Source organism: Copadichromis virginalis, linkage group LG3 (genome assembly GCF_057382275.1).
Source record: "Copadichromis virginalis isolate Kocher_CV1m ecotype Utaka linkage group LG3, C_Virginalis_male_GT1.1, whole genome shotgun sequence".
NCBI lineage: Eukaryota > Metazoa > Chordata > Actinopteri > Cichliformes > Cichlidae > Copadichromis > Copadichromis virginalis.
The window spans coordinates 38316400-38383360 of record NC_140620.1 but is presented as its reverse complement, the minus strand read 5'-3'; the positions used below and the strand labels follow the sequence as shown (position 1 = coordinate 38383360).

At 41.7% G+C, this 66961-nt stretch overlaps 1 protein-coding gene across 1 annotated transcript; it reads left to right on the top strand.

The window, feature by feature from the left end:
- Positions 1-29840: 29840 nt before the first annotated feature.
- Positions 29841-34729, top strand: LOC146714572 (up-regulator of cell proliferation-like). Its single transcript, XM_085452742.1, has 2 exons — positions 29841-29874; positions 30048-34729. Exons 1-2 carry the CDS (start codon positions 29856-29858, stop codon positions 34727-34729), a joined length of 4701 nt encoding a protein of 1566 aa, XP_085308868.1. The 5' UTR covers positions 29841-29855.
- Positions 34730-66961: the final 32232 nt, after the last annotated feature.

Sequence of the window (66961 nt, the reverse complement as noted above, 5' to 3'; positions counted from 1 at the left end):
GAATGTATTAATAACATGTTTCACAGTATCATTTATCAGTAATATTTCTTACAGGGTTCATATTGCATTGAATATGTCTGTCATCACATTGACCTTTCTATTTTTACAGGTTGAGTTCATTTTATACACAATGCATAAATGTGCTTGGTTAAGAGTTGATGTTCCAAGGTTTTAAGCTTCACTGGTGAGAGTGTCCAGAGGATACATGCTGAGGGGAGATGAGAACATAGCAGGTTAATTGCATGCACGCTTACAATACACATATTAATCGAGTAGCAGGTCTGAGGGAAGGCCTAACCGGCTTCTACTTCAGTTTGAGACTGGCTGCAAAAGTACTCTACTTAGTGATTAATGACGAGGGTCCATTATTAGCTCTCAGAAATGCTAAGACCTGAAGTTATTACCTTAAAAGGCAAGTAATGTAGAAAAGAGAAGTTATATGTCAGTTTATAGTTATTGAAGGTATATGTGATGTACCCTTGTTTGCACGAATTGAACTTTTGCCCGTCTGTCACCATGTATTTTTGAACTGTATTGACGTAGGTGTGATATTTTGTCCTATAAAACCAGAACCCAATGTATTCTTGTCAGAGCAACACATTCCGTATGCTGATGGTTGGTTGTTCTCCTGTGATAATAAAACTCATCGTTTGATTGCACTTTTCCGGAGCCTCCGTCGTTTATTGTCTGGTCTGAAGTTGATCGATCTCGCTAACAGGCCTCACGGTGGAGAGATAGTCTCTCACTAAGAGAACCAAGGTTACACCGTAACCGTACGTTCTCTAGCATATCGAGACTATCTCTCCACAACGTTACCTATTCCATATGTACGGGGTAACTCTGTAAGACACCCCGCGAGGAGACAGTGCAACCGAACCGCCGAGAGTGAAGACCAAAGAACTATGTACAAATACAAATATGTACACACCACCCCGGTCAGGGCCAAGCCAGACACGAAGACCGAGCCAGGGGGTGGAGGCAGCAGTCTGTAAATGCCAGACTAGCCTGAACCGGTCCTACAGAACGCAGTACCGCAAGTGATCGGCCGCTCAAGGTCAGCCCGGGAACTGCGAGGCAGATAGCCAGGGAATGCAGCACACCGAGCCGCCAAGTAACAGCCCGCCTGTCGCATAGGGCTACGACATGCGGGCAATGCCAGACAGAGAGTCGGCACTACAGCTGGAGAACTCTCACTCGCCACAGCGAGGTCCGACTGCCGTGTACGCCGGCAAAGCGGGCAACCACAGGTGAAGCTTGGGATGTGACCCGTCCATCCTCAAAGCTGAAGCCACCCCGAGCTGTTGACAGACAGGGAGGGGGGGCTGGCAGCCTAGCCTGCGTAAGTGGAGGGCTGAGCAAGGCAACGACCCGATGGTCTACCCCCAGCACCGTCACCATGTGCATGTCTGCAGACAGTGGAGCCTCAAGAGTGATCTCGCAATGAGACACTCGAGGTCAGACACAAAGTCCCAGCTACTGGACGTCCCCGTGCTGGCCATGTAAGTCCGTGACACACAGGCAAAGCACCAACTGGGAGTCAGCATCGCAGGCTGGGGACCTCTCACCCACTGGCCAAAACGTCAGACACAGCAAGGTCTGACAAGCTCAACCCGCGGCATGCGATTGGAGCGACAAAAGGCCAGAAGCACGGGCAGTCGGCTAGGAAGAGCCCGTGCATACGCTCCCCAAGGATCCCCATCTGGAGCCTTCAGAGCCCAGAGCCCGAACCTGGAATCCCAGGAGCAGGAAGAGGAGAGGAAGCGTAGCTCATCGAGCCTCTGAGAGGAGACCCTACTGGGTGCCTGCCAGAAGTGGGCCACGCAAGACATGGATCCAGCGCCGCAGGCTAGGGAACACTCACCCGCTGGCTGAGGCATCAGACACAACGAGGACCAACTGGCGGGCAAGCCAGCGAATGCGGGCAACACGCCAGAGAACACAGCCTGCAGCTGCAGTGCAGCCGCTGGAGAGGAGGGCCAAGCCAGGGACCCGACCTGCAGGTTGCCCGAGGCCCAAGTGGCTGCCGAGCGCTGTCTGTAGACAGGGGAGCCACAAGAGTGAACTCGAGGACGAGACACTCGAGTACAGCCAGCACCGCAGGCTGGAACACAACACACTCGCTGGCTGGCTCATCAGGCACAGCGAGGCCAGGCTAACGTGTAACGGGTGAACCGCTTGCAGAGAGCCTGACGCTGCAGGCTGGAGAACACTCACTCGCTGGCTGAGCATCAGACACAGCGAGGTCCAGCTGGCGTGTATACCGGTGAAGCGCGGGCAATACGCCAGGGAAACACAGCGGTCAGAGCCGAGAAGCCGTCCCAATCGAGGAACAACAGGAGCCCTGCTGGCCGCGTGAACCGCTCACTGCGGGCAACACGCCAGACAGGACAGGCTACACTAGGCTGGAGAAGGCACTCGCCGCAGCGAGGTGTGACTGGCATGTAAGCCGGCGAACGCGGGCAGCACAGCCTACCAAGCCACTCGAGCACAGCAGCTGGCTATCGCTATGACAGAAGCCCGTGATATGCGGATGACGCCCCAGAAGGGAAGGCAGAGCCGCCAGCAGGAGAAGTCAAGTCACAACAGATCCCTGCCTGGCACTCTCTTGACACAGAGCCAGGGAGAGAGAGAGCCTGTTGCAGCAGCTCGGCCACTCAGAGGATGGCCGAGGTAGGATGAGGCCCAGGGCCTGTCCCAGGAGTAGAGCAGCTGACCTGGACCATCCACGACAGGGGAGGTGCTGGTGGCTCAGGCCACTGAGGGCCCAAGTGGCAACCCAAGGTTCATCACTAGGGCATAGCAACCACTCCGCGGTGTCTATAGACAGGGGGCCAGCAGAGTGGGCCTGATGAGACACTAACAGACAGACGGGAGGTGTCAGCTCACTGAGCGGGCACCTGCTCTGGCCAGGGGCAACCCACTAGACAGAGAGCCAGCGCTGCGCGCTGGAAAACACCCACTCGCCGGCTGACGTATCAGACACAGCGAGGTCCGACTGGCATGTGAGTCGGCGAACCGCGGGCTGTATGCAGGGCCAAGGCAGGGAAGCAACCTGTAGGGCCCATCCAACCACGGAGGCGCCCAGCCATCCGCAGACAGGGGGCTGGCGGTCTAGCCCACTGAAGCCAAGTGGGGACTTAACCTGAAGGTCTGTCCCAGGGCCAAGCGGTCGCTAGCGCTGTCTGCAGACAGGGGAGCAGCAAGAGTGACCTTCGAAAACAAGACACCCATGCACAGCGTCGTAGGCCGGAGAACACCCACGCGCCGGCCGAATGATCAGACACAGCGAGGCCCAGCTGGCGTGTAAACTGGCGAAGCGCAGGCAACACGCCAAGGGAACACAGCCAGGAGCTGCAGCAGCTGACATGCCAGAGAGAATCCGGCTAAAATAGGCTGGAGAACGCACACTTGCCGTAGTGAGGTCCAACTGACGTGTAAGCCAGCGAATGCAGGCAACATGCCAGGGGAAGACTGCCCAGAGCTGCAGTGCAGCCAGGGACATGACTCACCGGGGGTGTCAGCTCACTGAGCGGGCCCTGCCGACCACATAAGCTGGAACATTTGGGCAATGTGCCAGACAGAGAGCCAGCGCCGCAGGCCGGAGAACTGTCAACTGCTGGCCGAGCCGTCAGACGCAGCGAGGTCTGACTGGCGTATGAACCCGCAAAACGCGGGCAATAGGCCAGGGGAACACAGCCTGCAGCAGATCTGGCCACTAGGCCCAACTCAAAGGATGTCAGGAGGGAGGAGAGCGGCTGGAGGACAGCTGAGCCTAGGCTCCGAGTCCTCCCCACCTCAACTGAACACGGCCATCTCTGCACGCCTGCAGAGGCCCCTCAGCTTCGTTAAAGCGAGGTGGCCGCAGGCCAGACAGACAGTTCCATCAGGTAACCCTAGTCGTCTGACCGGAGCCATGCGTCATAAACATCAACCTCCTGACCATCAACCTCCACCAACCCAGGCCTAAAGGAGGCAGGGCCATGGAAGAGAATGCCGTGGGAGGGCCCCAGAACCAGGGAACCCAGAAATGGGTTCACCCGTCCGGACCCTACCCCAGTGGCAGCCAGAGGGGATTGAAGCTTCTTCAACATCCACCTCACGATAATCAACCTCCACCGGCCCAGGCCTCGCAGAGGCGGGGCCGTGGGAGGGAACGCTGCAGCCATCATCCTCATGTAGCCTGAGAGGCACAGGATTGGGGTGGGCTCTCCGTGCCCAGCCCACCTGCAGCTGTCGTATCAAGCACCATCCATAGAGGGAGTGACAGAATGGCTACCAGCAGGGCATAAGTAACCCTCACGCCCCTGTCAGGGGCAGCCATGTTCCCCATAGTAGCCTGCTCTCTCATTTTTGGAGGCAGGAGAAGGGGGAGGGGCGGGCCATTTAATGCTTTCAACCCAGCACGGTCTGCCTAGTCCGTGCTGGCAACAAAGCAGTGCATGCAAGCAGCAGCTTCTTCAGCCAGCACAGCATGCTCTAGGCTGCTTTCATATTAGTTATATATTTGCCCTTTTTCACCCAGGTACAGCCACACTGCTCGTGCCTACCATAAAAAGGCAAAAATGCCATACACAGACATGTTTGGGACGTGTGGGCTGCCAGACTTCTGCTACCAAGCAAGGGGGCGGGGCCACACGCTAACCAGGAAGTGCTAACAGGTAGCCGGCGCTAGCCGCAACCTGAATTCCCCTTCCACTGTTTATTAGCTCCTGTGTCACAGTGCTGATAGGTAAAAACATACAGGGAGTGCAGAATTATTAGGCAAGTTGTATTTTTGAGGAACAATTTTATTATTGAACAACAACCATGTTCTCAGTGAACCCAAAAAACTCATTAATATCAAAGCTGAATGTTTTTGGAAGTAGTTTTTAGTTTGTTTTTAGTTTTAGCTATTTTAGGGGGATATCTGTGTGTGCAGGTGACTATTACTGTGCATAATTATTAGGCAACTTAACAAAAAACAAATATATACCCATTTCAATGATTTATTTTTACCAGTGAAACCAATATAACATCTCCACATTCACAAATATACATTTCTGACTTTCAAAAACAAAACAAAAACAAATCAGCGACCAATATAGCTACCTTTCTTTGCAAGGACACTCAAAAGCCTGCCATCCATGGATTCTGTCAGTGTTTTGATCTGTTCACCATCAACATTGCGTGCAGCAGCAACCACAGCCTCCCAGACACTGTTCAGAGAGGTGTACTGTTTTCCCTCCTTGTAAATCTCACATTTGATGATGGACCACAGGTTCTCAATGGGGTTCAGATCAGGTGAACAAGGTGGCCATGTCATTAGTTTTTCTTCTTTTATATCCTTTCTTTCCAGCCACGCTGTAGAGTACTTGGACGCGTGTGATGGAGCATTGTCCTGCATGAAAATCATGTTTTTCTTGAAGGATGCAGACTTCTTCCTGTAACATTGCTTGAAGAAGGTGTCTTCCAGAAACTGGCAGTAAGACTGGGAGTTGAGCTTGACTCCATCCTCAACCCGAAAAGGCCCCACAAGCTCATCTTTGATGATACCAGTCCAAACCAGTACTCCACCTCCACCTTGCTGGCGTCTGAGTCGGACTGGAGCCCTCTGCCCTTTACCAATCCAGCCACGGGCCCATCCATCTGGCCCATCAAGACTCACTCTCATTTCATCAGTCCATAAAACCTTAGAAAAACCAGTCTTGAGATATTTCTTGGCCCAGTCTTGACGTTTCAGCTTGTGTGTCTTGTTCAGTGGTGGTCGTCTTTCAGCCTTTCTTACCTTGGCCATGTCTCTGAGTATTGCACACCTTGTGCTTTTGGGCACTCCAGTGATGTTGCAGCTCTGAAATATGGCCAAACTGGTGGCAAGTGGCATCTTGGCAGCTGCACGCTTGACTTTTCTCAGTTCATGGGCAGTTATTTTGCGCCTTGGTTTTTCCACACGCTTCTTGCGACCCTGTTGACTATTTTGAATGAAACGCTTGATTGTTCGATGATCACGCTTCAGAAGCTTTGCAATTTTGAGACTGCTGCATCCCTCTGCAAGATATCTCACTATTTTTGACTTTTCTGAGCCTGTCAAGTCCTTCTTTTGACCCATTTTGCCAAAGGAAAGGAATTTGCCTAATAATTATGCACACCTGATATAGGGTGTTGATGTCATTAGACCACACCCCTTCTCATTACAGAGTTGCACATCACCTAATATGCTTAATTGGTAGTAGGCTTTCGAGCCTATACAGCTTGGAGTAAGACAACATGCATGAAGAGGATGATGTGGACAAAATACTCATTTGCCTAAGAATTCTGCACTCCCTGTATGCTTGGAACTCTGACACATTTCCCCAATGTAGCCGAGCTACGAGTGGAGCCCTGCTGGCCGCGTTAACCCGCGAGCTGCGGGCGACACGCCAGACAGGCTAACCCGCTGGAATGCTACTCGCAAGCTGCTAACGATTAGCTGGTACGAACCGTAGCATAATTCCCCACTGTTTATTCCCACAGTGTTAAGCAGGCCAACAGCGAACGTTTGGAACGCTGAAGCCGTATCCCCTCTGTGTTAACACACATAGCAGCCGAGCCGCACAGTGCCAAGGCGACAGCTTATGCTTGAATGCTTAAGCCATGTCCCTGCCGTGTTTCCTCACTGTAGCCGAGCTACTCGCTAGCCGGCAGCTGCACAGCATGGTCCGAGGCGATCAACCAAGGGGAAGCAAGGGCCAGCTAGGGGGAACCAAGCTTAGGGATACCAGGGGATCTAGAAGGGAGAAATACATCGCCCACGGAAGATGCCGAAGCACGCTCCAATAGACGCACACACACACACACAGTACTCTTAAGGTGAGCACTCTTTCGCGCACACACACAAGAAGTGGAGATCAACGATCACCGGTGTCACATCTGCACAGCTGTTTTATACGTAAGCTGTGAGGCGTAGCCGGGCTTGCCGGAGTGTCTTAAAGAAATATCCACACGCCACGTCCAAGGGGGGTCGTACCCCGTACATATGGAATATGTAACGGTGTGGAGAGATAGTCTCGATATGCTAGAGAACACATGATCCTGAGCGAAAATGAAAGTGTTCTAACGGCATAAAAGGGGTTTTCAGAATCCCCGGTGCACTACACTATATGAAGAATTCAAAGGACGTGAGTTATATACAGCAATAGTACAACAGTTTTACTGCCAGTAGTGCAGAAACAGAATAAGTTTGACCGACAAATCTCTTCTGTCTCGGTAAGGTGTTTAATGCTTTTATTTATTTATTTATTGTTCATAGCAATGTTTCTGTTGTGTGAATGATAAGGAAGACCAGATGCTAACTAGTGAATTCACCAAGCTGCTTTTTTCACTGGTGATTATCAATGCGGCAGTCTAGTCTGCAATAAGCAAAAGATTCCTTAAGTAAGGTGTTCATTCTTTGTAGCCTGTGATTTTTGGTTTATGGCTGAGCCATTAATCTTTTAATGATAAAAACAATCTAACAATATGTATCAGCACACATTAGTCTAACACACTGTGCTGATTAAATTGCAGTATGTACATTTTTGGGTTGCTGTAGAACAATAAGTCACAAGTCAGATATAGTGGGCCAGATATTATGATGATGGTTATAACTGAACACTGGGAGAAAAAGAGTCGTGTGTGTGTGTGTGTGTGTGTGTGTGTGTGTGTGTGTGTGTGTGTGTGTGTGTGTGCGCGCGCGGTTGGGATGTAAGAAAACTATTGAATTTGGAGAGGATGCATATACTTAATACAAGAATAATAGGATAAGGAGAAGAGAGTTTTACTTGAAAGAACTGTTTAACAAACACTTTAAAGAGCAAAGCTGAGCAGCAGGCCTACTTTAAATTAAAAGCGTATAAAATGATCAAGAAGTGTAAACCAAGCCTTAGAAATTTGTACAGTGATTTCTGAGTAACCTGTGTAACATACGCATGCTTTAATCCACACACAAATACCAAGCAATCTGACCACACATAAAAGCATTTTACAAATGTGTGCATCCAAACCTGAATAAACACTGATCATTTACGCACAATTTATCAAGTTCATCTTCACGAATATGACCATTTTGACTTTAAAAAACTTTTCTGTATGTACAAATGTCTAAAACTACACATAACATGTCTCTCGCTCACCCACAAAAGCTTAAATATGCCTGATACTCACAGATCACGTGGCATGCTCACGAGAGGTCTTGAGGCACATTTCAGGCTGCCAGCAAGTCTCAGCATGAAAAAAATGTGTACAAGTCACTGCCTGTGAATCATGTTGTATGTCCAATAATAGAATACCACTTAGGTTTAGACAGGCTGTTAAACACACACTTTTAAATTCCCTCATGCACGAGTAACACAAAGAACTTTGGTGACTTGCGTCTTGCTTTAGCTGTTGTAGTAAAATTGTCTTGTTCCAGCGAGGGGTTGTGCTAGACAGACCCATCACATACCCTAAAAGACTGGCAGCTGTAATTGCAGGAAAAGGTGGTTCTACAAAGTATTGACACAGGGGGCTGAATAATTATGCACACCCCACTTTTCAGTTATTTATTTGTAAAAAATGTTTGGAATCATGTATGATTTTCGTTCCACTTCTCACGTGTACACCAGTTTGTATTGGTCTTTCACGTGGAATTCCAATAAAATTGATTCATGTTTGTGGCTTTAATGTGACAAAATGTGGAAAAGTTCAAGGGGGCCGAATACTTTTGCAAGCCACTGTATCTATAAAATTAAACTTTAAATTAAACTTTTGATGCACATTACACGGTTGTCCGTTATTGTTCTTTTTGTTTGCATGTTTGTGTGGAACATAAAGTTCTTGTAATGCTCATGTTTACTCTTGACTGAAAAGGCAGTCAGAATCAACTCTGGGCTACACTGCCTTACAGAATGAAAGGAAATGAGGTATTAAACACGTTTACAAGAAATCACATGATCCTGAGCGAAAATGAAAGTGTTCTAACGGCATAAAAGGGGTGTTCAGAATCCCCGGTGCACTACACTATATGAAGAATTCAAAGGACGTGAGTTATATACAGCAATAGTACAACAGTTTTACTGCCAGTAGTGCAGAAACAGAATAAGTTTGACCGACAAATCTCTTCTGTCTCGGTAAGTTGTTTAATGCTTTTATTTATTTATTTATTGTTCATAGCAATGTTTCTGTTGTGTGAATGATAAGGAAGACCAGATGCTAACTAGTGAATTCACCAAGCTGCTTTTTTCACTGGTGATTATCAATGCGGCAGTCTAGTCTGCAATAAGCAAAAGATTCCTTATGCAAGGTGTTCATTCTTTGTGGCCTGTGATTTTTGGTTTATGGCTGAGCCATAAATCTTTTAATGATAAAAACAATCTAACAATATGTATCAGCACACATTAGTCTAACACACTGTGCTGATTAAATTGCAGTATGTACATTTTTGGGTTGCTGTAGAACAATAAGTCACAAGTCAGATATAGTGGGCCAGATATTATGATGATGGTTATAACTGAACACTGGGAGAAAAAGAGTCGTGTGTGTGTGGTGTGTGTGGTGTGTGTGTGTGTGTGTGTGTGTGTGTGTGTGTGTGTGTGTGTGTGTGTGTGTGTGTGTGTGTGTGTGCGTGCGCAGTTGGGGTGTAAGAAAACTATTGAATTTGGAGAGGATGCATATACTTAATACAAGAATAATAGGATAAGGAGAAGAGAGTTTTACTTGAAAGAACTGTTTAACAAACACTTTAAAGAGCAAAGCTGAGCAGCAGGCCTACTTTAAATTAAAAGCGTATAAAATGATCAAGAAGTGTAAACCAAGCCTTAGAAATTTGTACAGTGATTTCTGAGTAACCTGTGTAACATACGCATGCTTTAATCCACACACAAATACCAAGCAATCTGACCACACATAAAAGCATTTTACAAATGTGTGCATCCAAACCTGAATAAACACTGATCATTTACGCACAATTTATCAAGTTCAGCTTCACGAATATGACCATTTTGACTTTAAAAAACTTTTCTGTATGTACAAATGTCTAAAACTACACATAACATGTCTCTCGCTCACCCACAAAAGCTTAAATATGCCTGATACTCACAGATCACGTGGCATGCTCACGAGAGGTCTTGAGGCACATTTCAGGCTGCCAGCAAGTCTCAGCATGAAAAAAATGTGTACAAGTCACTGCCTGTGAATCATGTTGAATGTCCAATAATAGAATACCACTTAGGTTTAGACAGGCTGTTAAACACACACTTTTAAATTCCCTCATGCACGAGTAACACAAAGAACTTTGGTGACTTGCGTCTTGCTTTAGCTGTTGTAGTAAAATTGTCTTGTTCCAGCGAGGGGTTGTGCTAGACAGACCCATCACATACCCTAAAAGACTGGCAGCTGTAATTGCAGGAAAAGGTGGTTCTACAAAGTATTGACACAGGGGGCTGAATAATTATGCACACCCCACTTTTCAGTTATTTATTTGTAAAAAATGTTTGGAATCATGTATGATTTTCGTTCCACTTCTCACGTGTACACCAGTTTGCATTGGTCTTTCACGTGGAATTCCAATAAAACTGATTCATGTTTGTGGCTTTAATGTGACAAAATGTGGAAAAGTTCAAGGGGGCCGAATACTTTTGCAAGCCACTGTATCTATAAAATTAAACTTTAAATTAAACTTTTGAAGCACATTACACGGTTGTCCGTTATTGTTCTTTTTGTTTGCATGTTTGTGTGGAACATAAAGTTCTTGTAATGCTCATGTTTACTCTTGACTGAAAAGGCAGTCAGAATCAACTCTGGGCTACACTGCCTTACAGAATGAAAGGAAATGAGGTATTAAACACGTTTACAAGAAATCACATGATCCTGAGCGAAAATGAAAGTGTTCTAACGGCATAAAAGGGGTGTTCAGAATCCGCGGTGCACTACACTATATGAAGAATTCAAAGGACGTGAGTTATATACAGCAATAGTACAACAGTTTTACTGCCAGTAGTGCAGAAACAGAATAAGTTTGACCGACAAATCTCTTCTGTCTCGGTAAGTTGTTTAATGCTTTTATTTATTTATTTATTGTTCATAGCAATGTTTCTGTTGTGTGAATGATAAGGAAGACCAGATGCTAACTAGTGAATTCACCAAGCTGCTTTTTTCACTGGTGATTATCAATGCGGCAGTCTAGTCTGCAATAAGCAAAAGATTCCTTATGCAAGGTGTTCATTCTTTGTGGCCTGTGATTTTTGGTTTATGGCTGAGCCATAAATCTTTCAATGATAAAAACAATCTAACAATATGTATCAGCACACATTAGTCTAACACACTGTGCTGATTAAATTGCAGTATGTACATTTTTGGGTTGCTGTAGAACAATAAGTCACAAGTCAGATATAGTGGGCCAGATATTATGATGATGGTTATAACTGAACACTGGGAGAAAAAGAGTCGTGTGTGTGTGTGTGTGTGGTGTGTGTGTGTGTGTGTGTGTGTGTGTGTGTGTGTGTGCGTGTGTGTGTGTGTGTGTGTGTGTGTGTGTGTGTGTGTGCGCAGTTGGGGTGTAAGAAAACTATTGAATTTGGAGAGGATGCATATACTTAATACAAGAATAATAGGATAAGGAGAAGAGAGTTTTACTTGAAAGAACTGTTTAACAAACACTTTAAAGAGCAAAGCTGAGCTGCAGGCCTACTTTAAATTAAAAGCGTATAAAATGATCAAGAAGTGTAAACCAAGCCTTACGGTGTGTTCACACCGAACGTGATGGATGCGAATAAAACGCCCCAAACGACCCTAATTTAACGCGTGCACATTCGCGTCTCAACGCGTGTCCAAGAAAAATCCATCGCGCCTCAAAATATCATATTTTGACGCGCGTGAACCGGAAATGTGGGAGGAATGTGGGAGGAAGTTGTGCCAGACCGGTATCTTTGCAAGATGGCAGCTGTCGAGCTAGCGCTTGAAGAGAGAGTCTCCCTTCTCTATGTACTGTGGAGAGCAGAGCAGCTGCGTAAAAGACGTCCTCGCCGTACCTGGGTCCATCAGGTCCTCCAGAGGCGTGAGCAGTTTGGTGAGTTTCACCATTTGCTCCAGGAGCTGCGCCTGGATGACGGCCGATTCCAGCGCTATCACCGTCGGCCAGTTTGAGGACCTGCTTTCCCTCGTCGGTCCCAGCATCGCCTGCCTAGATGCCAACTACAGGCGCTCAATCCCACCTGCAGAGCGCCTGTCCGTCTGCCTGAGGTTAGTAAAAGTATTTAATACGGTAGTCCTCTATTGATACCTGTGCTAATATGCTAAACCATCCAGTTATACACTGCTAACATGGATGTGCTATGCTAACAGTGAATGCTGTCGGTGTTTACTGAAAGCAAACTGTGGTATGGAGACTGTTTATAATATTTCTAGTGATACTCAGAAGCTCTCATCAAGTCCTGATTTAATTCGATTTATGCTGTTATCAGTGTTTGCGATGATAGCATGGCTGTGGTGTCACATCAATGTATGCGCTCGGTGTTTGCTGATATCAAACTGTAGCATTAGGACCACTGAGTTAACCTTTGTAGTGATACTCACTCCTTTTTATTTAGACCTGGTTTAATTCTGGGATAGTTGAATATTTGTATATAATCCCTGCAGCTGTCAGACTCTATAACAGGGGTCACCAGCCTTTATTAAAACAGAGTGAGATAAAACTGTGAACAGTTTGGTTCATCTTTAGTTACATGGTTCTATCTTGATAAGCTATGTCTTATCACAGATTAATTTTTCAAAAATATTAATGATTTAAGCAAGGAAAGGGCTACATGTCAACATACAACTCTTTATTTCTATTAATGTCTTACTTCATTCCTACCTGATTGACATATTTAGGAATTATGAGTGATTGGCACACTGTAGTTGTGAAAGTTGCTACCAATCAAATTATGATATGTTAAAGTTAAAACAAAACACAACTGTTTTAGATATTATCTAATATACATTTTGTAATTATCCTTATAATTACAAAATGTTTTATGTAAGATTTAAGTTTTGTGATTTAAATCTGACATCACAAAAGTATTTTGGAATTTGAATAATGTATTTTGTAACTGCAGTACACATAATACTGATTTTGAACAATTTTGTCCAGGTTCCTTGTCACCGGGGACTCCTTCACGACCAAGCATTCAGTTACAGAGTTGGTGTGTCCATGGTGAGCCAGATCATCCCCCAGGCAGCGACTGCCATCTGGGACTGTCTAGTGGACGATTTCATGGCTGTGCCTTCACCTGGAGACTGGCGGTCCATCACAGAGGGATTCCAGGAGCGCTGGAACTTTCCTCTGTGCTGTGCAGCTCTGGATGGGAAGCACGTCCAGACAAAGGCACCCCATATATCATATAGGAGACACACACATTGATATACACTAAATATTTATTTAATTTCTTTTTTGTGGTGCCCAAATTTATGCACCTGCTTGATTTTGTTTAAACAATTATTGCACACTTTCTGTAAATCCAGTAAACTTCTTTTCACTTCTCAAATATCACTGTGTGTGTCTCCTGTATGATATTTAACTGACATTTTTTATTGTAACAACCAACGATTTATACAGGAAAATAATGGCTATTAACAAGGTTGCCCAAACTTTTGCATCCCACTGTATTAGTATATTTTGTCATTAGTATAATATGAAATAAATTCTACATGTGTCAAGTCGTGTGCCAACATTTGCTGTGTAGTAGAACTGAGACATTAGTCATTATAAAAATTTATTTGAAATAATATTAAAATTCTCAAACAGAAAAACATTAAACATAAATATATAAAATATAAGAATTTACAGAGAGACAGGAATAAAAAGGACCAGCTGCTCTCCAGAGCAGGAACAAGGCTGAGGAGGAAATGCTCCATTGGAGACTGGTGTGAACTCTTCAGGGATACCAGGATGGCCAGCTCCAGCGCCGATGGACCGTCCTGGGACCCGTCCTTCATCTGCCTCGGAGCCGTCCTCCCCTGTGGGCCTGTAAAACAGCACAAAACAAAGAAATGAGAAGGCTGCGACTAGATTTTAATTTCAACATTGAAACAAAAACAAAAACAGGATATAATCAGATTGGTTGTAGATATTTAGTAAAGGTGATCACAAGGCAATCCCACCGACTAAAAAGGTATCAGTGCTTGCTGTACATATCTGTGGGTGCAGCAGCAGGAGCTCAGGGACTGGGGATGCTCTGCTGCAGAATCAGTTGGTTCTATCGTTACAGTATTAAATGTTAACAGGTTGAATATAATAATCATAGAGTAGACAGTGGTCCCTCATTTATTGCAGTAGGGGTTCTCAGAATAACTAGCCCCTGGTCACGCACTTTATACACTTTTTTCCCCACACACGAACATTGGTCACAGTTCTCACAATTGATTCTCAAAGTGCAAACCTTTGTAGATTGCAAAATGTAAAAGTATTATTATGCCGCGGTTTGTCTTCATCTGCCCGCCACTTTCGTGCGCCTTTTTCCCTCGCGGTGCAGGTGTCTATTTCCGAATGAGGGTCACAGTTATGGGTGTTTTTGTGCTGTTTTTTCTATTGAACGTGATGGTTATCAAAACCAAACGTGATAAATTTGGCAAGCGCAGGAGACACGACATGGAGCAGATTTGTCAATCAGGCTGCAGAATGCAACTGTACTGTACTGTGCAATAAAAAAATCAGCGAAAAAGCGAAGCAGTGACGGATGAGCGGGACCACTGTGTGCTGTTTATTAATAAACCAAAAAATATATTCCTATATGACAACATGCATAAAAGCAGAACGGTATTTGTACGTCAGTGGGAAAATAGCGTTGGCTTGCTAGCTTTTGTGCGGCTTCCCCGGGTCAGTGAAAACTTTCAAAAGAGAAATGAATGAACTTACCAGGCTGCCCGATCTCTTCACATATCTTCCTCCAAACTCGGTCCTTTTTATTCCTGTCTCGGTACAGAAAGCAGCTGGTGTCATACAGCTCCGAGTTGTTTGCTACCACATTGATTAGCCTTCCCTCCATTGAAGTATGAAGGGATTTGGCTGGATCTGCCCCTTTGACCTAGGTAACAGCCACGTCACCAGGCTCCTGATTGGTTGTCGCGGCGCGATTTGACGCTGGAGTTCAGCTTTTTCCAACTCGAGCGGTAGACGCGAAACGCGCGTATGCACAAAATGCAACACAAAAACTCACGCGCGTGGTTTTATTCGCGAGTCAAACGCGCCAGACGCGCTACACTCACACGCGTTTCACGCGTTTTGGCGTTTTCGCGACGCAAATCTGCTTCTGAATTTTCGCGGGACCCGCAATCGCGTGTCATCGCGCCTTTCCATTGACTTTACATGTAACCCTGATGCTCTATTCGCCTCCATCGCGTTCGGTGTGAACACACCGTTAGAAATTTGTACAGTGATTTCTGTGTAACCTGTGTAACATACGCATGCTTTAATCCACACACAAATACCAAGTAAGTAAGTAAAATTTTATTTATATAGCACATTTCTAGATAAAAGATCACAAAGTGCTTCACAAGGAATAAAACAAAAACAATCAAAAGTTAACAAAATGCAATTTTAAAAAGATGTGTTTTTAGCTGTTTTTTAAAAGTAATCACTGAGTCTGCAGATCTTAAGTTCTGAGGAAGAGAATTCCACAGTCTGGTGGCCACAGTAGCAAAAGCTCTATCACCCTTGGTTTTCAGTCTTGTATACTGAATAACAAGTAGGCCCTGATCACAAGACCTCAGGGACCTACTAGGGGCATAGGGCTGTAAAAGTTGAATGATGTACGCTGGTGCTTGTTCTTGAAGAGCCTTAAATGTCAGAACCAGAATCTTAAAATGGACTCTGAATTCAATGGGGAGCCATTGCAGCTGTATAAGCAATGGTGTTACATGAGAGTATTTCGATGTTTTTGTCAGAAGCCTTGCTACAGCATTTTGGACAATCTGCAGACGCTCCAGGGAGTTTTTGTTTAGACATGTAAACAGTGAATTACAGTAGTCCAATCGTGATGAAATGAATGCATGAATAACAATCTCCAGTTCAGTATGAGATACTATGGGGCTCAATTTAGAAATGTTTCTTAAACTAGAAAAATTTGCATTTCCTGCGAAAATGCAGTGTGGATGCTTTAAAGCTGAAGCTGTATGCAAAACCTAGCTGAAAAAGCTGAAAAGTTGCAGAAATTATAAAAACTTAGCAGAAGCAAAGGAACTTTGCTAAAATGGAATAACTTAGCAGAACTGCAATATCTTAGAGGAAACATAATACTTGGCAGAAATACAATAGCATAGCAGAACTTAGCAGAAATATTGTAACTTACCAGAAACATGATAACTTCTCAAAAATACAAGAATTTAGGAGAAATAGTATAAGATAACAGAAAGAATATATTTAGCCAAAAATACTTGAACATTACAGAAACACTATGATTTAGAAAAATAGTACAACATAGCAGAAATACTGTGATTTACCAGAGACACTGTGATGAACTATGAATATTGTAATTTTAAATCAATACTATGTTTTAGCACAAATACTATAATTTGACAGAAATACTATCATTTGGCAGAAATACTATGTTTCAGCACAAATACTCTGGTTTAGCACAAATATTATAACATAGCAGAAATACAATTATATAGCAGAAATGCGATATTTAGAAAGAAAAATATAATATAGTAGAAATAGTATGATTTAGCAGAAATACTACAATATAGCATAATAACAATGATTTAGAACAAATACTATGATTGAGCAGAATAGTAATAACTTAAGTGAAAATACTGGAAAAGTAAGATGACAAGCTGAAAAAAAAAGGAACATGGTTAAGTTCCCTCAAAACTAATTGTTGTTCACCTGTGAAAAAAAAATAAAGAAATAAAAATAAATTTAAAAAACAAGAAGGAACAGCCAACAGATACACACAAAATCAAATATGTATACACAAATGCACAGCGAGAGAGACACACGGGGGGTCTATGCCAGTCAACCAGTCTGAATATATTATATTTTTTTCCAACAATGAGATGCTGCCCTAAAGAGGGTCTCTCTCTCGCTCTCTCTCTCTCTCTCTCATGCACACACACACACACACACACACACACAGGGAGAGAGAAGCATGTTTTCAGTCAAGCAGCCTGGGAGCTGCTGAATTTGAATCCACAGAGGCTGTGTACTTTTTCCCGCCAAAACAGGTGCACACACGTAGCACAGAGACAGGATTTTTGTAGTCTATTTCTCATAGTGAGGATTCCCCCTGTGAGATTATAATATTATTTTATGCCATGTTAGACCCCTAATTAAAGATTGTGAATTATTATGTAGTTTTAGTTTGCATTATTCTCCTGAATTAGAAGAAGGTGATAGCTATTGCATTTGTTAAACTGATTTGCATTACATTAGACTGCTGATTTATTGTGAATGAATGATATTGTTTATGAGGCATTATACTGCTGAGTTATAAGAAATACTGTTCGCAGAAAGTCATCGCCTTATTTGTCTGATTAGAAGAGAGCAGAGCATGCTGGAGTTTTCCGCCCCATCTCAGCAGGAGCAGATAAACAGGGAGCCAAGGTCGTAGCTTAGGCGCTGTGTGAGAGAAAGCATGTGAATGTTTAGGCTTTTATGATAAGGTGGGGGCCACTAGAGGCTATAAGAGTTTGATCAATGCTCCACCATTTTGAGATCTGATGCTATCTGCGCACGGTGTCCATCTCCCACGCGTGTGATCATTAAAATCATCGTTTGACTCAACCCGGCCGGACCAGTGTTGTTTTTGTGGTTTTTCCTCTTGTGTCCATCCCCAATATTTGGATCCGTAACACCCGCAAACAAATGACCATAATTTCCTAACTGTATTGGCCAGAACGGTCATTCTTACACCGTTTTGTTCAGAAGAGATGGGGGAATCGCCAAGTGTTGACAATTTACCATTAAAATATGAGTTTTTAGAGATATATGACATCGATGACTTGTTGGCTTAGAAGCCACGAAGGCCCCAATATGCAAATTTGAATGCCTCAGCCCACATATATGATTGGCTGGCTGGGAAGCCGTGCAGGCCCTGATATGTAAATTTGAATGCCTCAGTCCTCACGGAGGATTGGCTGCCTGGGGACCTGGCAGAAATATATAGAAATACTATGATTAAGCATAAATACTACATTTAGCAGAACTACTATATTAAGCACAAATCCTATAATAAGCAGAAGTACTATATTAAGCACAAATCCTATAAAAAGCAGAAATACTATATTAAGCAATATTAATATCCTATAAAAATCCTATAAAAAGCAAAAATACTGTATTATGATTTGGTAGAAAAACTATAATTAATCAGAAATACTATATTTAGCACAAATCTTATAAAACAGAAAAATTGGAAAAGCAAAATGGACAGCTGAAAAAATGCTGACCATGCTAAGGGTCCCTCAAATATACTTGTTAAATGAAAAAAATCGGCAAAAAAAAAATATAACAGCCACACAATCACAAATATGGACACATAAGGAAACACACATGCACAGGGAGACACACACAAGATCCAATTCAGTCTCTCTCTCTCTCTCTCTCTCTCTCTCTCTGTCACACACACACTATGAATATTGTAATTTTAAATCAATACTATGTTTTAGCACAAATACTGTAATTTGGAAGAAATACTATGTTTCTCTCTCACTCACTCACTCACACACACACACACACACACACACACACACACACACACACACACACACACAGAGAGAGAGAGAGAGAGAGAGAGAGAGAGAGAGAGAGAGAGAGAGAAGTAAGTTTCTAGCTCAGTCAAGCAGCCTGGGAGCTGCTGAATTTGAATCCACCAATCAGAGAGCCTGTGCACTTTTTCCCGCCAAAACAGGTTCACGCAGCACAGAGAGACACAGGATTTTTGCAGTCTATTTCTCATAATGACGACTCCCCTCAAACAAATGACCATAATTTCCTAACCGTAGGGGCCAGAATGGTCATTCTTACACCGTTTTGTTCAGAAGAGATGGGGGAATCTTAAAGTGTTGACAATTTATCATTAAAATATGAATTATTAAAGATATTTGACTTGTAATGCACCATAACTGAGTAGAGCAAAGCAAAAACTGCCTTGACTTGCCCTCAAACAACGCTTTCTAACTCTAAATCTATTTGGAGTATCGATATCATTCTTTCACCGTAAGAGACAGCAGGCTTTGGTGAACAATCATGTAAATTTTCAGGTCTCTGTGGAAATCCATTAAAAAGATATGATGAGAGAAAAAAGTGGTAAAATTTCCGGAGTTTGAAATCTGAAGAAATCTGAGCGAAGGACGAATTTCCTACCCTCAAACAAGTCTAACTCATCTCAGAACGGTAATAGGTGAGAAAATAATTCTTGAATTGTGAGCGTCAGGAGTGTCTGAAGATATACTGGGACAAGCCTCATGTCTTAACTTTGCTTCGTTAAGGAGATATGACGATTCGAATATGCCTCTCATTACAGAAATCAAGCGGTGATTTTGAACAAGCTCTCTATTGACTTTCTATGGAGAGTTTTGCGACTTTGTGTTGGTTTACTAAGGCACTACCCAAAAGGCACCACAAGAGGGCACTCCAACACAAGAGATGACATAGAAGCTGCTGAGAATTGTGCTGATAAGAGGTGGAAAGGCTGAAAATTTTACAGACGAGGTGAATAAGCAGAATTTCTGCTGAAAAGAGTTCAATCAGCAGAATTTCTGCTGAAAAGAGTTGCTGATTAGACTTCAATCAGCAGAATTTCTGCTGAAAAGAGGTCAATCAGCAGAATTTCTGCTGAAAAGAGGTTTTTTTCTGAAAACAGCAGAAAAAACTGAAGATTTTGCTGAAAAGAGTTCAATCAGCAGAATTTCTGCTCAAAAGAGTTTTTTTCTGAAAACAGCTGAGATTTGTGCTAATAAGAGGTGAAAAGGCTGAAGATTTTGCTGAAAAGAGTTCAATCAGCAGAATTTCTGGAAAAGCTTAAAATTCTAATGAAAACAGCAGAAGAGGCTGAGATTTGTGCTGATAAGAGGTGAAAATGCTGAACCAATCAGAGGTACTGCTTCTGTCTGTTTCATCAGGCTGTGTACTTGTATGTATTTCTGCCATGGACTGTTAACAAGAATCTGAGGTCCATATTAGAAAAGCTGCTAAAATCATACAACTTTGCAGAATTGTAATAAATTAGCAATATAAATTACAGGTCTGTGATTAGGGCTGCTCGATTATGGCAAAAATGATAATCACGATTATTTTCACTGAAATTGAGATCACGATTATTTGACGATATTTATTTAACCCTTTAAGACCTACTATAGAACCAAGTCCGCCAGCGCTTATATTATTTTTTTACATGTTGTAGTGCCATTTGTGGGAGCATTTCAAGTTGCTATACATCAATACAACTGTTATAGCCCATATTTTAATAATATGTATGCATTAAGTCCATAGTAACTACATTAATTGCAAAAAAGTGCAATAAGCTACAAAAAAATTGAAAATCGTTTTTGTTTTTTTACATATATTTCTACTTGGAGAAATTTAAGAGGTTTATCCCTCAAAACTTTAAATACAAAAAAGTTGCAAAAATAGTTTACACCAACAGGAAATTTATTTTGAGTGTCTTCATAGTTTTATTTTGGAGATACAGCAATTTTTATATACTGCAGGAAAAACAAAAAAACAATCCTATGATGCAAATTTGCAAAGAAAACAGCATGTGCATCAAAATAAACTATTTCCAGCAGTGCAATACGAGTTCTAAGCATCCCAGAAACTATTTAGAAAAGTCAAACATAACTTATAAAAACACCAGTATAGGCTTTTAAGGCCTACAAGTAAAAAACTACATTTTCCGCGAATATGGCGTCACTTCCGGTTTCGGACAGGAAATGGCGGACATGCGATAGTTCGCGCTGACGTCTGTTTCAATGTGGGAAGTGTTACGAACAGCTGATCCAATCGGCAAAGCCTGTTTCTGGAATATTATGTTTTTGTTGCTGCAAGCGCTTTTTATGCAATTTTTTGCAAAGCTATATGTGGAAGGAAACCGTGACCGAGGACAAGCTGATGGCATAAGATGTAAGTTTCATATGCAAAAAAAATTATTGCGCTAGCTTACGTGGTTCCGGTTCTACAGGGATTTAAAAATAGTTACACAAAACGGAGCATGCTGCTCTGACCGGCTTTAAAGGGTTAACAATAACAATGTATTGAATAATGACTTTAAAAAATAATATAAAATAGTGTGCAAATACTGATAACAGTGCAAATGTTTGCAATATAAGAAATAAATGAAAAATGTAAACATCTATGTTTAGGGAACTTTGCAGTGTTGCTCTGTGGTGCAGCTATGACACCGTAGCAAAGTTTACACACTGTGTCTACTTGATCCACGTCTGACTCCGCGAACCCATAATGTTTCCACACCACTGAAGTTTTTTTTTTTTAGTTTTTTTTTACCTCTTTTCAACCAACGGCAGTCACTCTCCTCTCCAAATAACTTCTGCTTAGCTTTCTGAGCTTCCCTCGGGTCCTCTTAATTGTTGTGACGCGTGTTCGAAATGCAGAGAGGTGCGCTTGATTTGCCACATGGAGCAGCGCGAGAGTAAAGCTTGAGGGAGGTGCTAATAATCGGCTCAGTCATTTTTAATGATCGTTGAAAGCCCAGATCGTAATCGTGATTAAAATTCGATTAATTGAGCAGCCCTATCTGTGATAGTGTATAAATTTGTAGTGAAAAAAAAAATGTTGAACAAGGTGGGATTGAACCCACGAACTTTGGTCTGAAGATCCGTTTCATTACCAATCACGCCACCTGGAAAGGGGGCGGGCGCCTGAAAAAAAGGGTGATGAGCAGTCAGAATTAGATCGCGGTGAGAGGCGAAAAACGCAGTTTTTTGGAGTTACAAAACGTCGTGTAACTCAAAAACTAGGTGGGATAGAAGCATAATTCTTGCACTGGGTGAATCAGCGGACTTTGGTGTACTTTGACTGCGATTTACATAGCTCTTTGTATCTCCGTCGCGGAGATATGACGAGAGAAGAAACGGCTTCATTTTCGGAGTTTGAAAACTGAGAGGAGGACAGATTTCCTACCCTCAAACAAGTCTAACTCATCTCAGAACGGTAATAGGTGAGAAAATAATTCTTGAATTGTGAGCGTCAGGAGTGTCTGAAGATATACGGGGACAAGCCTCATGTCTTAACTTTGCTTCGTTAAGAAGATATGACGATTTGAAAATGCCTTCAGTTTCAGTATTTCAGCTCTGAGTTTCACAACCTCCCCATAGACTGTGAATGGGGAGTTTTTAGACCTTGTGTCACTTCGAGGCAAATTGTGAAAAAACCGTAACTCGCACAATAATTATAGTGACACTGTCTTAAAGCCAGCAAAAATACCTACGTTTTGATGTATAATTTGTGGAAGTTGAGTAGAAATTGAGCGAGTAGCAAGAAGTTGTTCAGACATGAAGAGAAAATTCAGAACGGACGAGTGTGCACTCTGAGTTAATTGCATAGCAACCATAGCAACGCATGTATTTTCTGAAAAATCACAATTTTGCAACTGAAGACTTAAAGAGAGATAAGATGAAAACGGTAGAAGATCTGAAAAAGCTGAATCACACAGGAATAGCCCAATCATTTGAGAACGTTTTAAAGTTTGAATGGAGTTTCTAGGTGAAAGTATGAGGAAGTAGTTAAGTTTCAAAGACAAGAAAGTTTTAGCGGAATTTTGGAAGCTTTCCATTCATTTCAATGGGACAAATTAAAGGAAAAAAGTGTAATATTTTAAAAAGTATAATAGTAATAAACACAAAAAGTCTTGGCCGGAAAGAGCAGAAAGAGCAGAACAGTTTAGAGTTTGAACTGAGAAAATCGGTTGAAGTCCAAAAAGTGTACGGAAGCAACTAGAAGAATAACTAGAAAAATTTGCATTTCCTGCGAAAATGCAGTGTGGATGCTTTAAAGCTGAAGCTGTCTGCAAAAACTAGCTGAAAAAGCTGAAAAGTTGCAGAAATTGTAAAAACTTTGAAGAAGCAAAGGAACTTTGCTAAAATGGAATAACTTAGCAGAACTGCAATATCTTAGAGGAAACATAATACTTGGCAGAAATACAATAGCATAGCAGAAATATTGTAACTTACCAGAAACATGATAACTTCTCAAAAATACAAGAATTTAGGAGAAATAGTATAAGATAACAGAAATATTTGACAGAAATACTATCATTTGGCAGAAATACTATGTTTCAGCACAAATATTATAACATAGCAGAAATACAATTATATAGCAGAAGTGCTGTATTTAGAAAGAAAAATATAATATAGTAGAAATAGTATGATTTAGCAGAAGTACTAAGATGTAGTAAAAGTACTTTGATTTAACAGAAATACAATTATGGAGGAGTAATACTTTAAAATGGGAGAAATATTGATACACACAAACATACACAGACCCTAAAGGGAAGAGTATTTGTGCCATGGAGTGTTAACAAGAATGTGAGGTCCATATTAGAAAAGCTGGTAAAATCATAAAAGTTTGCAGAATTGTAATAAATGATGAATATGAATTACAGGTCTGTGATAGTGTATTAATTTGTAGGGGAAAAAAAACATGTTGACCAAGGTGGAATCGAACCCACAACCTTTGGTTTGCAAACCCGTGTCATTACCAACTGCGCCACTGGGAAAGAGAGCAGGTGGCTTGAAAAACAGGGTGATGAGAGTCAGAATTAGATCGTGGTGAGAGGCAAAAAACGTCGTTTTCTGGAGTTACAAAACGTTGTGTAACTCAAAAACTAGGTAGAAGCATAATTGTTGTACTGGGTGAATCAGCGGACTTTGGTGTACTTTGACCGCGATTTTCATTGCTCTCTGTACATCCGTCGCTGAGATATGACGAGAGAAGGAACGGCAGACCTCAGATATGATTGGCTGGCTGGGAAGCCGTGCAGGCCCTGATATGTGCATTTGAATGTCTGAGTCCTCACAGCGGATTGGCTGCCTAGCAGAAATATATAGAAATAGTATGATTAAGCATAAATACTACATTTAGCAGAAATACTATATTAAGCACAAATCCTATAAAAAGCAGAAATACTGTATTAAGCACAAATCCTATAAAAAACAGAAATACTATATTAAGCACAAATCCTATAAAAAGCAAAAATACTGTACTATGATTTGGTAGAAAAACAATAATTAATCAGAAATACTATATTTGGCAGAAATACTATATTTAGCACAAATCTTATAAAATAGCAGAAATAGTATGATTTAGCACAATAGTAATAACTTAAACAGAAAAATTGGAAAAGCAAAATGGACTGCTGAAAAAATGCTGAACATGCTGAGGGTCCCTCAAATATACTTGTTAAATGAAAAAAATATATAACAGCCACACAATCACAAATATGGACACATAAGGAAACACACATGCACAGAGAGACACACACACAAGATCCAATTCAGTCAACCAGTCTAAATATATTGAATTTGAATCTTACAATGAGATCATCCCATAAAAAGGCTTTCTCTCTCTCTCTCTCTGTCACACACACACACACACACACACACACACACACACACACACACACACACACACACAGAGGGAGAGAGAAGTAAGTTTCTAGCTCAGTCAAGCAGCCTTGGAGCTGTTGAATTTGAATCCACCAATCAGAGAGCCTGTGCACTTTTTCCCGCCAAAACAGGTACACATAGTGAGGACTCCCCTCAAACAAATGACCATAATTTCCTAACCGTAGGGGCTAGAACGGTCATTCTTACACCGTTTTGTTCAGAAGAGATGGGGGAATCTTCAAGTGTTAACAATTTATCATTAAAATATGAATTATTAAAGATATTTGACTTGTAATACACCATAACTGAGTAGAGCGAAGCAAAAACTGCCTTGACTTGCCCTCAAACAACGCTTTCTAACTCTAAATCTATTTGGAGTATCAATATCATTCTTTCACCGTAAGAGACAGCAGGCGTTGGTGAACAGTCATGGAAATTTTCAGGTCTCTGTGGAAATCCAACAAAAAGTTATGACGAGAGAAAAAAGTGGTTCATTTCCAGAGTTTGAAATCTGAAGAAATCTGAGCGAAGGACGGATTTCCTACCCTCAAACAAGTCTAACTCATTTCAGAACGGTAATAGGTGAGAAAGAAATTCTTGAATTGTGAGCGTCAGGAGTGTCTGAAGATATACTGGGACAAGCCTCATGTCTTAACTTTGTTTCGTTAAGGAGATATGACGATTCGAATATGCCTCTCATTACAGAAATCAAGCGGTGATTTTGAACAAACTCTCCATTGACTTTCTATGGAGAGTTTTCTGACTTTGTGTTGGTCTGAGGAGATTTGCCAAAATTCTATAAGTCCCACAACAATGATAGTGACATTTCCTGAAAGCCAGCAAAAATACCTACGGTTTGATGTATAATTTGTGGAAGTTGAGTGAAAATTGAGCAAGTAGCAAGAAGTTGTTCGGACATGAAGAGAAGACTGCAAAACCTTCAGTGCCACACTGGAAGCCAAGAGCATAGCAACCATAGCAACGCATGTATTTTGTGAAAAATCACAGTTTTGCAACTCAAAACTTTAAGAGGCATAAAAGTAAAACGGTAAAAGATTTGAAAAAGCTGATTTATACCTGAATAGCCCAATAATTTGAGAACATTTTAAAGTTTAAATGGTTGTTCTAGGTGAAAATATGAGGAAGTAGTTAAGTTTCAAAAACAAGCAAATTTTAGCAGAATTGCGGAAGTTTCCCATTCATTTCAATGGGACAAATTAAGCTTAATATTTTAAAAAGTATAATAGTGAAAAATACCAAAAGACATAGCCATCATTAGCAGAAATAGCAGAATAGTTTAAAATTTGAACGGTGAAAATCGGCTGAAAATTGTGGAAGTAGTTAAGTGCCAAATAGTGTACGGAAGTCCCAAGAGGAACTCAATAGAAACAGGACCGAACCAGAGATTTGACATGGACATCCAGGGTAAGAGCAGAATCAAAGGTTACCCCTAGGTTCCTGATAGACGATTTCACAAATGTTGAAAGAGGACCAAGAGCATTCATTATGTTAGGTATATGTCTGTCTGGAGCACATACAAGGACTTCAGTCTTTTCTTCATTAAGTTGGAGGAAGTTGTCAGCCATCCAACCTTTGATGGTTTCTAAGCACACATTTAGAATCTGCAGCTTAGAAACATCTTCAGGTTTAAAAGATATATATAGCTGGATGTCGTCTGCGTAGCAGTGGTAGCAAATGTCCTCAAAGGGGCTCAAAATATGCTGGAGAGGAAGTAGATATATTAAAAACAATAAGGGCCCCAGCACAGAACCTTGTGGCACACCATAGGACAGGGACGTGGAAGATGACCTGTACTTAGAAACCGCCACAGAAAAGTATCGTTCATAGAGATACGAGGAGAACCACTCTAAGGCAGACCCAGATACACCAACCCAGTATTTCAGCCTTTCAAGCAAAATATAATGGTCAACGGTGTCAAAGGCTGACGTGAGGTCCAACATTAGGAGTACAGAACACTTTCCTGCATCGTTTTGCATCAGAATGTCATTGGAAACTCTAAGAAGGGCTGTTTCAGTAGAATGAGCTCTACGAAAGCCAGACTGAAATTTGTCAAAGATATTATGTTTGTCTAAAACTGCTGTAAGCTGCTTAGCCACAACCTTCTCTAATATCTTAGCAATTAACGGTATTTTTGAGATTGGTCTGTAATTGCTAGTGAGAGATGGGTCCAGCATAGGCTTTTTTAACAGGGGGTGTATAGCAGCAGTTTTAAAATAAGCAGGGACTTTACCAGATCCCAGTGAGGTGTTAATTATGGTGAGCACACAGGGACCAATAGAGTGGAAGACATTTTTGAATAACGATGCGGGTAAAATGTCGAGTGAACAGGAGGATGCTTTTGTTGCATTAACTATTTTTTCCAGCTCTGATAGTGAGACGGGTAAAAAGCTTTCTAAAACGACAGGCCGAGCTGGCGTAGGAACTGACAATGCAGATGCTGATGGGGACAATTGTTTCCTTACATTACTAATTTTTTCTAGAAAAAAAGAAAGAAATGTTTCGCAGTCTTCATTAGAAGAAATAATGGCAGCAGGTGGAGCAGGAGTAATAATATCAGTAATAGTGTCAAATAATACCTTAGGATTACCTCTGCTCTTTGCAACCAGATGAGAAAAATAAGCAGCCCTCGCATCTCTAATTGCATTGTTAAAAGAGGCTAAAAGATCCTTTAAGTAAGTAAAGCTCAGCTTTACGACAATCACGTTTTATGGAGCGGATGTTGTCATTTAGCCAAGGTAAGGACTTGGAAACAGAAACGGGTCTCATTTTAACCGGACAGATTTCATCTAAAATCAAAAAACAATGGTTATTAAATAGATCTGTTAAGAAATCAACGCCGTTTTGCGGGGATAGTGTTAAATTAAAAGCATCCGAGAAATTCTCCGCTGTGGAGGAATTTATGATGCGCGAGATAATTGTCCGGTGAACAGGAGACAAAGGCTCATGAAAAGACATGTTAAAAAGAATACAGTGATGATCAGAGATAAAAATGTCCTCAGAACAAATAGAATCAATATTCAAACCCAAAGTAAAAACAAGGTCCAGTGTGTGTCCTTTGTTATGTGTGGGGCCGGACACATGCTGGGTAAAATGAAAAGAATCCATAATGTTGATAAAACCTCTGGCAAAGAGGTCGGAGTCATCATCAACATGTATGTTAAAATCCCCAACTAAAAGCAGTCTGGACAACCTCATAGCAGAGGACAGGAAGTCGCTAAACTCCGATAAAAACAAGCTATTTGGGCCGGGTGGACGATACACCACAGCACAATAAAAAGGATGCTTACTTCCGATTTTAATAAGCTGCAATTCAAAGGAAAGAAAGTGTCCAAATTTCACTGAACGGCAGTTGAAACGCCCCTGAAATGCCACCGCGAGACCTCCTCCATGACCAGATCCCCGAGGCTGGCTGATGACGGAATAGCCGTTCGGGCACATTTCAATGAGAGACGAATAGTCCAAGTCCCGCTGCCAGGTCTCGGTCAGAAATAAGAAGTCCAGTTTTTTAGAAGATATAAAATCGTTAAGCACGAACGATTTATTAGTCAATGATCGGGCATTAAAAAGCGCCATGTTCAGCGGGGTGGAAGCATCATTTTTGACAGAGGCTCGAGTTAAAGGACGTAAATACTCGGGGTTTGAGCCTTCACGCTCGTAGATTCCACTCACCGAGGGGATGAAAAGCCAGTCAGCAGGAGAGTCTGGATGAACCCTTCTGAGGCAGCACGGTCTCGGAGAGCCGGGCCCTGCATATCCGAGCAGGGACGTGGAACACAAATTCCTCTCCATGGAGCTGTTCTGAGCATAGGTAACAAAGCACGCTCGACATCGCTTTCCAGTCAGCCCCCGCCGCCAGAAAAGCCTAAGCTTCACCTGGATACCTGCTCTTCTTCTTCTCCTCCGTGGTCTGCGGGGAACGCTGAGGACGCTGGCCGAGGATCCAGCCACTGGCGGAGGATGGAAAGTGCCAAAGGAGTGCGGAGGAAAGTGCGGAGGATGGAAAGTGCCAAAGGAGGAGGAAGATGAGACATCTTGAGCCATCATTGAAGATCGGATGGATAACAGCGTCAAACGATCATAAACCAAGGCAGCCAGTACATCATTGATACAAATAGAAAACAGCAGAGCAGAGAAAAACAGCACGACGAAAGAGCGTGACAAACTGCACCCGGCAGCGGCAAAGCCAAACACAGGCGCCATCATACCAAGCAATCTGACCACACATAAAAGCATTTTACAATTGTGTACATCCAAACCTGAATAAACACTGATCATTTATGCACAATTTATCAAGTTCAGCTTCACGAATATGACCATTTTGACTTTAAAAAACTTTTCTGTATGTACAAATGTCTAAAACTACACATAACATGTCTCTCGCTCACCCACAAAAGCTTAAATATGCCTGATACTCACAGATCACGTGGCATGCTCACGAGAGGTCTTGAGGCACATTTCAGGCTGCCAGCAAGTCTCAGCATGAAAAAAATGTGTACAAGTCACTGCCTGTGAATCATGTTGTATGTCCAATAATAGAACACCACTTAGGTTCAGATAGGCTGTTAAACACACACTTTTAAATTCATACTGTATTAAAGGGCCAAAATATTTAAAAACCACAATTCAAAAATCTTATTAACACAAAACAATTGTTTTGTGAACCACATGTTTTAGGGCACAGGGCTAAAAAGGAGTATAAAAATCATACTCAGGTTTTACTCATTTGCTTTGTATTGCTTATGTTATTGAAAGTACTCAAATTGTTTGTGAGATCAAGGGGAAAAACAGAGATATTGTTCTCTAAAGATGTGTTTGCAATAATGTATTTTTTTCTCTTTTTATCATCATTTGTAAAAAAGGAAAACAATGATGAAGGTTTAGTACATGACCTCCATCGGCACCATGTTCTACCTGCTGGGGTGACTGTCAGCAGATTGTCACAGCAGGTAAAAGTCAGCTTTATGCTTTTTATTGCTACAGCACAAAGACACAATATGATTTGAGGTCTGTAAATGAAACCAAATAATAATATTATTAATATTACTATTATTATCTTCACCTTTTCTTGTTGTCATGTGAAGACAATAATGTTGAATGCCAGCAGTGGGTTAGTGTCTCTGCATTTGGACACTCATACGGGTGAATGTGAGAACTACACAGTGACCACATCCAGAGAGGCAGAAACTGAGCAAGAGGCAACAGACATGAAGAGCTCGGAGCCCAACAAACTCAAACCAGGGGAAGAAAAAGCCAGCCAGGCCCCTGAAGACATGAAGGATGAAAGCAAAGGTCACACACACACACACACACGCACGCACGCACGCACGCACACGCACACGCACACACACACACACACACACAGTAAATGTTAACACCAATTACAAAACCAGATGGCATACTGGTTAAGTTGTAAATAACAACACAAATGCAATAACTTTTAAATCTCACATCCTCAATGACAGATCTGGAGAGCTTATTGGAAGAACTGGGCTTGAAGCAGAACTACAGAGAGAAGTTATCACTCAGCAGAATACTAGAGATTGATATGAAGACCATCACTGATGAACCTGCCAGCTGTAAATCAGACCTTCCATGGTATTTTCTAAAGAAAATAATGATGTTTAATGTCACTGCTAGGAATGTGAAATGTACATCAGAGTCGGAGTCAAACAGTGATGATGAAACAGGGAGTGCATACTTAGATCTTGATAATATGATCAACCATTCAAACACAGATGACGTGGTGAACCCCCTCGACGTAATCACTGCTCTCTTTCTGTGTTCTGATGGTTTTCTACAGCAGGAAATGGCACTAAAAATGTCCATGTGTCAGTTCTCTGTCCCTCTGCTGCTCCCCAGTTGTGACACAGGACAGTGCACACTCATGCTGTGGGCCATGAGAGATATTGTTAAAAAGTACAGACCTCAGTCTCTTTCACAGTCAAAGGGCTTCATTGAAGAAAGAATTGTTCTCTCTGAACTTCCAATGGTCTCTTTTGTCAGACTGGGTGAGTGCTCCTTGTCCAAGTCCAAGTTTCTCAATGAGCTTCTGAGCAATGATCAGCAGTACCACAATACCTTTGTTCACCACAACATGGAGTGTGGTGACAGTCCAAGAAGAATTTCCAACGGACTGACTGAAATTACTTGGTATCTTCCTGGTGGAAACACAAACATTGATATTTTCAGTCAGCCAGTGGCTGTAGCTAACCTTCGTGGGAACATTGCTTCATTTGAAACACAATACTCCTTTTTGTGTCAGACATCTGCAGCAGTTTTTGTTTTCTTTGACCATTTGGATTCTGAGTCTGTGTTCAATCTGCTTAAAAGCCAACACCACAAAGCACAGATCTTCTTGGTCGGTAACTATGAGAGCAAGCGCTTCAATTTAGAAGCTGTGAAAAAAGCAGCAAACAGTTTGGGCTTCACTAAAGGCAATGTCATGATTAAAACAAAGCAGAAAAATGATGCAGACTTTGTAAAAGATTTGAGGAAAACAGTTAGAAATGTGGTTGAGAAATCAGAGCTGAAGATGAAAATAGAGAAGATGGTGGATGTTGCCCATGAACTGGGAATCCTGGTTGATGAAAATGCCCCTGAGTGCCAGACTGCAAAGGAAAATGCAAAAACCATCACTGCAGCAATTCAAGACATCCATAAATACAAAGAATATCAGTTTCCCCGACAAGGACAAATATGGAAAACACTGACCTCGTTACAGAAGGAAGAGTTTCGACTTCAAAATGTTGGGTCTAAAAATATAGAAGATTACAAAAGTGATCTTCAGAAACACAAAGAAGAACTGCGGCAAAAGCAAAACTCTTATGAGATATCAACAGCTATGGCAAACTTCATCACTGGGATATCAAGGTCAGGAACAGAGAGGTTTTATTTCCTGAAATGGATGAGAATGAACCTCGATAATGTGTCCCGTATAAAACTGTCTGAACTCAGGGAGAAATATAAAGAAAAATGCAAGAACTCTGAGAACAAAGAGGAGATCAAAGAAATTGACAGACAAATTTCCAGCAGCTCACTGGGGACTGAACACTTCTTCCGTGAAATGGGTCAGATCTATGAAGCTTCACTGTCTCTTCCAGAAACAGACAGATCACATCAGCAATTGCAGTATCTGCCCAAACTGTGTGCAGAGTTGTTGCTTGATGGATTTCCTCTTGAGCTTGTAGATGGAGATGCATCCAACATCCCTCTCAGATGGGTGAGTGATGTTCTCTCTCAGCTCAGTGACTTGGTGTCTACAAACAGAAAGATACGAGTAGTCACAGTTCTTGGAGTTCAGAGCACAGGAAAGTCCACTCTCCTTAACACCATGTTTGGAGTGCAGTTTGCAGTCAGCAGTGGTCGATGTACTCGAGGTGCCTTTATGTTGCTCATCAAAATCAATGAAGACATGAAAAACGTCCTAAACTGTGACTTCATGGTGATCATTGACACTGAGGGCTTAAAGTCACTAGATCTTGCACAACTGGACAACAGCTATGAGCACGACAATGAGCTTGCTACACTTGTTGTGGGGCTGAGTGATGTCACCATTGTCAACATTGCAATGGAGAATTTAACAGAAATGAAGGACATCCTGCAAATAGTTGTGCACGCTTTTCTCAGGATGAAGGAGGTGGGCAAAAAGCCTAAGTGTCAGTTTGTTCATCAGAATGTGTCGGATGTTTCAGCCCATGAGAACAACTTACGAGACAGGAAACTGCTCCTGGATCAGTTAAATGAGATGACTCAGGCAGCAGCCAAAATGGAAAAGAAAGAGGAGAACAAGAGCTTCACTGACGTGATGGAGTACAGTCCAGACACTGGGAACTGGTACATTCCTGGACTGTGGAATGGAAACCCACCAATGGCACCAGTCAGTGCAGCATACAGTGAGGCTGTATATGAGCTCAAGAAAAACATCATCCAACTACTGAGCAACTGTGAGTCATCTTCTAATAATATCATGGAGTTTAAAGAGTGGGTGAGAAGTCTGTGGAATGCAGTAAAGCATGAAAACTTTATCTTCAGCTTCAGAAACAGCCTCGTAGCTGATGCATACATGAAGCTCTGCACAGAGTTCAAAAAATGGGAGTGGGAATTCAGAAAAGAAATGTACACCTGGGTAACAAATGCAGAAACAAAAATGTACAATTTTGGTACAATTGCAGCAAAATCTGAAACATCTGACATGAGAGAATTTCTCAGATCTTTGAAAAGTGAAGCCTCCACAGTGCTGTCTGCATGGGAGACAAAGATTCTGAACAATCTGACACAGTATTTCGAGCAAACAGAAGGTCATGTGTCTCTAGTTGAAGGATACAAAGAGGAATTCTTAAACAGTGTAGTAGTCCTTAATCGTGAAATACAAAATGGTGTAAAGTATCAGCTTGAAGCAGCAGCAGAAGTCAGACAAGGAATGAAAGAAATTGATAAAATCAAAGACAGTAATAGAAAAGAAATTGAAAAAGCCGTGTGTGCATTAATTGATAAATGTCGAAAGAAAAAAGTCCAAATGACAGACGAAGAGTTGGACAAAGAGTTTGAGAAGATGTGGAGTGAAACTTTAGAAAAACTGTCTTTCTCTCAACAAAAACCAAAAAATGTCACAGACAGTGTGTCCTGCTGTCTGAGAGAAAATCTAACACACAGGGGGAGCCATGCAAATGAGTTATTAAGTGAAATGAGTCTGCAAGATTGTGGAAAAGAGTCTTTTAAATATACAGCTGAAGGACGGTTCAAGAAACTTAAACACGGAGCAAAGAAGGTTTTTACTGGTCAGGATCACATAATGGCTGCACAACATCTGGCTGACAGCCTCATAGATATTTGCACAGACTTTGTGACTGAACAAGTGAAAAGAAAAAATAATTACCATGACAATTCCATCCATGAGATCCTCCACATGATTGATGAGAAGCTGCAAAACAATCAAGATGTTAAGATAAACATTGAGTTTGAAGTTTCTCTAAAACAGCACATCTGTGGATTTGCAGCCAGAAAGTTTCAGAAAATGCACGAAGATTTCTTAGAAGAAAATGATCCGTACAGATGTCTGCTTAAAAACATGGAAAAGTTTCATGAGGACTTCAAAGATGTGTTTCATGAACGAAACCAGTGTCAAAAGAAGGCAGAAGAATTCACAAATCAGTGTTTGAAGCCTGCTGTTGAAGACTTTGTTAATCGCTCCCTGGGTCCTGATATCATTGATGAAATGAGGAAACTCAAGCATTTCAGCAACCAAATGTCCTTCCAGTATTCAATTTTACTGGATTTGCTTTACAAGGAGGATTTTCAAAACTATCTGAGCTATATTTGCTTATATGAGAAGTATGTAAAGATATGGATACTCAAACAAATAAATAAGCACTTCTCAATTGAATCATCAGTTTTTAAGTTCGAGGACCTACATCTACAGTCATGTATTGATAACATAAATTCTGCCATCATCAAGGCCAAAACCAGAGAGAGTGATGATTTGAAGGCTTTTGTTGAAGATATCTGCAAAGAACTTGGAGATAAACTGGTCATTTCCCAGGATGCTCTTGGTGCTTTCATGATACTGAACAACGCTGACAAGGAACAGTTTGCTGACTGTCTCACGGCATCTGTGAATTACATGACAGAAACTCTTAGAAAAAAGTTTAAAGAATCTCCCTTTCTCATTAAACTACAACATCTGCATGTGAATCCACTAAATGAGCTTTTCAAACAGTTGATTGGTTGTGGCAAACAGTGTCCATTCTGCAAAGCTCCTTGTGATGCAGGAGGAAAAGCCCATGGTGAGCACTTTGTTTCACTGCATAGGCCGCAGGGTCTGGGCAAATACAGGTGTGAGAGGACAGAGAAACTTGTTATTGAAATATGCTCATCCGATGTGATCAGTGACAAAAAATTTCGTTGCTGTGATACAAACAATAAATGGCACCCTTATAAGAAATACAAGAAAATATATAAAGAATGGAATATTCAGCCAGATGTGAGCCTTGAAGCATCAGACTACTGGAAATATGTAATGACAAAATACAACAACGACTTTGCTGAACAATATGAATCAAAACCTTGTGTCATCCCAGAATCTTGGCGTAACATCAACAAAGATCAGGCAGAAAAAAGTCTTAAAGAATCATATAACATCAAGTAACTACTCATAATCCTCCTCATGTCATTATTGTGTACAGAAGAACAGATGTCGTGTTTGCAATACTGAAGAAAATGTTTCAATATTTTAAGAGACAAAAGTAAAAAACTAAAATTTAATTTAATGAACCATAATCTGATTTCAAATTTAACAAATGTTTTGTTGTTGTTGTTGTTTTCATCTTGATAATCCATATAAGATGTTGTAACAAACCCTAAGAAAATGCATACTATCACTATCTAGAGATTTCTTTTTTATTATTAAATTATTATCTATTCATTTTACTTCTTGTTTGATATATTTACATTTTTGTTATGGTTGTTTCAGTTTTCTCCTTTTTTTAATAAGAAAGTTATATATACAGGGAGTGCAGAATTATTAGGCAAGTTGTATTTTTGAGGAATAATTTTATTATTGAACAACAACCATGTTCTCAATGAACCCACAAAACTCATTAATATCAAAGCTGAATGTTTTTGGAAGTAGTTTTTTTAGGGGGATATCTGTGTGTGCAGGTGACTATTACTGTGCATAATTATTAGGCAACTTAACAAAAAACAAATATATACCCATTTCAATGATTTATTTTTACCTATGAAACAAATATAACATCTCCACATTCACAAATATACATTTCTGACATTCAAAAACAAAACAAAAACAAATCAGCGACCAATATAGCCACCTTTCTTTGCAAGGACACTCAAAAGCCTGCCATCCATGGATTCTGTCAGTGTTTTGATCTGTTCACCATCAACATTGCGTGCAGCAGTAACCACATCCTCCCAGACACTGTTCAGAGAGGTGTACTGTTTTCCCTCCTTGTAAATCTCACATTTGATGATGGACCACAGGTTCTCAATGGGGTTCAGATCAGGTGAACAAGGTGGCCATGTCATTAGTTTTTCTTCTTTTATACCCTTTCTTGCCAGCCACGCTGTGGAGTACTTGGACGCGTGTGATGGAGCATTGTCCTGCATGAAAATCATGTTTTTCTTGAAGGATGCAGACTTCTTCCTGTACCACTGCTTGAAGGTATCTTCCAGAAACTGGCAGTAGGACTGGGAGTTGAGCTTGACTCCATCCTCAACCCGAAAAGGCCCCACAAGCTCATCTTTGATGATACCAGTCCAAACCAGTACTCCACCTCCACCTTGCTGGCGTCTGAGTCGGACTGGAGCTCTCTGCCCTTTACCAATCCAGCCACGGGCCCATCCATCTGGCCCATCAAGACTCACTCTCATTTCATCAGTCCATAAAACCTTAGAAAAACCAGTCTTGAGATATTTCTTGGCCCAGTCTTGACGTTTCAGCTTGTGTGTCTTGTTCAGTGGTGGTCATCTTTCAGCCTTTCTTACCTTGGCCATGTCTCTGAGTATTGCACACCTTGTGCTTTTGGGCACTCCAGTGATGTTGCAGCTCTGAAATATGGCCAAACTGGTGGCAAGTGGCATCTTGGCAGCTGCACGCTTGACTTTTCTCAGTTCATGGGCAGTTATTTTGCGCCTTGGTTTTTCCACACGCTTCTTGCGACCCTGTTGACTATTTTGAATGAAATGCTTGATTGTTCGATGATCACGCTTCAGAAGCTTTGCAATTTTGAGATTGCTGCATCCCTCTGCAAGATATCTCACTATTTTAGACTTTTCTGAGCCTGTCAAGTCCTTCTTTTGACCCATTTTGCCAAAGGACGGACGTTGCCTAATAATTATGCACACCTGATATACGGTGTTGATGTCATTAGACCACACCCCTTCTCATTACAGAGATGCACATCACCTAATATGCTTAATTGGTAGTAGGCTTTCGAGCCTATACAGCTTGGAGTAAGACAACATGCATGCAGAGGATGGTGTGGACAAAATACTCATTTGCCTAATAATTCTGCACTCCCTGTAATTTGTTTCTTTGAGGAACCTGGTGCCAAAATCTTTACACTTTCAATGTTTTAAAAGATCCTCTGAATATAAACATTTGCATTAGAATATGTGATGTTCTTACTTAAAATTTAGAATTTTGTTTTCTTTCATATTTGATCTATCAGACAGTTTCTAAATAGCAAACTGTCGATCAACTTGTGTGTTATCTACATAAAAATAGTCTGTTTAACAATCCACCACACAACCAATATTCTCCCTGTGGTTATCACAAAGCACTTCGCACATGGTTGAATCAAAACACTCCTTCACACCCTCTTCAATCTCCTCAGAACATCTTTTCACAGTACGGGTGACTGCTTGTTCCCTGTGTACTAAAGCTTAATATACAGAGAGGTGGTACAACAGGTTGTGATTTGATCTTCCCAAAGGAGGAAGTGAATACATGCCTATATGCCTCTTTTGTGTTAGCATTCAGTATGTCCAGTGTTTTATTGTCTCTTGTGGGTTGTGTAAGTCTCCACTGAGACTTGTGTTCTGTAAATTGTAATGACAACAGATCAATAAATGTGGAAAAACAATGAAATTGTGTATTTTTCTTGACCTCTCATTCTTTTCATTATCTTTTTTTAAAATAAATTAATTCCTCATTAAATAAGGAAAACTATTTTGAAACATACTTCCTGTTTTCTAGCAAATGTGTAAGAGAGTGGGGTAAAGTGTGTCTTCATGGCTTATGGTTTGAGCTTTTGAAAATGGATATAGTCAATGTGAATGTCCCTGCAACAGACTTACATGTCTTTAGTCTTAAAGGAAGCAAATGATTTTGAAGTTATAATATTCTCTGTTATTGTATTGTTTTACCAGAGTGGATCACTTGAGATCAAATTGGGCTGCATGTGGCCCATGACCCCGGTCAAAATGAATCTCAAAGGTGTGTCATCTCACTGATGTGCCAAGTTTGGGGCAAAACTGCTGCTTATCCTGATTTCTGATTTAGGCCTTTTCACATCAGGTGTGTGAAACACGTGAATATTCTCTGTGTTAAAAATATTTTTAATATAGCTTATGAAAAATGGATAAAACCATGAAATCGTCTCTGCTGCTGCCTTCTTGTGAGAATTTACTGAACCAGGCTCTCCGTTTTTTCTTTTTCTTTTCCTCTTCCTTTTCTTTTCTTCTTTCTTTTTCTTGTTTAGAAACATCAGGACCAGCTCCTTGTGGCTTGATGTTGACTTTTTTCACAGTGTGTTTTTGAGGAAAATTTTCCTGCAAAAAAGTCGTGTTCAGTGTTCATTTCTAGGCTACACGGCAAGTTCAGATGCAGATTTTTGCAACGCACTCAGTGTGTAATGGTCTTTAGGTTTTCAAAAGTTGATTCTACAATAATACCAGAACAATGACCAACTTAAAACCTACTTAAAAATGAAAACGTGTAAATACTAACAAACACCATCTTTGGCCAGGGCTGGACTGGGACAAAAAATCAGACCGGGCATTTTGACTAGAGACCAGCCCACCAGGTATTATAGGAAAAACCATAAATCCTTTGAATGAAAACAAACGCTGTTGTCACAGTGATGTACACTGTCTTGTTGGTATATATGTATCAATCTAATAAACTTAAACCTACACCATCCTCCCTATTCTGGTATTCTAAACAGTACCCGAAAGTAGACTGCTTGGTAGAGTTAACCTCCTGAACTATCTAGAGCACATGGTGAAAACCTGAAATTAAGACAGAGAAGACTAGAGGTGAGACATGATCATTACTGAGTACTGATGAGAGATTTAGATATATTTTCATAAGCCATTCATTTGCCACATCAATAAACAGCATGGCAGGGCAAAATATTTTTTCTAACATGGCAACCTTGAAAGGAGAGAAAGAATAAAACTTAATGGACTTTTTGATGGCATTTTACACACAGTACTGGTACAGTATCTAGAAAATGTGGGAAAATACTGGCATCATGTACAGTACTTTCTTCTGAAGAAATTATGTTGGGACCCTAAAAAAATTACTATGTACAATAATGGATTTCTATACATTTTACATCAGATGAAAACATTTGTTGTAAGATTCAGATAATTATTTGTTAAAAGCTAGACATTTTAAATGAGAATAAGAAAGAAAAGTATTTCTTTGTGCCCCCCTTTCCGTGTTTATGCCATACCTGCCCCCCTGGCAAAGGGGGCCAGGCAGAGTTACCAGCTGTCAGCTACTTAGAAAAGGATCCTGGTGTTATTTGTCTCTCAGAAACAGTTCATAACTTCCCTTCAACTCATTCATGTCACCTAAAAGGTAAACCTGTTTCTCCATCACCTGTTCAGCTCTGATGATTCAGTAAGGACATCTCCTGGTTTCATCTTTATGTTTCCCTCTCACCAGATAACCAAACCGATATCATGACCAGCAGCTTTTACAGCTGTAGCTCCAGCAAACATCAGCTGATACTAGAAATTAATATTAAATAAATTCTAACCGCAGCTGATCAAGCTTAAACATGCTGCTGTTGTTTATCCGCTGGTCTCCTCTTTCTAGCGCAAAGCGTTTTGACTTGTGTCAGAAAAGCCGATCAGCTGATCATTGATCAGTTTCATGATTGAAGTAGAAAGGGGGGGGGGGGGGGGGGCGGAGAATGAGAGAAGAAGAGGCAGCTGTGCAGCAAAGACACAGAATAACTCCAGCTTTGTGTCTTTTTCATTGTAGCTGAAGTCCGGGATAAACTGTGTTCCTTTTCACCTCAATACGAAACGCATACTGTTTTCTCTGAATACGAGACAATTCCATTTTTTATGGAATGGTTGGCAACTCTAATAATTAACCTTATGAACAAAATAAAGTTCAACATCAGTAACATCATAGCTTCCACCCAGCTGTATAGAAACTCCGTCATGCTAGCTAGTACCCAGTACGCATAACGTACATAAACTCCACCTAAACTTGGTTTATATCTGACCCAGATAGACTGTGGGTCATAACTTCTTACCTGAAGTTCAGTTCACCTGACACTCGGACCGGCGGCCGCCTCGGGTCTCTGCTCCTCCTGCCTCCCCTTTCCCTCATCCACCTGCTGGCCTCCACCACTTGCTAATGTTACTGAATCTGTTGAAGCTCTGCGATAGCCACCACATGAAGTAACGAATAATGAGCCTATCTAAATCCCAGTAACGATTAATGCGTTCCTGATTTTGGCATAATAACTAGTTACCGTGCTCGTTACCACAATAATAACGTAGTTACTGTAACACGCTACTTAATAACGCGTTAGTCCCAACACTGGAAAGGTATCATAATCATCCACAACTATTTTCAGTTGCGGATGATAAAGGATTCAGAAAGTTTATTCATGCAGGCCCATATGACAGAAAATGTGCATCTTCTTTTTGTTTTCATATTTTAATTTATATTTAATTGTGTTGTGGTTTGCAGTGTTTTCAGTTGTTTCACTTTAAATTTGTTTAAAAGGAAAAAGCTGAAAATTTAAATAGTTAAAAGTTGAAATGTAAATAGTTATATTTTGTATTATATGATTTATTTATTACATTTTATGTGGAGTGAATAAATAAAAGTATATTTAAGGTGGCCCCTAGAGACAAAGCACGTACAAACTCCGAAGCACGTACAAAAGACAACAGAAGTGGTCCAGAATGCTAAGCGCAGTGTTGAGCTTTTGTTACCTAGTGGCTACACAAGCCAGGAAGTACCAACAACCAGATTTGGTGTGTTGTAGTAACAGGTAAATTAACATTTTTTTTTAATTATTTGAATATACAGGGTGGGCCATTTATATGGATACACCGTAATAACATGGGAATGGTTGGTGATATTAAAGTCCTGTTTGTGGCACATTACTATATGTGAGGGGGCAAACTCCTCAAGATGGGTGATGACCATGGTGGCCATTTAGAAGTGGGCCATCTTGGATACAACTTTTGTTTTTTCAATAGGAAGAGGGCCATGTGACACATCAAACTTATTGGTAATGTCACAAGAAAAACAATGGTGTGCTTGGTTTCAACGTAACTTTATTCTTTCATCAGTTATTTACAAGTTTCTCTTTGTTCACAGCCATTGACATGTCGAAGAGGTTAACACGTGAGGAGCGATCAAAATCGTGTTGATACAGTGGCTTGCAAAAGTATTCGGCCCCCTTGAACTTTCCCACATTTTGTCACATCACAGCCACAAACATGAATCAATTTTATTGGAATTCCACGTGAAAGACCAATACAAAGTGATGTACACGTGAGAAGTGGAACAAAAATCATACATGATTCCAAACATTTTTTTTACAAATAAATAACTGAAAAGTGGGGTGTGCGTAATTATTCAGCCCCCTGAGTCAATACTTTGTAGAACCACCTTTTGCTGCAATTACAGTTGCCAGTCTTTTAGGGAACGTCTCTACCAGCTTTGCACATCTAGAGACTTGCAAAGGAAAGCGTCTGGACTTCTTTAAGTTACTTGAAGACGTTTCACCTCTCATCCGAGAAGCTTCTTCAGTTCTAAGGTCAAATGGTGGGGAGTCCCAGATATAAACCTAGAAATTCTTGCCCATTCTTCTTTGCAAAACAGCTCCAGCTCAGTCAGATTAGATGGACAGCGTTTGTGAACAGCAGATTTCAGATCTTGCCACAGATTCTCGACTGGATTTAGATCTGGACTTTGACTGGGCCATTCTAACACATGGATATGTTTTGTTTTAAACCATTCCATTGTTGCCCTGGCTTTATGTTTAGGGTCGTTGTCCTGCTGGAAGGTGAACCTCCGCCCCAGTCTCAAATCTTGTGCAGACTCCAAGAGGTTTTGTTCCAAGATTGCCCTGTATTTGGCTCCATCCACCTTCCCATCAACTCTGACCAGCTTCCCTGTCCCTGCTGAAGAGAAGCACCCCCAGAGCATGATGCTGCCACCACCATATTTGACAGTGGGGATGGTGTGTTCAGAGTGATGTGCAGTGTTAGTTTTCCGCCACACATAGCGTTTTGCATTTTGGCCAAAAAGTTCCATTTTGGTCTCATCTGACCAGAGCACCTTCCACATGTTTGCTGTGTCCCCCACATGGCTTGTGGCAAACTGCAAACGGGACTTCTTATGTTTTTCTGTTAACAATGGCTTTCTTCTTGCTACTTTTCCATTAAGGCCAACTTTGTGCAGTGAACGACTAATAGTTGTCCTATGGACAGATTCCCCCACCTGAGCTGTAGATCTCTGCAGCTCGTCCAGAATCACCATGGGCCTCTTGGCTGCATTTCTGATCAGCGCTCTCCTTGTTTGGCCTGTGAGTTTAGGTGGATGGCCTTGTCTTAGTAGGTTTACAGTTGTGCCATACTCCTTCCATTTCTGAATGATCACTTGAACAGTGCTCCGTGGGATGATCAAGGCTTGGGAAATCTTTTTGTAGCCTAAGCCTGCTTTAAATTTCTCAATAACTTTATCCCGACCTGTCTGGTGTGTTCTTTGGACTTCATGGTGTTGTTGCTCCCAATATTCTCTTAGACAACCTCTGAGGTCGTCGTAGAGCAGCTGTATTTGTACTGACATTAGATAACACACATGCCCTGAACTCTTGACCCCTACACAGAGAGACATTTTTGCACTTTGCTGCCATGTTAGGGTTCACTTGTCAAAGGTAAAAGTGTTGTAAAATCATTACGAAGTTGCTATGAGAGATTATGTTTGTCCTGTGATACTTGTCTTTGCCTGCTTGTGCACATTGCTTCTTTGGTTCAGGTCTGTTATGTGTTTCTACATAGTTGTGTCTTCTAAACCTATTGGCAGAGAATAACTTAATAATTAAAAAAAAATACAAAACACATGTCTAAGGCAGATTAAAGCCCAACTTAGGTATTCATTAAGTAAATCCACAACTCACGGTTACTGTAACACAGGACACTTTATTAAAGTGGATGAAACAGGAATACAAGAAAACAGCACTGCAGGATAGTCGATCAGTGAACTGAACTACAAAAAGTCAAAACTGCCTATCAGGGAGGCTGGAATCATACACGTTACCATACACAATATAATTGTGAATGTTACACATACTTAAAGAAAGTTTACAACGAGCAAGATGTACTGATAATACCCAAACAGGGGTAAATGTGTAGTAAATGGCAGTGCGGTAAATCTGCCTAGTATGATATTAAATACACTTACTACTTCATGTATCTCAGATCATTTGTAACGAGCCACGGAAAGCAGTTGTAGCCACTGAAAAGACTAGAAATGGTCGTAATACATTAGCGCGCGGCTAACATTTACCACAAAGAAAAAGGGTTAAACGCGCTATTCAGCGTTGTGTAATTTCCGCTAAATCCAGACTCTGTAACTTAACGTAAACATAGAAGAAATGCCAGTTTCCATTAAAAAAAATAGCGGACTTGCCGGCTTCTTCGCCCTTCCGCTTCGTGTTGTTGTTTTGGTGACGCAACTTCCGTCGACCGGATGATTGGTCGTCTACAGTGGGATTCGGCGCTCCTATTGGCCCGAGTCTACAGTGTCTACGCTCACCGTAGACTCCGGGCCAATGGAAAGACGCAACGGTCTACACACAGCGTAGACTTTGCACTACTGTAGACTCGACTTCTGCGAGCTGGTCTTTCACATGGAATTCCAATAAAATCGATTCATGTTTGTGGCTGTAATATGACAAAATGTGGGAAAGTTCAAGGGGGCCGAATACTTTTGCAAGCCACTGTATCTGGTGAATGCAGTAACTGGGTCATTGCAGCAGATTTCAATGCAAGACACCCTACGAGACCACCCATTTCCCATGCTACAGTTAGCAAACTGCTTGCTAAGTTTTGTGAAACTGGTTCAGTGTTGGATTTGCCAAAATGTGGACGGAAGAAAACTGTCACTAATGAAGAAACAACAGTGGCTGTCCTAGCTTCATTCAGCAAGAGCCCACAGCGTAGCACTCGCCGCATGTCACTGGAGAGTGGCATTAGTCGAACATCCCTTCGGCGGATATTAGCTACTCACAAATGGCACCCTTACAAACTCCAGCTACTGCAGCATCTCAACGAGGATGACCCAGATCGGTGCACAGAATTTGCAGAATGGGCAAAACAAAAATTGGAACAGGACCCTCAGTTCACACAGAAGATTTTGTTCAGTGATGAGGCAAACTTTTATGTGAATGGTGACGTCAACAAACAAAACCACTGCTATTGGTCTGACACTAACCCACATTGGATGGATCCCTCCAAGACTGTTGGAACAACAAAAGTGATGGTTTGGTGTGGTATATGGGGTACAACGATAGTGGGTCCATTCTTCATCAATGGAAACCTCAAGGCCACTGGATATTTGAAATTGCTACATGATGATGTGTTTCCCTCTTTATGCACTGAAGCTGGCACGTTCCCTGAGTTTTTCCAGCAAGATGGTGCACCACCACATTATGGGTGCCAGGTCCGAGCATTCCTAGATGAACAGTTTCCTGGAAAGTGGATTGGTCATCGTGGGCCAGTTGAATGGCCCCCAAGGTCTCCCGATCTGACCCCCTTAGACTTTTATCTTTGGGGTCATCTGAAGGCAATTGTCTATGGTGTGAAGATACGAGATGTGCAGCACCTGAAACTACGGATATTGGATGCCTGTGCTGGCATTTCTTCTGCGGTGTTGCTATCAGTGTGTGAAGAGCTGGAGAAGAGGGTTGCATTGACAATCCAACACAATGGGCAGCACATTGAACACATTTTATAAGTGGTCAGAAACTTGTAAATAACTCATGAAAGAATAAAGTTACGTTGAAACCAAGCACACCATTGTTTTTCTTGTGACATTACCAACAACTTTTAATGTGTCATCAGGCCCTCTTCCTATTGAAAAAACAAAAGTTGTATTCAAGATGGCCAACCTCTAAATGGCCACCATGGTCACCAACATCTTGAGGAGTTTGCCCCCTCACATATGCTAATGTGCTACAAACAGAACTTTGATATCGCCAACCATTCCCATGTTATTACGGTGTATCCATATAAATGGCCCACCCTGTAGAAGGCCAGTAGCAGCTTCTGGTCCAGGTTATTCTTTCTATGGACAAGAAGGAAGTGCAGCTGCTGTTGGGCCTTCTTTACCAGGGCATTTGTGTTGTAGTTCCAGATGAGATCAGCGGAGATGTGGGTGCCCAGAAACCTTAAGCAGGGCTTGCAAAATCGCTAGCCCAACGTCCCGGGGCTAGCGATATTTCCAGTTGGGCTACCAAAATCTATCTCAGCCCTGCCCATCGGGTTAGCATAGGAAGTAAAAATATATGTCAATGCCTTTGCTTCCTTTCGCAAATGTAGCTGAGTAATTATGTCATTGGCATCGATGAGCCTCTGTCAATATATGACATGTTAAAATCGCGTTTGAATTTGCGCTTGTTTTTTTACCTTCAGTTTTACTCTGCGATCACGCAAACTCTGTATAGAGAGTGGCAGTATTTTACATCGTAGAGGTAATAGGGAGACACATCAAGTTATCAGTTAGCCAACTTAACTCTAACTTCTAACTCTACAATTTCCCGACTGCACTTTATTTCACGACACCACCCTCTAGTGGTGCAATATGGTATAGTCAGACAGGACAAAACATCACTCACTAGGTTACTCTTCAAACGTGCCAAGTGAAATTGATTGCGCAGAGGATTTAAAAAAAAAAAATCGCTGGCATGTGTAAAAACAGATGGATTTACGCAGGTATTTTAGTTCTACTGAGCCAAAAAAGACAGGTCAGGATGAAGAAGTTACAGGCTAAGAAAGGCCTATCACAAAGCAGAAAAGTTACCACAAATCAGACTACGAGGCAAAAAGACAGTGCAGTTTTTTGGTTTCATGGACAAAAGAATTTCTGTGGCTGGAATATGACAAGGTAAATAACATGATGTTCTGCCAGGTGTGTCGTGAGTTTCCCTCGGTTTCTGAGTCGACAAGCACCTTTGTTACTGGGACCAGTAATTTTAGGAAAGACCCCATCAGAACCCATGAGAAATCTCTGCATCATAAGAAATGCATTGGTGCTCAGTCTGCAGCATCTTTCTCAGAACAAACACCAATTGCAAAAAACATATTAAAAATAAACCAAGCACAACAAGAAGTCCTGAAAAAGCTGTTTAGAACAGGGTACTATGTTGCAAAGAGTGAACTACCACTGGCAAAATTTAGCAATCTTTGCAAACTTCAAAAAGCAAATGGCCTAGATCTTGAGAGTTTATTGGAGCAATAGCACAAACTTCAAGAGACCAGATTGAAAATGAAATTCAAGAAAGCAGGTTCTTATCCATTCTTGCAGATGGCAGTACAGACACTGGTATAATAGAACAGGAGTTGGTTCATGTCAGGTATGTGAGGGATACTGGTGACATATCCACATACATGATCAAATGTCAGCCAGTCAAGAGTGCAAATGCTGCAGGTATTTTAGAGGCTATTGATGAAGCAGTGAACACCATGGGTATCAGAGAAGACACATGGAAAAAGAAAGTAGTGTGTGCAAATTTTGATGGTGCTGCAGTGATGATGGGTGAGAAAACAGGAGTAGCTGGGAGACTGAAACAGAGGATATCCCACATCACAACAATCCACTGTGTGGCACACAAACTAGAGGTAGCCGTGCTGGATAGCGTAAAGGCTGTGACTACCTGGTGAAATTTGAAGATACACTGAAAACCATCTTTAAGATGTACTACTATTCCCCAAAGAAGCGAAGAGAACTGACAGAAATAAGTGAACTGCTAAATGAGATGCTTGCACATTTTAGTGGCCTGAAGAGCACACGGTGGCTTCCAAGCCGGCTGAGATGTCTGAAGGCTGTGGAAAAAAATTACACTCCCACTGTTGTTCATATGGAGAACATGGCAGAAGGAAGTGATGTCAAAGCCGAGGATGCAGCCAAGGCTAAGGGGGTGGTGCAGGAGATGAAGACTGAGAAATTTGTTCGCTTCCTGCATTTCATGAAGGACTACAGTACCATCTTATCCAAGTGGTGTACTGATTTTCAGCATGATCACCTAAACATCACACGAACAAATCAGTTAGTTGAGAGCACAACATCACGTTTACTCAGCCTAAAAAACAAAACCAGGAGAATGGATGGATGGATCTAAAAGTGTGGCTTGCAGAACGCCGGGGTCGCAAAGTAGATTACTTGTACAGAGATCTCCTCTCTGAGAATCCAGAACACCTCTCTCATATCTTGTTGCTGGTGAAATTAATGCTAACACTTAGTCCATCAACAGCCATCTGTGAGAGAGGATTTTCTTGCATGAACTGAATGAAGACAACACATCGTACCTCTCTACACCCTGAAACACTGAATGACTGCATGCAACTCTCCATTAATAGGGAAACAGTTGAATCTTTTTGCCCTGACAAGTCTATTTGTTTCTGGATGTTTTCTGGAAAAGGTTCAAGACACCTGGATCATAAAACCCCAACAAGGACAAAGAGCAGTGAAATGGAGGCCAATGAACAGGAAGAAAAAGCTGATGAAGGAGATGCTATGCCCTCAACATCAAGAAGATTTTGTTCAGTGATGAGGCAAACTTTTATGTGAATGGTGACGTCAACAAACAAAACCACTGCTATTGGTCTGACACTAACCCACATTGGATGGATCCCTCCAAGACTGTTGGAACAACAAAAGTGATGGTTTGGTGTGGTATATGGGGTACAACGATAGTGGGTCCATTCTTCATCAATGGAAACCTCAAGGCCACTGGATATTTGAAATTGCTACATGATGATGTGTTTCCCTCTTTATGCACTGAAGCTGGCACGTTCCCTGAGTTTTTCCAGCAAGATGGTGCACCACCACATTATGGGTGCCAGGTCCGAGCATTCCTAGATGAACAGTTTCCTGGAAAGTGGATTGGTCATCGTGGGCCAGTTGAATGGCCCCCAAGGTCTCCCGATCTGACCCCCTTAGACTTTTATCTTTGGGGTCATCTGAAGGCAATTGTCTATGGTGTGAAGATACGAGATGTGCAGCACCTGAAACTACGGATATTGGATGCCTGTGCTGGCATTTCTTCTGCGGTGTTGCTATCAGTGTGTGAAGAGCTGGAGAAGAGGGTTGCATTGACAATCCAACACAATGGGCAGCACATTGAACACATTTTATAAGTGGTCAGAAACTTGTAAATAACTCATGAAAGAATAAAGTTACGTTGAAACCAAGCACACCATTGTTTTTCTTGTGACATTACCAACAACTTTTAATGTGTCATCAGGCCCTCTTCCTATTGAAAAAACAAAAGTTGTATTCAAGATGGCCAACCTCTAAATGGCCACCATGGTCACCAACATCTTGAGGAGTTTGCCCCCTCACATATGCTAATGTGCTACAAACAGAACTTTGATATCGCCAACCATTCCCATGTTATTACGGTGTATCCATATAAATGGCCCACCCTGTAGAAGGCCAGTAGCAGCTTCTGGTCCAGGTTATTCTTTCTATGGACAAGAAGGAAGTGCAGCTGCTGTTGGGCCTTCTTTACCAGGGCATTTGTGTTGTAGTTCCAGATGAGATCAGCGGAGATGTGGGTGCCCAGAAACCTTAAGCAGGGCTTGCAAAATCGCTAGCCCAACGTCCCGGGGCTAGCGATATTTCCAGTTGGGCTACCAAAATCTATCTCAGCCCTGCCCATCGGGTTAGCATAGGAAGTAAAAATATATGTCAATGCCTTTGCTTCCTTTCGCAAATGTAGCTGAGTAATTATGTCATTGGCATCGATGAGCCTCTGTCAATATATGACATGTTAAAATCGCTTTTGAATTTGCGCTTGTTTTTTTACCTTCAGTTTTACTCTGCGATCACGCAAACTCTGTATAGAGAGTGGCAGTATTTTACATCGTAGAGGTAATAGGGAGACACATCAAGTTATCAGTTAGCCAACTTAACTCTAACTTCTAACTCTACAATTTCCCGACTGCACTTTATTTCACGACACCACCCTCTAGTGGTGCAATATGGTATAGTCAGACAGGACAAAACATCACTCACTAGGTTACTCTTCAAACGTGCCAAGTGAAATTGATTGCGCAGAGGATTTAAAAAAAAAAAATCGCTGGCATGTGTAAAAACAGATGGATTTACGCAGGTATTTTAGTTCTACTGAGCCAAAAAAGACAGGTCAGGATGAAGAAGTTACAGGCTAAGAAAGGCCTATCACAAAGCAGAAAAGTTACCACAAATCAGACTACGAGGCAAAAAGACAGTGCAGTTTTTTGGTTTCATGGACAAAAGAATTTCTGTGGCTGGAATATGACAAGGTAAATAACATGATGTTCTGCCAGGTGTGTCGTGAGTTTCCCTCGGTTTCTGAGTCGACAAGCACCTTTGTTACTGGGACCAGTAATTTTAGGAAAGACCCCATCAGAACCCATGAGAAATCTCTGCATCATAAGAAATGCATTGGTGCTCAGTCTGCAGCATCTTTCTCAGAACAAACACCAATTGCAAAAAACATATTAAAAATAAACCAAGCACAACAAGAAGTCCTGAAAAAGCTGTTTAGAACAGGGTACTATGTTGCAAAGAGTGAACTACCACTGGCAAAATTTAGCAATCTTTGCAAACTTCAAAAAGCAAATGGCCTAGATCTTGAGAGTTTATTGGAGCAATAGCACAAACTTCAAGAGACCAGATTGAAAATGAAATTCAAGAAAGCAGGTTCTTATCCATTCTTGCAGATGGCAGTACAGACACTGGTATAATAGAACAGGAGTTGGTTCATGTCAGGTATGTGAGGGATACTGGTGACATATCCACATACATGATCAAATGTCAGCCAGTCAAGAGTGCAAATGCTGCAGGTATTTTAGAGGCTATTGATGAAGCAGTGAACACCATGGGTATCAGAGAAGACACATGGAAAAAGAAAGTAGTGTGTGCAAATTTTGATGGTGCTGCAGTGATGATGGGTGAGAAAACAGGAGTAGCTGGGAGACTGAAACAGAGGATATCCCACATCACAACAATCCACTGTGTGGCACACAAACTAGAGGTAGCCGTGCTGGATAGCGTAAAGGCTGTGACTACCTGGTGAAATTTGAAGATACACTGAAAACCATCTTTAAGATGTACTACTATTCCCCAAAGAAGCGAAGAGAACTGACAGAAATAAGTGAACTGCTAAATGAGATGCTTGCACATTTTAGTGGCCTGAAGAGCACACGGTGGCTTCCAAGCCGGCTGAGATGTCTGAAGGCTGTGGAAAAAAATTACACTCCCACTGTTGTTCATATGGAGAACATGGCAGAAGGAAGTGATGTCAAAGCCGAGGATGCAGCCAAGGCTAAGGGGGTGGTGCAGGAGATGAAGACTGAGAAATTTGTTCGCTTCCTGCATTTCATGAAGGACTACAGTACCATCTTATCCAAGTGGTGTACTGATTTTCAGCATGATCACCTAAACATCACACGAACAAATCAGTTAGTTGAGAGCACAACATCACGTTTACTCAGCCTAAAAAACAAAACCAGGAGAATGGATGGATGGATCTAAAAGTGTGGCTTGCAGAACGCCGGGGTCGCAAAGTAGATTACTTGTACAGAGATCTCCTCTCTGAGAATCCAGAACACCTCTCTCATATCTTGTTGCTGGTGAAATTAATGCTAACACTTAGTCCATCAACAGCCATCTGTGAGAGAGGATTTTCTTGCATGAACTGAATGAAGACAACACATCGTACCTCTCTACACCCTGAAACACTGAATGACTGCATGCAACTCTCCATTAATAGGGAAACAGTTGAATCTTTTTGCCCTGACAAGTCTATTTGTTTCTGGATGTTTTCTGGAAAAGGTTCAAGACACCTGGATCATAAAACCCCAACAAGGACAAAGAGCAGTGAAATGGAGGCCAATGAACAGGAAGAAAAAGCTGATGAAGGAGATGCTATGCCCTCAACATCAAGAAGATTTTGTTCAGTGATGAGGCAAACTTTTATGTGAATGGTGACGTCAACAAACAAAACCACTGCTATTGGTCTGACACTAACCCACATTGGATGGATCCCTCCAAGACTGTTGGAACAACAAAAGTGATGGTTTGGTGTGGTATATGGGGTACAACGATAGTGGGTCCATTCTTCATCAATGGAAACCTCAAGGCCACTGGATATTTGAAATTGCTACATGATGATGTGTTTCCCTCTTTATGCACTGAAGCTGGCACGTTCCCTGAGTTTTTCCAGCAAGATGGTGCACCACCACATTATGGGTGCCAGGTCCGAGCATTCCTAGATGAACAGTTTCCTGGAAAGTGGATTGGTCATCGTGGGCCAGTTGAATGGCCCCCAAGGTCTCCCGATCTGACCCCCTTAGACTTTTATCTTTGGGGTCATCTGAAGGCAATTGTCTATGGTGTGAAGATACGAGATGTGCAGCACCTGAAACTACGGATATTGGATGCCTGTGCTGGCATTTCTTCTGCGGTGTTGCTATCAGTGTGTGAAGAGCTGGAGAAGAGGGTTGCATTGACAATCCAACACAATGGGCAGCACATTGAACACATTTTATAAGTGGTCAGAAACTTGTAAATAACTCATGAAAGAATAAAGTTACGTTGAAACCAAGCACACCATTGTTTTTCTTGTGACATTACCAACAACTTTTAATGTGTCATCAGGCCCTCTTCCTATTGAAAAAACAAAAGTTGTATTCAAGATGGCCAACCTCTAAATGGCCACCATGGTCACCAACATCTTGAGGAGTTTGCCCCCTCACATATGCTAATGTGCTACAAACAGAACTTTGATATCGCCAACCATTCCCATGTTATTACGGTGTATCCATATAAATGGCCCACCCTGTAGAAGGCCAGTAGCAGCTTCTGGTCCAGGTTATTCTTTCTATGGACAAGAAGGAAGTGCAGCTGCTGTTGGGCCTTCTTTACCAGGGCATTTGTGTTGTAGTTCCAGATGAGATCAGCGGAGATGTGGGTGCCCAGAAACCTTAAGCAGGGCTTGCAAAATCGCTAGCCCAACGTCCCGGGGCTAGCGATATTTCCAGTTGGGCTACCAAAATCTATCTCAGCCCTGCCCATCGGGTTAGCATAGGAAGTAAAAATATATGTCAATGCCTTTGCTTCCTTTCGCAAATGTAGCTGAGTAATTATGTCATTGGCATCGATGAGCCTCTGTCAATATATGACATGTTAAAATCGCGTTTGAATTTGCGCTTGTTTTTTTACCTTCAGTTTTACTCTGCGATCATGCAAACTCTGTATAGAGAGTGGCAGTATTTTACATCGTAGAGGTAATAGGGAGACACATCAAGTTATCAGTTAGCCAACTTAACTCTAACTTCTAACTCTACAATTTCCCGACTGCACTTTATTTCACGACACCACCCTCTAGTGGTGCAATATGGTATAGTCAGACAGGACAAAACATCACTCACTAGGTTACTCTTCAAACGTGCCAAGTGAAATTGATTGCGCAGAGGATTTAAAAAAAAAAAATCGCTGGCATGTGTAAAAACAGATGGATTTACGCAGGTATTTTAGTTCTACTGAGCCAAAAAAGACAGGTCAGGATGAAGAAGTTACAGGCTAAGAAAGGCCTATCACAAAGCAGAAAAGTTACCACAAATCAGACTACGAGGCAAAAAGACAGTGCAGTTTTTTGGTTTCATGGACAAAAGAATTTCTGTGGCTGGAATATGACAAGGTAAATAACATGATGTTCTGCCAGGTGTGTCGTGAGTTTCCCTCGGTTTCTGAGTCGACAAGCACCTTTGTTACTGGGACCAGTAATTTTAGGAAAGACCCCATCAGAACCCATGAGAAATCTCTGCATCATAAGAAATGCATTGGTGCTCAGTCTGCAGCATCTTTCTCAGAACAAACACCAATTGCAAAAAACATATTAAAAATAAACCAAGCACAACAAGAAGTCCTGAAAAAGCTGTTTAGAACAGGGTACTATGTTGCAAAGAGTGAACTACCACTGGCAAAATTTAGCAATCTTTGCAAACTTCAAAAAGCAAATGGCCTAGATCTTGAGAGTTTATTGGAGCAATAGCACAAACTTCAAGAGACCAGATTGAAAATGAAATTCAAGAAAGCAGGTTCTTATCCATTCTTGCAGATGGCAGTACAGACACTGGTATAATAGAACAGGAGTTGGTTCATGTCAGGTATGTGAGGGATACTGGTGACATATCCACATACATGATCAAATGTCAGCCAGTCAAGAGTGCAAATGCTGCAGGTATTTTAGAGGCTATTGATGAAGCAGTGAACACCATGGGTATCAGAGAAGACACATGGAAAAAGAAAGTAGTGTGTGCAAATTTTGATGGTGCTGCAGTGATGATGGGTGAGAAAACAGGAGTAGCTGGGAGACTGAAACAGAGGATATCCCACATCACAACAATCCACTGTGTGGCACACAAACTAGAGGTAGCCGTGCTGGATAGCGTAAAGGCTGTGACTACCTGGTGAAATTTGAAGATACACTGAAAACCATCTTTAAGATGTACTACTATTCCCCAAAGAAGCGAAGAGAACTGACAGAAATAAGTGAACTGCTAAATGAGATGCTTGCACATTTTAGTGGCCTGAAGAGCACACGGTGGCTTCCAAGCCGGCTGAGATGTCTGAAGGCTGTGGAAAAAAATTACACTCCCACTGTTGTTCATATGGAGAACATGGCAGAAGGAAGTGATGTCAAAGCCGAGGATGCAGCCAAGGCTAAGGGGGTGGTGCAGGAGATGAAGACTGAGAAATTTGTTCGCTTCCTGCATTTCATGAAGGACTACAGTACCATCTTATCCAAGTGGTGTACTGATTTTCAGCATGATCACCTAAACATCACACGAACAAATCAGTTAGTTGAGAGCACAACATCACGTTTACTCAGCCTAAAAAACAAAACCAGGAGAATGGATGGATGGATCTAAAAGTGTGGCTTGCAGAACGCCGGGGTCGCAAAGTAGATTACTTGTACAGAGATCTCCTCTCTGAGAATCCAGAACACCTCTCTCATATCTTGTTGCTGGTGAAATTAATGCTAACACTTAGTCCATCAACAGCCATCTGTGAGAGAGGATTTTCTTGCATGAACTGAATGAAGACAACACATCGTACCTCTCTACACCCTGAAACACTGAATGACTGCATGCAACTCTCCATTAATAGGGAAACAGTTGAATCTTTTTGCCCTGACAAGTCTATTTGTTTCTGGATGTTTTCTGGAAAAGGTTCAAGACACCTGGATCATAAAACCCCAACAAGGACAAAGAGCAGTGAAATGGAGGCCAATGAACAGGAAGAAAAAGCTGATGAAGGAGATGCTATGCCCTCAACATCAAGAAGATTTTGTTCAGTGATGAGGCAAACTTTTATGTGAATGGTGACGTCAACAAACAAAACCACTGCTATTGGTCTGACACTAACCCACATTGGATGGATCCCTCCAAGACTGTTGGAACAACAAAAGTGATGGTTTGGTGTGGTATATGGGGTACAACGATAGTGGGTCCATTCTTCATCAATGGAAACCTCAAGGCCACTGGATATTTGAAATTGCTACATGATGATGTGTTTCCCTCTTTATGCACTGAAGCTGGCACGTTCCCTGAGTTTTTCCAGCAAGATGGTGCACCACCACATTATGGGTGCCAGGTCCGAGCATTCCTAGATGAACAGTTTCCTGGAAAGTGGATTGGTCATCGTGGGCCAGTTGAATGGCCCCCAAGGTCTCCCGATCTGACCCCCTTAGACTTTTATCTTTGGGGTCATCTGAAGGCAATTGTCTATGGTGTGAAGATACGAGATGTGCAGCACCTGAAACTACGGATATTGGATGCCTGTGCTGGCATTTCTTCTGCGGTGTTGCTATCAGTGTGTGAAGAGCTGGAGAAGAGGGTTGCATTGACAATCCAACACAATGGGCAGCACATTGAACACATTTTATAAGTGGTCAGAAACTTGTAAATAACTCATGAAAGAATAAAGTTACGTTGAAACCAAGCACACCATTGTTTTTCTTGTGACATTACCAACAACTTTTAATGTGTCATCAGGCCCTCTTCCTATTGAAAAAACAAAAGTTGTATTCAAGATGGCCAACCTCTAAATGGCCACCATGGTCACCAACATCTTGAGGAGTTTGCCCCCTCACATATGCTAATGTGCTACAAACAGAACTTTGATATCGCCAACCATTCCCATGTTATTACGGTGTATCCATATAAATGGCCCACCCTGTAGAAGGCCAGTAGCAGCTTCTGGTCCAGGTTATTCTTTCTATGGACAAGAAGGAAGTGCAGCTGCTGTTGGGCCTTCTTTACCAGGGCATTTGTGTTGTAGTTCCAGATGAGATCAGCGGAGATGTGGGTGCCCAGAAACCTTAAGCAGGGCTTGCAAAATCGCTAGCCCAACGTCCCGGGGCTAGCGATATTTCCAGTTGGGCTACCAAAATCTATCTCAGCCCTGCCCATCGGGTTAGCATAGGAAGTAAAAATATATGTCAATGCCTTTGCTTCCTTTCGCAAATGTAGCTGAGTAATTATGTCATTGGCATCGATGAGCCTCTGTCAATATATGACATGTTAAAATCGCGTTTGAATTTGCGCTTGTTTTTTTACCTTCAGTTTTACTCTGCGATCACGCAAACTCTGTATAGAGAGTGGCAGTATTTTACATCGTAGAGGTAATAGGGAGACACATCAAGTTATCAGTTAGCCAACTTAACTCTAACTTCTAACTCTACAATTTCCCGACTGCACTTTATTTCACGACACCACCCTCTAGTGGTGCAATATGGTATAGTCAGACAGGACAAAACATCACTCACTAGGTTACTCTTCAAACGTGCCAAGTGAAATTGATTGCGCAGAGGATTTAAAAAAAAAAAATCGCTGGCATGTGTAAAAACAGATGGATTTACGCAGGTATTTTAGTTCTACTGAGCCAAAAAAGACAGGTCAGGATGAAGAAGTTACAGGCTAAGAAAGGCCTATCACAAAGCAGAAAAGTTACCACAAATCAGACTACGAGGCAAAAAGACAGTGCAGTTTTTTGGTTTCATGGACAAAAGAATTTCTGTGGCTGGAATATGACAAGGTAAATAACATGATGTTCTGCCAGGTGTGTCGTGAGTTTCCCTCGGTTTCTGAGTCGACAAGCACCTTTGTTACTGGGACCAGTAATTTTAGGAAAGACCCCATCAGAACCCATGAGAAATCTCTGCATCATAAGAAATGCATTGGTGCTCAGTCTGCAGCATCTTTCTCAGAACAAACACCAATTGCAAAAAACATATTAAAAATAAACCAAGCACAACAAGAAGTCCTGAAAAAGCTGTTTAGAACAGGGTACTATGTTGCAAAGAGTGAACTACCACTGGCAAAATTTAGCAATCTTTGCAAACTTCAAAAAGCAAATGGCCTAGATCTTGAGAGTTTATTGGAGCAATAGCACAAACTTCAAGAGACCAGATTGAAAATGAAATTCAAGAAAGCAGGTTCTTATCCATTCTTGCAGATGGCAGTACAGACACTGGTATAATAGAACAGGAGTTGGTTCATGTCAGGTATGTGAGGGATACTGGTGACATATCCACATACATGATCAAATGTCAGCCAGTCAAGAGTGCAAATGCTGCAGGTATTTTAGAGGCTATTGATGAAGCAGTGAACACCATGGGTATCAGAGAAGACACATGGAAAAAGAAAGTAGTGTGTGCAAATTTTGATGGTGCTGCAGTGATGATGGGTGAGAAAACAGGAGTAGCTGGGAGACTGAAACAGAGGATATCCCACATCACAACAATCCACTGTGTGGCACACAAACTAGAGGTAGCCGTGCTGGATAGCGTAAAGGCTGTGACTACCTGGTGAAATTTGAAGATACACTGAAAACCATCTTTAAGATGTACTACTATTCCCCAAAGAAGCGAAGAGAACTGACAGAAATAAGTGAACTGCTAAATGAGATGCTTGCACATTTTAGTGGCCTGAAGAGCACACGGTGGCTTCCAAGCCGGCTGAGATGTCTGAAGGCTGTGGAAAAAAATTACACTCCCACTGTTGTTCATATGGAGAACATGGCAGAAGGAAGTGATGTCAAAGCCGAGGATGCAGCCAAGGCTAAGGGGGTGGTGCAGGAGATGAAGACTGAGAAATTTGTTCGCTTCCTGCATTTCATGAAGGACTACAGTACCATCTTATCCAAGTGGTGTACTGATTTTCAGCATGATCACCTAAACATCACACGAACAAATCAGTTAGTTGAGAGCACAACATCACGTTTACTCAGCCTAAAAAACAAAACCAGGAGAATGGATGGATGGATCTAAAAGTATGGCTTGCAGAACGCCGGGGTCGCAAAGTAGATTACTTGTACAGAGATCTCCTCTCTGAGAATCCAGAACACCTCTCTCATATCTTGTTGCTGGTGAAATTAATGCTAACACTTAGTCCATCAACAGCCATCTGTGAGAGAGGATTTTCTTGCATGAACTGAATGAAGACAACACATCGTACCTCTCTACACCCTGAAACACTGAATGACTGCATGCAACTCTCCATTAATAGGGAAACAGTTGAATCTTTTTGCCCTGACAAGTCTATTTGTTTCTGGATGTTTTCTGGAAAAGGTTCAAGACACCTGGATCATAAAACCCCAACAAGGACAAAGAGCAGTGAAATGGAGGCCAATGAACAGGAAGAAAAAGCTGATGAAGGAGATGCTATGCCCTCAACATCAAGTGGCATCTTCTCATCCATGACTTCAGTGGAAATTTCAGATTCAGAATCTAACACCGACTAATTCATGTTCTACACAGTTCTAACAAGTTCACACAAATTTCTGTTCAATTAGAACCAGATATTTGAGTTGATTGTAATGTTTATACAGTTGTTGTAATTTGTGTTTCAACAATTTTTTAATTGATGTTTTGTTTCCTTTACAATATTATACAATAAAAATAATCTTTTTTATTCAGGCTACTTAAATTTATTTTGGGCTACCAAAAACTAAAGAGTGCCTGCCCGAAGGGCTACCAGGGATTTTGAAATTTTGCGAGCCCTGTTAAGACAGAGACATATTTCCCTCATTCTCCATTTATAATAAGTCAGGAGTGCACCTGGTTGAAAGACAAAGGACTGAATTTTTCAAGTGGACTGATAATGAGGTGGAAGTATTGCTCCAAGTCACCAACGAGTACAAGGTTTCCAAAGCAAGCGAGAACATCGACTGGGAGATAGAGCTACCAAAATTGTGGGCAAACAAAACAACTCCTGTCCAATGCCGTCTGCCATCTTGGTTTAAGTGGTCACATGACTGCATCATATGATCAACATGCATCATTGTTTTTGAAAGTCTGTGTTTTCGAGTGTCCACACTGCAACGGGACAGCTCTGTTTTGAAATGTATGTGTTTTCAAGAGCATTTCCAAAATGCTGCGTTTTTCCTTGGGGAAAACGCTGTCTCAGTGTGGACGGGAGGCCCAAATGGAGCGAAAACAATGTGTTTTCAAACAAAAACCCATTAGTGTGGACGTAGCCGTAGTTTTTCCTGGTCTCAAGATGGCTCAGCAGTCTGTGAAGGGTGATGGCTCACAGATCCAAAATCTGTTGACTGATATATTATGTAAACAAAGTGTTGGTGGTCGAGGGAGGGAGATAGGCAGTTTCTAATTTGCTGAGGCACTATCCACTTGAAACACTTCATGACGACAGGGGTGAAGGCTATAGGTCTGTAGTAGTGTAGGCTGTCTATACTAGCCTTGTGGGGGGATGGGGAATGATGGTGGAGGCTTTTAGCCTATGGAATGCCAGGACGGACATAATGAATTAATTAAATGTGTCAAAAAAAAATTTATTTAATTAATTATTTCCCATTTTAATTAATTATTGTCACATTTAATTAATTATTTAATGGTGTATTTAATGAATTCATTATGGCAGTCCTGGCGTTCCATATTAGTCAGGTGGAAACCGTGGCATGAGTCGGCGAGAGTTGAACAGCCTAGTGAGGATCCCTGCCAGTTGGTCTGTGTGGGCCTTAACCACAGACCCTGGAATGCCATCAGGGATGGCAGCTCTCCTGCAGTTCACCACTCTCAGTCTCCACGTGACCTCCTGTTCCTGGAGGAAAAAGGGGTGGTCTCATATTAGGGTTGTAAGTATATTGGTTTGTTTAAGCAACATCTAGGTAGGTAGTGGACTGTGTTGGGTAGTAATGGAATAAATGTACCAGCGTTACGTATTTAAAATACAAACGATGAGTAACTGTATTCTGTTACAGTTACCATTTAAATAGTTAATATTCAGAATACAGTTACTTTATTGAAGTAAATGGAATACACGGAGGTCATTTCCTGTTTCATATGTTAGTCTATCCCCTCTCTATCTCTTCTCCAATTTTGGTGATTAAATGCAGTCAGGTGCAGGTTTAGCTCATTTGGAAAAGCATGCAATTATATAGCGCATGCCTGAGAGTGGTCAACCTGGGTTCTGTGGTGGTCGCAAGTGTATGTAATTCTTCAGATTAGAAGTAGGTGGATGTCAGCTTCTCAATTCCAATTAAAGTCAAAAACACAAAAATCACAGGAGAGGAGCAAAGTTCTATGCCAGCCGTTTTACTGAACAGTGTAGCTCAGCAAAACAGAAGGAAAAACAAAGCTCCCCTAGGGTGTTCGCCGTAAGCCCTTGCAAGTTGGGACTAGGGGTGGGTTTTGATTATCGATTTATCGATTAAAATCGATTTTAGCTTGGATAACGTGATATCGATTCATTAAAATCCTGAATCGATTTTTTAATTTAAATTTATTTTGCCTGAAAAGCCAGAATCTTAGGTTAAACCTCTCAAAATTTCAACAACCACCAAACAGCTAAAACAGTAAATGAGAGCAGGTACACGGATTCTGCACAAAGATGTAAACACAAAGTGCGGACCAGCCGACGCATCAGAATCAGTGAGATGTCCTTTCTCACCCGACGGCACGGACACGGTTGGGGCTGAAAGCCTACAGCTCGCTGATTGTGATGTTTCGGCGGGTCCGCGCTTTGTGTTTACGTATTTTTTGCGCTTGATTCTGAGCTGCAGGTTTTTTCTCTCCAACCAAAATTCACTGAACCAGCAGCAAAAGAAGCAGCAACATTTGAAAAACATTGTCATGAATTCCCTCTTACTTTTGCTGTTTTGCTTCCACCACAATAAAATCACACTTCATGCACAGCTCTCTCTCTCTCTCAGTATACTTCAAGAACAGTTTCCCGTCTAAAAATCTGTTTTCTTCATTATTCGCTTGCACACAAATCTACCGTTGTTTACAGCGCTGTCGGCCGCTGTTTTTTTTTCTTTTACTTACTTCCGAAAAGAAAGCCTCATTTCTGCTGTTCAATAGGCTACTGAAGAAACTTAATCTTTTTACAATTATGCAAAATTGCAAAATGCTTAGCTGTGTCTATAAAACCTCTGTAACTTTGCTCTGCTTAACTTCAGCAGCATCAGGTAATGTTCATATGTTGATTAATGGTTTTCTTTCGTTTTTTATCTACTACAGAATATTTTTATAAAATCCCAGGTCGGGAAAATCAAAAAAAAACTTACACATGATGTAGTAGATTTCTTTAAGAAAATTATTTTCAAAAAGTATCTTCAGCACTTTTGCAAAATTTGTTTTTAAGTATCATCGGTTTCATAATGTCTAATAAGCTTCATACACATAAGCACAATCACTACATGGCAGAAAAAACAAGCTTAATCTCTCAAGCTCTTAATAAAAAATAGTACACATGTATTCCTGAATAAAAGCAAACAAGTGAGATGTTAGAACGCTTTTACGATATGGCCTGTAGGGATGAAGTCTATTGGAAAATGTATTGCGGGCTGTGGAAGGAGGATGGTGGGACTGCCAAATGTGTGTGTGTGTGAGTGAGGGAGAGAGTTGAAAAAAAGAAAGGATCACGAGTAGCTGCTGAAGAAACGGGAAAGAACAGCAAAAAACGAAATAGTAATTACTCCCAAGGGTGTGTTGGCGATAGGGATGGGTATCGAAAACCGGTTCTTGTTGAGAACCGGTTCCCACTGTTTCAATTCCTTGGAATCGTTTGCCATTTTTGCAAACGATTCCCTTATCGATTCCAGTCACCCTGAATGACGTCACCACGTTGCGGAGCGTCATTTACCTGGCAGGAAACATGGCGGCTCAAACGCTAAAAAGTTTGGTTATACTTTACAAGAACGGATGACAACAGGGCAACTTGCAATACTTGCAAAGTAGATACTTCATTTAAGGGAGGAAACACTACGAATATGCAAAAGCATTTTGCTCACAAAACACGCGATGACCTTAAATGAATGTCGTGTTTTTAATTCCGCTCCGGACTCGTGAATCTCAACCCAGCAGCAGCGGTAACATTTGCACGTCCTCTCCCGTTAATGCGGCAGGTAAATAATCAGCTAACAGTGCATATTATGTTAGCGCGATCTGCCTTATCTGCCATTACTGCCATTACTGTGCGTTTAGGTGACCATGATGAGAGAGACAGAGTCTGGCGCTCGCTGGCAGTTCTCGCTGCAGTCTACCGGTAGCGTCTCCTTTCAGGCCAGGATATACTAATGTTACCGAGCAGTGACTAAGTTTGTGGTCAAAAGCTTGCACCCATTTGCCACAGCAGATGCCCCCGATTTTCGGTAAGTGAATGTGTTTAATTGTAGGCAGGGACATTACTGGATATTCTTGTGTAATTGCTACAGAATAATTTATGTTATACTTTGTTATTGCTACAGAAGAATATTTATTTTATTATTTTACATTTACAATTTTTTTCCCCGGGGACCCTGTGACACCACATTGAAGAGCCATAGGCTGGATCTCTTAAGATCTCACTGTTGGGTTTGTAAGGCCATGTTACTCCTAAATTTCTATCTTGTTCAAAGAGAAGATATAAAACAAAGTTCTAAGCTAATCGACCTTAGTGTTCTCCTTTTTAAAAAGAATCGATAAGAGAATCGATAAAGAATCGAATCGTTAAACAGAATCGAAAATGTAATCGGAATCGTGAAAATCTTATCAATACCCATCCCTAGTTGGCGATGCCCATTGTGAGTAAAATATTAGAAGCCGGTTAGTTAGAAGTTTTCAATGGCCTACTTCTGTCTCTATACTAGCACAGTTGGCCAGCACAGTAAGCCAATTGCCGGCTACAAGACAGTCAGGGGATCCAAAATAAGCATTGTTGTGTTTGTTGAGGAGAAAACTTAGAAACATGCAGTACAGCACTTCAGAGTCACACTGCTAGCGATTGAAGATTTAGGTAAATTTGACAAGCTGAGCGCATTTTGTATTGTACAGGAGACACCGCACGCAAGAGATTGGCTGCAGACCATTGTTGACCAATCAGGACACAGAACACAATGCGCTGTTTAAAAAAAAAAAAAAAAGCAATAAAATGTCACACAAAAAAATCTGCGAAACAGCGAGGCCACGAAATGGGAACCGCGTTAAAGCAAGGGACCACTGTACACCACTTACAGTGGGACAGCATGGCACACATGATCACCTTTCTTGGATTATTACATTCCCTTCATGCAGCCAGCCATTCACTGCCATGAAATGTACCTGCAATGTCCCTATAAAATCACAGTTTACTGAGCCAGTGAAGCTACATATTATGCCAGGTACACCCCAACCTGCATAATTCAGCTATGAAATGCCAACTTAGGGCAACTTTTCCCCAACACCTTGCATGGAAACACCACCACCAGCAGAGGTGTGTGGGCTTTGTATGCATGGCCACGGCCACAGTTCAAAACAAGCAATGTCAGGGCCTCGCAGTTTTTTTCCTCATGCAGCACAGGACAGCAACTTTGCGGATTTTAGTGATGATGAACAGACCTGGGGCAAGGAGAAAATTCCCACATTACAGCCAGACCATTTCGATGGGTCAGGGTCATGGACAGAGTTTCTCTATCAGTTCAAGACCTGTGCAAAGGCCAACTGCTGGAGGGAGAAGACCATGGCTGTCCAACTCAGATTCAGCCTGAGGGGCACAGCTGGAGCTGGTGGCAAGTGGCATCTTGGCAGCTGCACGCTTGACTTTTCTCAGTTCATGGGCAGTTATTTTGCACCTTGGTTTTTCCACACGCTTCTTGCGACCCTGTTGACTATTTTGAATGAAACGCTTGATTGTTCGATGATCACGCTTCAGAAGCTTTGCAATTTTGAGACTGCTGCATCCCTCTGCAAGATATCTCACTATTTTTGACTTTTCTGAGCCTGTCAAGTCCTTCTTTTGACCCATTTTGCCAAAGGAAAGGACGTTGCCTAATAATTATGCACACCTGATATAGGGTGTTGATGTCATTAGACCACACCCCTTCTCATTACAGAGATGCACATCACCTAATATGCTTAATTGGTAGTAGGCTTTCGAGCCTATACAGCTTGGAGTAAGACAACATGCATGAAGAGGATGATGTGGACAAAATACTCATTTGCCTAATAATTCTGCACTCCCTGTATATGTGAAGGTTTCTATTGTGTATGCCAACTGCTCTGAGCTTGAGCAGAACTGTATTGCTGTGGAGATCATCAACGCTTTTGCAGATGCTAAAATGGTCCAGAAATTATTGGAAGAACAACCACGCACCCTAGCAAGAGCCTATGAAATCTCCCACAGGTTTGAGACAATGAAAAGAGCCGCTAGGGCCGTCACGCAGCTCATGCAGCCAGGCACACGAGTCTCTGCAGCACAAGGGACCTGAGCAGCTACAGTACGGGATTTTATTGTGGCTGAGGGCACTGCAGTCGTTCCTGCAAGAATTGTGGGCCTGCTTAGATTATGGCCGCCAAGAGATAACCATGTTTGATGAAAAGATACCATGCTTTGGCTTGTGCCCCCAACCCCAGGTGCTCATTGTCAGGGTGGCATGCACTACAGTTTCGGAACTAGTATGGGGTCCCCGGGTTTTCCAGCTTCCATCATGCCACTCATAGGGACATGATGCCAACCTCCAGGAAGGGTGTTGTGGAAAAGCACCAAGTCCTGGTGGCTTACGCAGTTGTGCAGTCTCGCAAATCCTCTAGCATCCTGATCAGAGTCTTTAACCCTGGGGCTGCAGCTGTTACCTTAAAGCGGGGTGCCATGGCCTGGGGTTCTTAAGCCTGTGCAAGTCCGGGAAAGGATTGCTCCGATTCCACAATCACTGGCATCAATGTCGAAGAACAAGTCACTCTGGTCCAGAGGGTAACCCAGGACGGGGGCTGCTGTAAGCTGTTTTTTAATTCCTAGAATACTTCCTGGCACTCAGCAGTCCAGCTAAAATGGGCATACTTCTTAGCGAGTTTGTGGACGGGTTTGCCTATTGTGGCAAAGTTCTCCACAAAGTGGCGGTAATACGAGGCTAAGGCAACAAACTGATGCACTTCTGTGACGGCCCATGGCGTAGGCCATTCCATCACTTGTTGAACCTTCTGGGTATCTGTGGAAATACAGAGATGATATGGCCCAGATAGGCAATCTGCTCCCGGAACAGGCAGCATTTAGATGACTTCAGTTTTAGGTTGGCTATACACAATCTGATGAACACTTGCTTGAGCTGCTCCGGCATCTGGGTGCTATCCTGACCCCGGACAATAATGTCATCAAGGTACACTAAGCACGTCTCCCACTGCAACCCAGCCAGGACTCTGTCCATAAGCCTTTGGAATTTGGCTGGTGCATTGCACAGCCCAAATGGCATTGCATTCCACTTGAACAATCCCTTACGGGTACAAAATGCAGCTGCGTTTCGGGCTCTGGGGGTCATCTGTACCTGCCAGTATCCTGATGTCAGGTCTAGTGTACTGAAGTATTTGGCAGTGGGAAGCATGTCAAGGGTATCCTGGATGCATGGCAGGGGATAACCATCTTTAAGACTTCGCTCATTTAGTGGTTTATAGTAGGGTTGGGCGATATGTAAAAATTTTCCAACCGACAATCATCAGCCCAATAATCGACGATAGGCGATATATTTTCACGTGCACAGATTTTTGATGGGCGGAGCAATGTAATAATGCATGGACTGAGTTGAGTGTTTACAACACAGAAGAAGTCCAAACATGGACGAAATAATAATAATAAAAAAAGGGTTGTTAGCGTTAACACGGCTATGTGTTAATGCCGTCATCATGATTAAAAATTTTAATACACTCAACCCATCTGGAGCGCAGAATGAACAAACTTTGGACAAACTACCTGAAATGCGTCGAGAGAAACATTTCAGGGATTTTGACTTAGTCTGCACTCCAGATGGGTTAATTGTTAATCTCATTAGTCGTGATGAGGGCATGTTAACCCTGACAGCACTAAAAAAATATACATTCACCAATTTGGGATTTCTTTCACTTTAAACCAGATGAAAGAGGTAAACCTAATAATGAAATTAAAGTGTTGTGCCGCTTGTGGAGACATATATTGCGAGCAAAGTACTCAAACACGACCAACTTGCATGAGCATGTACATGTCCACCATCCGGCTGAGTTTGCTAGACTATCACCACCTTCAGCAGCTCCATCAATAAGCATTCTGGCAACTACTTCTGAGGAATCAATTGCTCGCAGATGAAAGAGGGTGCTGTTAAAAAAGCGCTATTATTATTATTTTTTTTTTTTTTGCCTGTCCCGTTTGGTTCTTTTGCCATCAGAATTATTGTCCAAAGGCGAAGAAAGATGCCCAACGGATTTACTTTACCAAATGGACCATCCCAGCCTTGCCATATTGGTCTATTTGATTCACCTTTTATTGTTTATTGTATTTTATTTTCACTTGCTAAATACGGGACAGACTTGACTGGGGAAAAGAAAGAGGAGAAAGAAAGAGGGAAAGAAAAACAGTGGGGAAGAGGGACGGTGATAAAGGGCAAAAAACAAAAACCAACAAAATAAGAAGACAAAACATACATATATCAATCACCTGGATCACCTGTTGAGAAAGAACAAAGAGAAAACAAGAAAGAAGAAAAAAAGAGCAATATAATAAACAACATAATCGCGATGATCTATGTGAATATAACAATAAATACTAAATATTTAACATTATTTTGCAGCACGTAAGATCGACAGCGCACAGTGTGCTTTGAGGTAGGAGCCAAAAAGGGTGTCGTTTGTGTGTGTGAGCACCCGTGTGTACACCTGTGAGCATGAGCGCGCTTGTATTTAAAAGGTTCCTTCATGTAATGATCTGCTAGAGCAGGGGTGTCAAACTCAAATACACAGTGGGCCAAAATTGAAAACTGGATCAAAGTCGCGGGCTAACATTAATATTCATTGAAAAAAGTCTTGCTCCAAATATTACAAGGAATCTTTTTTATGGACTCAAACAAGTTTTGCTGAAAAACTGAATATGGAACAAGCAAAGCTTAATACTAAACAATATATATATAACTTATATAAACGTATATATAACTTAATATTGCACACACGCAAAATCAAAATTCCAATTAAATAAAACATCAATGGAATTCATTTCTTAAATAAAAATTGTATTTGCAGCCTTCTGAATTAAATTTTATCATTTTATCATTTATCAAATTTTCATCATATTCTCCCACCTGTCCAGAAAGCTCCTGTTTTCTGCCTTTCTTTTTGCCATTTTGGTATAGGTAGCATGGCAGTATTTGCATGGTTGCTATGACTATGGTCAACAGAGGAGAGGGTGCTAATGGGTCCTGTCGTGACTGACGCGCCAAAACACCAACAGAGCATTCTGGGAATTGTAATATTAGCAGTACATGCACTGTATAATACTGGCAGGCCAGCTCTAATAGTAATTTTGTATGGCTTCGCGGGCCAAATGTAACTAGAAAAATTTGCATTTCCTGCGAAAATGCTGTGTGGATGCCTTAACGCTGAAGATGTCTGCTGAAAAAAGCTGAAAAAGTTAAAACAAAAGAAAAAAAAATGTTGCCCTGAGCAGGATTCAAACCTGGCCCTTCTAGTCTCAAGGCGGATATACATCTCACTACACCAAACTCTTTCTCACAAAGAAGAGGTGGAAAGACTGACAATTGTGCTGAAATGAGCAGAAGAGGCTGAGAATTGTGCTGATAAGAGGTGAAAAGGCTGAAAACTTTGCAGAAAAGAGGTGAATCAGCAGAATTTCTGCTGAAAAGAGTTCAAGCAGCAGAATTTTTGCTGAAAAGAGTTCAATCAGCAGAGTTTCTGCTGAAAAGAGTTCAATCAGCAGAATTTCTGCTGAAAAGCTTAAAACTCTAATGAAAACAGCAAAAGAGGCTGAGATTTGTAGTGATAAGAGGTGAAAATGCTGAACCAATCAGAGGTACTGCTTCTGTCTGCTTCATCAGGCTGTGTACTTGTATGTATTTCTGCCATAGACTGCTAACAAGAATCTGAGGTCC